The 72,089-nt window shown below is 42.6% G+C and overlaps 1 protein-coding gene across 1 annotated transcript; it reads left to right on the plus strand.

Annotated features, from left to right (window-relative positions):
- Positions 1–9,189: 9,189 nt before the first annotated feature.
- On the plus strand, positions 9,190–47,570 carry foxo6b (forkhead box O6 b). Its single transcript, XM_065471491.1, has 2 exons — positions 9,190–10,549; positions 45,009–47,570. Exons 1-2 carry the CDS (start codon positions 10,052–10,054, stop codon positions 46,704–46,706), a joined length of 2,196 nt encoding a protein of 731 aa, XP_065327563.1. The 5' UTR covers positions 9,190–10,051; the 3' UTR covers positions 46,707–47,570.
- Positions 47,571–72,089: the final 24,519 nt, after the last annotated feature.

A 72,089-nucleotide genomic window follows, 5' to 3' on the forward strand; every position in this document is an offset into this window, starting at 1 on the left:
CAGTCAGCGGCACTACAAAATTACTCTCTCTTCATTTTTTGGGTCTTTTATTGTTTAAAGTCATATTCCTTAAACTATCTGTATAATGCAGACGTAGATATATTTTATAATTAAATATAAACGTTCAAGTGGAAGTTCATCGATTAAGAATTTGGGTCAAGTTCCAAAAATGCTGGACCCTGCACACACCACACAGCAACCGGAAACAGTCTTTCATTAGACTCGCTCTGCCTGACAGTTCGATAACAGTACAACAGCCAGCACGCTGTTAGAAACAAAACCTTTAGAGCTTTTGCCAAGATAACCCAGATGACTTTGCTACTATATCATCAGCCCAAACTGTCCAGTAATGGAAATTGTGCAATGTGTGTTTTTGGCCTCTCATCTGCCAGGTTTGCAATAAGCTTCAACATCAGCCTCGGCTGCTTTAGTTGGAGGACCTGCTGGTTTTGTTACTGCAGCTCACGAACCCTCAGTCAGGACAGTCGTGCTGAATGAGCTCCGTCCAGACTCGTGCCTCAGCTCTGGGATCAGCGCTGGGTCAACAAGACCGCAACGCCTGGAAGAGTTTGTATGATTAACTTTCCGCAGCCAGCATCAGGAAGCTTTGGTTCAAATTAAGCTTTGGTTTAAAAACGAAGGAAACAGTGTCTGCCACATGTCTGGCACCGGCTGCCTCACAGTATGATAACATTCCCCTTTGATTTGCTGCATAGCCTAATTTCACAAGGAGCCCCCACCCCCCCGTTTCTCAACCAGAAGACCTGCCCATGGTTTAATTGTATCTGCTCTTGTTCCTTTAAAGCCAGTGGAGAAAAGTGGCAGGGGAAAGATTATCTTTGTAACACCTCTGCACTGCATCGCTGTGTATTTTTTACCTCTTGTGAGTGGATTTCATGGTTGAGAGTGCAATTTGAAATAGGATTAACAGTAGGTGTCAGGTAGTGTTAGCTAAACCTCTTTATGTCAGGTATGGCAGAGAGAAGTCTGTCATTGCATCTGCATGAACCCTTTTACCACTGAACACTGCTGGAGGGGGATTCTTTAAATATTACTGAAACTGTGTTTGTGTTCATCAAAGGATTGAGAGCCAGACGCACCACAACGCCGCGGTTTCTATCGTTAAAACGAAGAAGAAAGACTCAACGCGTGCAGTATTAGACGACCTCGGTGTGTACTCCCAACATGGGAGCAAAATGCTGCCTTTTGTTGTCCTACGATAAATAAAAACGCACTCAAAGTTCCTCTTTTTTCCTCTTTGTGTTTCAGTGGGAGGCCACATGGTTGGCTGTGGTCCAGACCCACTGTGGGGCTGCATTCCTGGGATGGCCGTTGGCAGTATACGGGCTAAGATGCCCAGCCCTCTGCACCCACAGTTTCCACACACAACAACAGTTTCAGTAGCTTTACGTAACTGAGGTTTAGTTGTAGAGAAACAGGAGGGCTGGAGGGAAGGATTATGAACCAATGTTGAGCAAAAAAAAAAGAAAACAAAAAGAAGAGGTTGTTTAAAGTTGAGCTCAGGAACACAAATTTTATAGCCTCACCCAGAGATTCAAAACTAGTGCCACAGACGCTCCACAGTATCCTTCCTCCCTTCTGTGGGTGAATAGTCCCTCATACTTGTTTTAACATTTGAGCTGCTATGAACTTTAAAATAAAAAGTAACATGTGTTTAGTGTATGTTCCTTTATCAGGTCTCAGTGTTACATGCAGCTAAAATTCTGTCTTAAGATGTAAAGTGTATGATAGTGGGAATGATGATATCTTACAGCCCAGTTGTTTTAGCTCAGTTTGAGATTTGGGGGTTTTACAGTTTCACTGTGACTGTATTCAAGTCAGTTTTCGGGGAGCTGGTTTTACTAAAGAGAGCAACAGATAACAAATTTAAGAAAAAACAAATTTCACACATGAACTTTGAGCAGTGTTGGAAGAATCAAAGTGTCATCTCTAGTTGCTCTTTCAGGCAGGAAGCTCCACATCCACAGTCGTGCTCCAGACTCCAGATCGATCCAACATTTAGTTTCCACAGGAGGACTCAGCTTAGCTTTAGTTGACTCCTTTTGAACTTCTGTTAGTTTGCTTATTGAAGTTAGTTCTTTAGTAAGAGCTTTACTTTTGGCACCTGACAGTCATTGTTTTACTGATGTTCCACTTCTGGTGAGATATACCACGAGTTTAGGATCAAAATGGGTCCCAAAATCTAGAATATTGCATAAATCCTAAAAGTAAAATAAGTAAAACATTTTGCATGTGTTGGCACAAATAAAAAATGCAGGCATTTTAAGAATCTGGAACATTGACTGTGCAAAACAGCTCAGCCAGTTCATTTTTTATTTTTTTGTTTTGCTGCAAATTTTTTTAATGTTCGATTTACAGAGTTGGATATTAGTGTTCTCACAACAACAACAATGTCTGGTAACCACTCAGAAATGTTCCAGGCTACGGTGGCTGGTGATGTGTTCGGCCGCCACACACTGGTGCTTGAACAACTTTCCCTCCAAGTGTTCTTATTATAAAATGTCCTGTTGGGTTGAGGGTACAAAGGATGCAATGAGTGGGCCTCACCTGACTCCACTAACTGCCGTTCCTGTCTTTGTGATTCTGTTTAAACCAACCTGATGACTGATGTAGGTCAATGACAGTGAAGAGGAGTTATCCTTCTAAAAAGAAGAAAGAAATGAGAAGAAGAGGGGGGGTGACTGGAGCCTATCCGAGCTGTCTTAGGGTGAGAGGCGGGGGACACTGTGGACAGGTTGCCAGTCTGTTGCAGGGCTAACACACTGAGACAGACGGATAGCTAACAGATGATAATGGTTCAATATAATGCACTGACTTCATGCTGCCAGTGTAACATAACATAACCATAACCATTTCTTTTGTTTCCCAAAGGTGAGTTAGCTTAGCGAGCAGAGCAGCGCGATGTGTCCGTCTGTGCTACCATGATGGCGGATAGTAGTCAAAGTTGGCACACGGTCCATTTGTAAGCATAAGCTAGCAGGCGGGCAGTTAGTCAGAGTGTTAGCACCTTAGAAAGAGTTTGATGTTTTACTTTGATGTTGGCATTGTTAGTGAAAAAAACACAGTCTGTGTCATTTCTAGAAGAATGTTGAACTGATTATGTTGTTAATAATTTGGAGGGTGATACTACTTTCTTGTACTTGACCTATTTAATTAACTGAGTAAGTTATGAAACTTAACAGCAAAGAAATTCCGATGTGTATTCTATATTTGTCAGGAGCTTCGGTGTTCCCACTCTCTTGCCCTCATTCCTGCTCTCTGTGTGTTTTGGTTTTTGCCTCGTGGCCTTGGGCGAACTCGTCACACGTCCCACGCCTGTTTGTGCTCACCTCGTGAGGTCCCACCTGTTCCCGATCACCTGGCTGATGACGCTGCTATTTTAGGCTGTGGTGGAGATTCTGCGTTTGCTGGATCGCTGAACGTCTAAACGTCAGTGATGCCCCGCCCATTGTTTCTTCGTGCTTGCGTTTTGAGTTCTCGCTGGTCGACCTCCCCGTCTCCCTGTGCTCAGGCTCTGGACCCTTCCCTGGTGAGCCTGACCCCGACCCTTTGCACCACCAATCCCTGCACGTTCCCACACTGCTGTATGTTATTGTGACACTGTAAATAAATGAGCTGTCTTTCTGAGTCTGCGCCCGAGTGTTACACATTAACACTGCTAAACACTGTGCAGTGAACACTTTGTCCTAGTGGAATATTCAGAAGGATTTAGACTCCTATAATGTAAAGGCTTCTGAATTTAATGTTATTACCGTGTTACTGTTGTAAGTATGCTGCTTTATTATCTTTTCTCAGAATCATTACTGGGTTTCTGGCACCAGCAGCACTAAAAGAGGAGGACAGGTGCTCCCTGTAAATGCTGCTAATGCTAACTATAAAGTCAGAATTCAATTGTGAGTCAGCTTCAGGGTCTTGGCATGTTTATCTTCTCTGTGAGGTTGGCATGAAGCCCAGGCTCAGACTCTGCTTTATGTTCAAGTAAAACAGGTGAATCCAAAAAAGGAAGCACAAACTCAGGTAGCAACCACTTCTTTTCCTTGTGTTTGTCCTTATTATGAGCACAGAGGGGAACATCCCAGCTTTCCTGATTGGAGCATCAGCAGCAGCCGCCGGTGTTACTCAACAGTTGAAAGCCTCAGGGTTTCCCAAGGCAGGGAGTGGCATCCCCTCTCCACTGGTGAACACATCAATAATCCTGCAGGTTGACTGACTGGCATGAAAATAAAGCAGGAAGACCTGTGGAGAAGAGGCAATTAGTGTTCACTCTAAGGTGGATGGGTTTAAAAGGTGGGTGAATCATGTGGCCCAGTCGGCTGCAAGTTAGTGTTGCTCTCCAACGCATCCATCGGGGTATGAGCGTGTGTGAATCTGACATAGACGAAGTGCTTTGAGTGCTGAGTTGAAACACTCTATAAGAATCAGTTCATTTACTGTTTATCTTTATGAACTAATTTTCTCAATTTTTGTGTCATTTTAATGCACTGGTTTCCAGTACACACATGGAACAATGCCAGCTGTCTTAAAGATAAGTATAAATGTAATTGGTGTATGTGCTTTACCAGCTCAGCTTAGAGAGCATTTAGGCTGATGTATGAACAAACACTACAACCAGGAGGAACCTGCTAATGTTTAAAATATGCCTTGCAGCAACTCTAAAGCTTTCCTTGTCATGCAATGTAGGAAAGCAATATAAAAACAAGACATTGTGGTTTCTGTCTTTCACAACAGGTCTAAATACCTAAATGACGATGCAGGTCATGTCAGTGGTTGTGAAAATAACCTGTGTGTGCAGATATATATCCACAGACAAAGCCCAGGTGCTCTGAAGCACCGAGGCTTTTGGCCTCCTGGTACGTGTCCTTTGTTCAAGGCAGTTTTTTTATTTGATCATTTTATGTTGTGATTTTAATTTTGGCCCATGGCATGAATTCACAATTAGAAGCATTTAATGCCCAACAGTTCAAAGTCAGAGGAGTCGTCCCGGCACCTCACTGACTTTCTTTGCCTCCCTCAGGAGCAGCACCTGATCAGATTTTATTAGCACACAGCTGGTTTCATATGTGCTACTGTTATCAAAATAAAACATGCCAGTCGAACATAAGCAGCCATTAGTTTGTAAAAAGAGAAGCTAGTTTGGTTTAAAATGTTCAAGAGAACAAAAAGAATTACACGATCATTTCATTTTATTAATACAGCGCTTCACATTGTACGGTCGACCCTACATATACATACATATAGAGTGAGTATAGTGTAACATGATTATGGTTTTACTTTCAGCTAGTGAAGGTAAAAGTAGCAGTGCCAGTGCACGTTTTAGGTTTTCTTAACTTTAAAACTTAAATCTAAGTCATAAAAAAACGAGCAACGAGCTTTTTACAAACTGAGCTGATTAAATGTCACGATGAAAAATTCTGAATTCTGATCTTTGTTCACTCAACCTTTCCAAGTCCAAAGAGTATTTTATAAAAAATCACACTTGTTCATAGTCTGTCGTTACTTTGGCAACAAAAAGATGTTTCTTTTAAAACATCTGAAGAAACAAGTTTGGACATTTTTCTGCTGAAAAACACAAAAACGGTGTGTTTGAACTGGGATTTGGATAAACGTTGGTCGTCTGTGGTAGGTCAAGCATAAAGCTCCGTTCTAACTGGGCTCAGCGCCCATGTGGAGCACAACGTTTTAACGCACCAGATAATCTTCAGCGTCGTTTTAAAAAAGCCAACATGAACTTTTATCCAAATGATGCTCGTTTCCTGAGTGTCATGCATCACTCTTTCTGTACAGCCATCCAACAAATATGTGAAAATCAACAGGATCTCCATCTCCTGGACTTAAACACCAGCACGGCCTTATTATGCACATTTTCACTGAGACAGCACAGCAGCATCTGACACCCTGGGAAAGAGCACACCTCATAGCTGACTGTGTTGGAGCGTTGCTTTAAATGAGAGCGATGTCTGCCATCCTAGAACGCGGAAGACAAACGTTTGGTTTGGTAGGTCGTTTGCCTTTCATTACACCCATTCATTTGGAGATCAGTGGACTTTGAGATCAATAAGAATGGGCAGTGTGAGGGAAGTGACACACACAGTCAATATGCATATCATGAATATTAGATGGTGAGAAAACAGAAGGATAATGGATAAAAATGAATCTGGCTCAAATCCACCGTGTACAATCGGTTAATCTGACAAATAACTGCTGGAAACGAAACAATGTCATAAAATGTGTTTGTTGGACGAGCTGAGTGTTTACCCTCTACTTATAGTCTCTTCATGTTTCCCACAAGCTGCCACAGCATCTTCGACAAATCCACTCCCCTGTCTGCCTTCACGTTGCGTCCGGCCGTGTGACTCATGTTTCTCGTGTTTACGCTGCGGCAGTACATCACCTAGTCGTGATGACGAGGACTTTGCCATAAGCCACAGCAGACCACACTGTATCCACCCTGCTGGCACCGCTTCAGTGTTTTCATTCCATATGATAGGAGTCACACCGCATTCCTGTTACAACTTCTCTGTGGCACATAAAAATCTCCTCGGAAAACCGCAGAGCCATGTGTTTTGAATTTTCTCTTTGTTCCCATTTACAGCATCTCGCTCGCTCTCATTTTTCCTTTACTCTCTCACACACAAACGCTGATCGCTGGCTCTCTTTCTGTTGATAGGTCCATTTAGTTCTCGTGAAAGCATTCCATTTATGTGCATTTGAGGTTTATGGTTGTCACTGACAACCGGCTGACAGAGAGTTGCAGCCTCTATCAGCGTTGGGGGTTTCCAAAGGAGCTTACGAGACACAGAGCGGCCATTGATGGGGCGAGCTTTATGGACTCAGAGCCACCCAGAGACAGTAGTGTGTGAGAAACACACTGAGGAGACTTGGAAGCGTCCTCCTTTGGCCCTCACAAGCCTAAATTACAACACTGTGATCATCTGGACTTTGTCGACTCTCTCATTGGATTTTCAGTCTACTTTTAGACTGATATATGAGGAGGAGGATGGCTCAAGTGCTCTGATGAAACCAGGTGGCTGTAGCGTGCTACTATGAAGGAAAATACAAAGTTAAAAAAAGGAACAAATGTAATCAAATAGAAATGAGACAAAAGCTGCTTTAAAGCAGGACGGCTGCTCAGTGACCATGTCAGGAGCTTTGACTTTAATCAGAACCAAAGCACCGAGGTTTAAATGTCGTTCCTTAGTTCTTCTTCTGCTCAGTCACTCACATGCACAGCGCTCTCCTGTGTTAAAATCCAGTGTTTCACTCACCTCGACCTTGCTTTACAGTAAAACTACACTCAGTGCTTTTCTTTATTTTAATCCTCTCGTGACATAGAAATTGTGTCGCCTTTGCCACAATGAAAGATCTTCAGATTCCACCTTTCATTGAAGGAGATGAGGAGCACAGCAAACTGTGAGGAAATGCAGGTGATGATCCACACACAGTGCATCAGAACAGCTCTTACACTGTGTGTCTGAGGTTAACAGATAATAAAATAACAGCTCACAGTTACATCTTAAGATTCTTGCACTGTTGTATGTGATAAATGTAACGCAGTAGAAAATACAATGAAATTAAAATGCAAAGTGTCCCAGCATCCCACAGAGCAGTAGTCAGGGTTTTTTTGTGTACAGGCACTTGCAGTGCCAAAAATAAATAGACAGACCAAGAGTAACATGCTTGTTTATGTTGGTGCTAACATTGGTCATATAGACGGCATGAAAGTTTCCGGGTCTGAAACCTAAAGCCAGCTCCGGATCCAGAAAGACTCCTAATCCTGCGGACGTCTATGGCAGAATAACCCTCTGCCAGGACCTCTGGGAGTGGGTGGGTTCCTCTGTTGCTCATCATATTCTGGTCTCAAACCCTCCTGATCTCAAAGCTTCAAGATGACAGCAAAATATCTTCATCATCTTGATGCCGTCTGTGGTTGGTCTGAAGACTGAAGACTGAATAAATAAAGTCTTTGTAGAGACTTGAAAACAAGTGCAGCCACTGTGTACTGTTGTTTTCTGATATTTCATGTTTCATCTGCTTCTTCCTCGCTGTGGTCATCTCCACTATCATTCCTTGTTCTGTTCAAATTAACTAATACCTGCACTTAGTGTCAGTATTGCTACTGGGCAGCATGCTTTGACTTTTTGAGGACTGGCTGCGTGTACATCTCTGTAGGCTGTATTCCCACAGCCCCTCTGTGACCTGTGCAAACTGACGCCACGGCAAAGCCAAAAGTCCCAGACTGACATAATGGGACAGATTCGTCTTTTCTTACGTTCACACTGGGAGGAGCTACGATGGGAGGAAAGTATGCAAATAAAGAAGGCAAGCAGATATGTTAGCGTAATGAAACGCACATACTACACAACCTTTGCTGCTGTTATAATTACTGCAGGGATTTAATTACCGAACACAAACCTTGGTGTTTAATCTTTCTCTGCATTATGTTCTATTATTCTATTAACAAGCATAGACTGATAACAATCTTTTAACTATAACCAATCAACACTAATCACACAATAACAAGATGGCCACAATCGTTCTTGTAGCCACATTTAAAAAAAAATGCAAAACAATCTCAGGGTTGTGTTTTTGTCAGTAAAAGACGAACATCAGCCGTGTTTTACAAGGTGAACGCAGTATTTTATCTTCTGTTCAGACTGTGTTTAAACTGGACCAGTTCATAACATTTACACCCAGAAATGCATCCTTTGGATGGAGGTTCCATACAGATACTTCACTGAAGGAAACTACAAAAATAATAATGCAAAACAAATAGAAGAAAATATTAATTATACGTATGATTTCAGTTCTAGTTTGTGTTCTTGTAGTAAATTATTAGTTTTGCTTTCCTAATAAGAGGCAGTCAGACTTTCAAACATTAGCCTGGCAGAAGTTTCTAGACAGGCTTGTTCTTATGGATGGACTTTGTAGTGGGATTAGAAACAAGTCAGTCAGTTCAATTTTTTCTTTAATTAGGAAAAAATGTGACTATTTTAAAATACAAGTCTATAAATGAATTTGTCTGCTGTATGAAAGGGTTGCTTTTAGAGTATTGTTGGGAATTTCACCACACACACACACACACACACACACACACACACACACACACACACACACACACACACACACACACACACACACACACACACACACCCTCCTCCCTCTCTGGAAACCTGTTCTAGAGGGAGTGACTTGATCCAGGCGGCGTCCAATTATATGGAAGCAGCACTTATTCCACTTTATTCCAGGCTACAGTTGAGTGGCTTGGAGCCTTCAGAGACACACAGACTTGTAGAATAAAGGCAGAGCAACAGACAGAGAGACGGTACCCATGTGACATGTGCACGGAAAGCTGAAGACAAAGGTAGAAATCTCTACCACACCGAGTCAGGTTGCGCGGAGAGGAGACAGAGGATTCTCCCAAACAAACCCACGAGAGGCTTCTTTTTTTCTCTCATCTGGAAATTTACGGCTTCACATGAAAGATTCATGAGAGCCTGTTTTGATTTCTAAAGGAGTAAATAGGCTATGTTTCACTGGCCAATCTGCCAAAACGCGCCAGCAGAGCTGGGATCAGAGCCTGGAGAAAAATCTGAAGTCAATTAATTTGGGGGGAGTTTGATAAGAATTCTGGACCTCGTCTGTCAAGGATCAACTGTTGCTGCAGCCGGAGCGCGAACAGAGACATTCTCCAAGTGTGTCTGGCTTTTTTACTGGATGTTTGACCGTCACTTGGTTGTGCATGCAGCCACACAGCCAGTGTTGTGCAATTAACATGGAAGAGAGACTGATACTGCTTTTGATGCCTTGGATACACCTTCATCTGTCCTGATGTGATGCCACATTGTTGCGCTGAGGAGAATGATAATATGCCACACAGCTGCTGATAATCCCTGTGTGTGAAACTGTACAAATACATCTTTTTACCCCCGTTTGGACAGTTTGGGCATTTTCACTCACTGTCACGTCAACACTGACACGCGTTTTGTTACTGTGACCTTGCCCGGTTTTGACATCTATTCAGCGGGAGATCATGCTGATGATGATGGAGAACAGCGGCGTGGATGTGCATCAGGTTGACATCGATTCGGAATTTGAGCCTCACGCTCGGCCGCCGTCGTGCACCTGGCCGCTGCCGTGTCCGGAAGACTTCCCCGGGGGAGAGGAGGCGAGCCGAGGTCTGGCCCTGGCGGCAGTCAAAGTGGAGCAGTACAACGTGCCGGCGTGCCGGGGCGAGAGGAAAGGCGGCGCGCCGGCCGAGATCAAGCATCCGGCCGGCGCCCCGGCTCCGGTCGTGGCCGCTCCCGCCTGCATGTCCGGGGCTGCCCTCGACGTGGCCGGCCAGCTACGCAAAGCCAAGTCCTCCCGACGGAACGCGTGGGGAAACCTGTCGTATGCAGATCTCATCACCCGTGCCATCGAGAGCGCCCCGGAGAAGAGGCTCACCCTGTCCCAGATATACGACTGGATGGTTCGCTTTGTTCCTTATTTTAAGGATAAAGGCGACAGCAACAGTTCAGCCGGGTGGAAGGTAGGCCACATGAAAGAATGTTCTGACACCACACAGCAAAGGTTTGAGTGCAATACTAGCCTACACTATGTTTAGCCTCAAGCTGTGTCTGCAGCACACCCCCTTTCCTGCATATCTCAAAGCCACATAATTGACCCTTGGTTCCAGCAATTTATGTCAGTGGCGTGTCCTCGTGTCACTCCACAGTACAGTGTGTGAGCAGGGGCAATGAGCGTGGCTGGATAAGGGTTCACTGGGTTCATTGCATTCAGGAATTCCAGCGTGTGCAAACAGGAGAAGCCACACGGAGCCTAAACTCCCCTCTCCACGGTTCCTCCTGGGTAGGCGAGCCGTGACGCATTTGCGCTCGTAAGCTTGTATTTCCCCACGGTCACATCGGGGACATAGTGAGCCTCCTGTCCGATTTCTGTCACCTATGCCGTCGGTTGCGTGACGGGGATAAACCCTTTGGAGCCACCCCGCCCCCTACTATTCATTGCGCGCACGCCGAGTTACGCACAGGCTGTGGGAAAGCATGGCACAAGGAGAGGGGCTTAAAGGGTAATAACAAGAGATGATGACAGTGGGTGTCACAGCAAACAGATGTAACTACAGATTATCATTCAAATTAATACGAGGGTAATCTCATAGACTGCTAGCTGTAATCTACTTAAGGTTATCACCTATTCTGTGTTAGGATTACTGGTCTTTTGTTTCCACGCCTCACACTGTGGCTTTTTCCTTCGTAGCTACTGTTTGACAAAGTTGAGGGTCATTCTGTTTCTCGTATTTACAAACCAACAGGAGACTGTCAATAAACCATCAAAGTGGGCTTCAAGTTACATTAAACACAAAAGTAACGGAACTGCATTTTATCGTAAATAACAAGAACATTTGTATCATTAGAGACCTGATTTGCTCTGTCTCCACTCGTGTTTTATGGTCTCAGTGGGAGTTCTCTCAGTGGGATGCAAGGGTCAGTGCTGCAATTAATGAGCGTTTTAAAAAGTGAAACACACGGACGAGGCCTCAGGTTCTCCCATCTTGACTGCAGGTTCACAGGCGCCGTGAAAACACACGATGTATTTATTAAACATGATGACAGTCTCCACAGAAAGACTGGGGACTCACAGTAGATATACAGATATAGATCGAGAGAGAGCGAGCGAGCGGAAGTTTATTTTTTAAATCAAAGAGTTCATAATTAAAGCTACAGAGGATGAGACGTACAGACTTTCTTCTGTCATCGTTAAGGCTCTAACGGAAAACATCTCTACTGTGTACTCTTACAAAATTCTGATGACATCACTATGACATCACCAGAATGATTTCTTTATAAACTTTAAAGCCCCCTCAGCGCTGCATTAATAATATACAACTGAAAAACAGTAACAGTCAATTGACAGTCTTATTTGTAACAGGTGGAGGAGAAATTTGGATGCTTTTTAAAGCAGCGGTTTGTTGCCATGGTGCTTTTGCTTTAGTGGGTCACCCAGGGGATACTGTATCGAGCATGCAGAAGAAGAGGAAACAGGGTCATAGTGGGATTAATCTGTTTGTGACACTTATGCTGCCATTTTATCCTATTCCTACAATGTTTTTGTGAGCGTCTTTCTTCTTATTTGTCTTACTTTTTCCTTCAAGCTTCAACTCTATACCAGCTGAAACATAACCGAGTTGCAGATTAATCCACGTAAAAATGTGAAAGAACAACAACAAAGAAACGTAAACCAATGATAAACAAGACTGGATATGACAGGGTTTAATTCCCTGGGTCTTGTTTTTGTTGCTGACCGGGGGATGCTCAGCGTGATCCCTGGCTGACCTCCACTGAAGCTTTGTTTGGAGGTTTTGATTGGCCGGTGTGGCAAGATAGGTGATTGGTGCAGAGAGGGACTCCAAGTCCTGCGTGAAAACAACAACTTAATTCAATCACAATAAGTCTCATCAACAAAAGAGAGTAAGAGAGAGACATGCACACTGCTTCAATGAAATTTATAACACAGTGTGTTTATAGGTATATAATACATAAAAACGTACGCAGGCACTGACATTTCAGTAGAATATGTGTACACCCTCACACTGAGGGGTTGGGGCTTGGGAGTATATGACTGGCTGGATGAATGGGACGAGTGGGAAGGAAATACGATCCAATCAAAGTCTTGCTACTAAAAGAAGTCTTTAAGAGCTGTTGTGTAATCGCGTCTGAGAGCTGCTGCTCAGTCCTGCCACTGGGCTGTGTCTCCATATCTAGGCCAGCAGCTTCCCGTGCACCCTTCAGACAAACACTGTTGAGGTGTCACTCACTCGTTTAAGTGTGAAGTGCTAAGGCCACAGCAGCCAATCAGATGCTTTCACACACTGCTTGTCTCCAATGATACTTATGTGGATTTCTTTGATTGCTGTCACACACACACACACACACACACACACACACACACACACACACACACACACACACACACACACACACACACACACACAGAGGCCGTGTGTGTGTGGCAGCAGGGTTGCATTGCTGACTATGTATGGATTTCTCTGACTGTGGCTCAGTAATTGTGGTCAAGTGTTTCAGCCATGTTTGTTATTGGCTCTGAGGTGGGAGGCTGTGTTTGGCTGTATGAAGTGAGTTCAGTTCTGTGGGTGGTTTCGGTGCTGCTGGTGGTGACGGGGGGGGGGGGGGGGGGGGGTGCGTTCTCGCTGTCTCACACGCACACACACACACACACACACACACACACACACACACTGTTATGTTCATTTCACAAGTGTCTCTGCGTGGGAATGGATGTGCTGAGCTGTGGCCTGTCTGCAGGCTGTACTGCACACAGATTGGGCAGCAGGCAGGCAGGTAGGCAGCAACGATCTGACTCTACCTGAAGGCTTTACGAAGAAGCATGTTAGAGGTTCATTGTGGGTGTATGCCTGTGGTAATCAGACTGCGATAAAATGACATGAACACAAGACAAGCAGCAATTTATTAAGTATTAATTTTTGTTTTCTGTCTCTCATGAGAGACTGGCCCTGTTTTATAGTGTTTCTTTCCGTTGGTATATTCAGCACCAGAACAACCGTAGAGTTTCATTAGTGAACTCAGTTTAGGGGAGGCATATTTTCCCAGCAATCTACACATGAATGCAAATCAAATACGTGTTTAGAACAGATCTGAACCTGATGAGACACATTTTAAAAATCCTCACAAAGTTTCACCAAAGCCAAGCAGGTTGCACAGAATAACTAGTACTAGGACTAGTTATTTGAAATGGAATGCAGTTATATTTATGCTTTTCATGTTAGAAGAAGCTCCAGTTCTTCTGAATTAGAACAAACATCTGTTGACCTGAGTGTAGAAAGTCTAAAAATCTTTGGAGTAGCTCTGCTAAACACCTGACGTGATGTAGGGGAAGCGTCAGGTTTGTTTACTATACCAGTGTGGTTGAGCACAGGGTTGTGTTTCCAGTGTTATGGTTGGGTAGAACAGTACGATGCCGAGAACAGTAACTAACATGTAAATATATCTGAAATGAGCCGTTACAGCACAATTTGGATTCTGTTTCAGTTTAAGCTCCTCAGCTCGTATCTTTCAGTCTTTGATGAAAATTGGAGATTATGTATCGGAATTTTAGGAGCGGGACCACGCCGCCAAACATGCTCCTTCCGGTTCTCATCTATATACATTCCCCCAGTTTTGCAAGCTGTTCATTTTCGTTTACGTGCCCCACCCTCCCTCCTTGTTTTCAATTCTTTAACTTCTTCTCTTCTATTTAGTACACGGGGATCTGCCAGGCCCGGGAGCCGTCACCAGTCCCCTTCGAGGCCTTCCCCAAACTGCAGCTCAATTCATGTCCAAGCGTTCACCTTTACCTACTAAAACGCTGTCAAACCAAAAATGAGGATGTGGGCCCAGCTAGTGAATATGAAGATATACGTATCTTAGATTTTTGTCACTGGGGACGACTGTAAGGTGGAATCGTATTGTTTGGCTCTTTTTATTTACATATTAACAGAATATATATATATTTTTTAAAAACAAATTCCAGCCCATGCCGTCAACACCAAAGCAAAATCTTTTCAGTTGTGCTAAAAATGAACACAGTGTTTGATAAAATGAGGCAAACCTGGATTGCTTTAGACTGTAACTAATAAAGTAGCTCACGATCGTGTCATCCATCCATATGCAGCATCCTGTCTGAAAGCACGTAGACAAGAGGATCATTAGGCAAGGAGGAATTTTACGGCTTATTCGAGTGACCTTCCAGTAACACAGATTAAACTGAAAAACTTTAACACGGTGACGTATGAGAGAACTCACAACAAAAATATTGATAATGATGTTTTAACTCCTGCAGACAAGAAAAGAAAGCAAATTACATACATCGAATCTTTCCTCTGGGCTGCATTTCCACCTGCTGGAAATCAGTTTTAATCCAAAATGATGTCCGCCTTAAAACAGTCAATCTGACTTTAGATGAAAAGTGAATCTTTATCGCTAATCTGCATCATAAAGCACTTGCTGAGGAACGTCACCGTGTTCTGGTGAGAATCCACTCGTGGGTGATAGAGAAGGACAAGAAGGTGATGAGATGAGAAAGAGAAAGCAGAAAAGAGAGAAGAACAAGGTATTATTTGTCTTGCCAATAAAGCCTTTTTTTGAACTGGATTCCATATTGAGTGGGAGAGGAAGAGAGAGGTGGAAAGAGAAGAGATAGAGCGAGTGCGTGAGTGGTGCTGATGGCCCCTGCTGCTGAGCACATTGATAGCAGCCTTAATGCCTGTGATGCTCCAGTGCCAGCCCAGACAGAGGGGAATTGGTTGGAGATGGTGAAACAAGCTTAGAGGGTTCCCCGTGCCAGCCGGCCTGGCGCTAGCTCAACAGAAAGCCCTCTGCACCACTACACAGTTATTGTTATTATCACAAAGGCACAGCAGAAGGAGAGGCAGCTCTGGAGTTGGCAGGCCTGGGGCTGGGTTAACTGGGGGCGTGGAACGAGAAGAGGAATTTGGAAGGCGAGGGGGGTTGGTGGTTGAGTCTGAGACTGTGGTAAACTCATCTGATCAGTCTTGTGAATGGAGAGAAAACAGTTGGGAAGAGCTGGTGAGGGCCTGAATGGGAAGGAGGCTGATTTTGGTCCAAGGGGATCATTTGCCTTGTCAGTTTCTACAAAAGGCATCTGAGTAGATATCGCTTCAATCTGGAGAAGGACTGGGATGTAAACAAGGGATGCACCAGCAGTGGAGGCGGGGTGTTCACTGCCTAAATGAGTCATAGTGGTTGGAATAGCACATAATATTCTTGCTCTCAGCCCTCACACTTCAATCAGCTGGAATAAATTGTTAAGGAACTGTCTTCAGACAGAAATTCCAGAGAGAAAACAGAGTCCAGACACAGAACAGTCAGCGAGGCAGGCGGATCTTGGGAATCATGCCTGGTGGTGTCGTAAAATGCAGACCCAGTACACATTCCCTGTGTTGTCTACCAGACCTTCAGAATGTTCCAGTTTCTGGCTCAGATGATGAGCAGAGGCCTCGCCAGGCAACAGTCCGATAACAGCAGCGTGTAAAGTCGGGGCGTTACTAACAATACCTTAGAAGATTTCCCCAAGAGATTTTACTCACTTTAGCTACTTTCATCAATGCTGCTGCATTTTTGAAATGTGGTTATATATCATCATCTGCTGCTGCAGGCAGCCATTGTTTTCAGTTCATGTGTTGTTACGATTGTTCTGACCTTTTTCACCTTCCTGCTGGTTTCCATTGGTTTAATGATATGAGACTCAGTCATATAACTTACACATGTGCCTCATGCAAAGCTTCTCTTGCATGATAGCAGTAAGGTTTAGCTTTGTAAAGCCATTTGTTCCACTTGTTATCAAGTCTTGATGACATAGTTAATGCAGGACAGACATTTCAGGTCATCCCATAATTAAAATACATTAAATAACAATAATAATGATGATGGTGACTTGAGTCAATAAAAAAGTTATATCTGTTCATTAATACATCTTCATTTAAATAGATGTAAATGTACCCTGAGTGCTACTAAGGAAAGTTAGTCCAGTGAAGATCATTCATCTCCACATTTATAATGTCTAGCACTCCAGACAGCCATTAATGTCTATGTATTATCATAAGGACAGCAGCCGTCTGGCTTGATGACCCGATACAAACATGGGTGCTTGGAAAATAAAGCACTGGTTTTTCAATAGCAGAGCAACGGCTGCCTGGGTGGCAGGAAAATCAGAGGAAAATTAAGAACAGGAAAGTGTAACTCTTTAACTGTTACTCTTTAAATGTTACTCTTTAACTGTTACTCTTTAAATGTTACTCTTTAAATGTTACTCTTTAACTGTTACTCTTTAAATGTTACTCTTTAACTGTTACTCTTTAACTGTTACTCTCTAAATGTTACTCTTTAACTGTTACTCTTTAACTGTTACTCTTTAAATGTTACTCTTTAAATGTTACTCTTTAACTGTTACTCTTTAAATGTTACTCTTTAACTGTTACTCTTTAACTGTTACTCTCTAAATGTTACTCTTTAACTGTTACTCTTTAACTGTTACTCTTTAAATGTTACTCTTTAACTGTTACTCTTTAACTGTTACTCTTTAAATGTTACTCTTTAACTGTTACTCTTTAACTGTTACTCTTTAACTGTTACTCTTTAACTGTTACTCCTCCTGCACGAATCAAGTGTTCAGATCCAGAAGGAGATCTGGAGCTGGATCAGTTTGTGACATTTTCTTGCAAACATCGAGACAATGTGCCTGATTTACTAACACATGTGTGGGGAAAAAAATAGTTCCCACTCAGAATCACTGTCAGATTTATCAAATTTATCAGATTTATTAGATTTATCAGATTTATCACGCACGTGTGCTGAATAATTTTGTTCTTTTGTGGTTGATGATAATTTGAGAGAGAAGGCTTCACCACAAAAGCAAAAACACAGGAAAATATCACACTGGAGAAACTTAAATAACAGTGTTGGAGGTCCACAGAGGAAACCAGGAGAGGGGCCACTTTCCAAAGTGTTTGATTGATCATTTTAAATAAAAAAATAAAAAGTCACCATGGCTCAAGGAAAAAAAATCTCAATCACAGTTGATATGAAAAATGACAAAGAGACTACAAGAAAAGAAGAAAACGGGTGAGGGACAACAAAACAAAGAAACCCTCCTCATCCTCCAGCATCTGTGGGACAGTGGAGACAACACACAGGATTTTTAATAAAAGATCAAATAATTCAAGATAACACAAGAAATACTGGAATATATTTAGTATTAAATATAGTATTTGTTTTTATATTTTTACATGTTATTTAATCGTTTTGGTTTTTAAATTGTTTTACGGTTCTGATTCCAGGCACGTGTCTCACGATGCTTAGACAGCTGTAAACAATCACCAAAAAGCAATAATAAGTATAATTAGTAGTAGTAGTATTCATATTAAAGATGTATTTCAATTTTCAGCCAGGGCTTCATTTGGTCATCAGGACTTCAAATTTTTGGAATTTCTAATTTTCATACAAACCAATTAAGGTAAGAAAATGTTGGCAAACTGCTGATGTGTGATCTATACACAGATCTGTGTATATGCACTGTTAATAAACGGTGCAATGTTCCTCTGTTTATTACAAAATGACATTTTTCTTTTTTGAAATGTTGAGGAAAATGTGACACGAAGAGCTCTATATTAAGACGCTAAAACACTCCCAGCTGTATGAAAACGACAGGAAATTTCCAGCCAGTTGGTGAATTATCCCATAATGACGTTAAAAACTAAAACCAGTTTTAGGTTTACCATCATAGCGAAACATAATACAGGGTGCTAGTGTGCAGTCAGTCCATCAGTTCACAGCAGCATCAAACTGATTACGATCCCACTGGAATCACCGAGAAAACGTTCTAATGTAATCATGCATCTGAAATTGAACTAAATTTTAATGTGATTAATGAGAGAGTTGCCTCATAAAGTATTCACCCCAACTTTCTGCATATTGTACTCATTATACTATGCACCAATTTTAATAAATCATTATGCACTCAGTTTATAAGAGCTTTTGATGCCTCATAATGCCTTACGAGGACCACTCCAAGTAATGTGTTGCCCTTATTTTCTTTGCAAATGGGATTAGTTTGGAGTTCCTGCACATGCCGAAATGGATTTAATAGAGGTTTGTATGGATCTGAAGATTTTGTGTGTGTACATGTGTGCATCTGCTGTTGTTGTGGTGTGGCTGGGGCTGATGGGAGTCCAGGTCCAGGGGGTACAGCTCTAGTTAATAATTCAGATGAGGCTCATTATCAAGGCAGCACAGATCTCTCTCTGATTCCACCTTAATTGCAGGCAGGATGTGCCTCTCAGACACTCTCAAAGTCACTCCCCCTCCTGTCTGCAGTACCACACACTGATGCACGCACGCCGACAGACCTCCACTGGTTCTCTTCCAGACCTCCCAGTTGCAGCAGGTCTCCTCAGTGGGATCAGACCTGGATCTCTGCGTAATCACATGAACGTACATTTGGAGATGAGCAGATAAGTCTCGCTCTCGCCTTTGTTCTGTCACAGAGCATCGACTCAGAGGCCGGTCGTGTGCTCCTGTTATGAGTCAGTTACATTTTTAATCAGATCTTCGTGAAGGCTTTCTCCTGTTCGAGGGCTCGGCAAACTGAGATTGATGGGAGGTAATCAGTCGGGGGACAGCGGGCTTGTGATTAATGCTGCTGGAGAGTGGAGCTCTCAGCACCACACTGGAGAACTTGGATCACAGTGTCTCCACCACAAATTTCCAGAAGCGCTGAAGAATTTCTGTTCTACCTGCATGTCAGTCCAGTCCCACAGAACACATTTGGACTGGTTCTTATATACGCTACCTCAGAGTGCCTCATTCACCCATACAAGCGCTTTCTATCTACATTCATACATCAATGGATGCAACCGAGAGCAACTTGGGGTCAATATCTTGCCCAAGGATATTTGGCATGTAGACCAGAGCAGCCGGGGATCCAACCAGCAACCTTCCCATTAGTAGATTGCCTGCTACAGCCACAGTGAGAAGTTGGGTATTGGGTTAGGGCAGGGGTGTCCAACTCCAGGCCTTGAGGGCCAATGTCCTGCAGGTTTTAGAGCTCACCCTGGGTCAACACACCTGAATCTAGTGATTAGTTCATTACCAGGCCTCTGGAGAACTTCAAGACATGTTGAGGAAGTCATTTACCCATTTAAATAAGCTGACACATCTAAAACCCGCAGGACACCGGCCCTCGAGGCCTGGAGTTCAACACCTCTGGGTTAGGGTAAGAGAATATGTATGTGTAGATCCCAGGTGGATGACAATTTCCTAGAGACAGATAGAAAATGAAAGCTTCCTTTGGAGTGGTTGCTGCTGTCACCGCCCGACCGTGCCGGAAACCAGAAGAGAAAATGTGCTCTTCCTATCATTCCTACAGTTATCTGTATATTGTGTTCACATGACTGTACATATGTATTTGTGATTGTTTCTCATTTAACTATTATCATAGATTTCTCCTTTCCCTAACTGCACAAAGAAAGGAGGAAAAAAACCTTTTTCCACATGTAAACTGAGTATCTTGTATGGACCGGGCAGCAGAAGGCCCTTGTCTTGGCTTCTATAACTGAACCTGGAGCATGAGGGCACTGCGCCTGTTTGCCGGTGTGGAAGGAGCAAGTCAGGAGGACTTATGGGAAATCAGAAAACTGCCAATTGAAAAATGGCTGAAAATTCAACAAGTTATAATAATTACATTCAGGACAGGGCTCCCACGTCTGAAACATAGCTGCACTGAAACACAACATTTTATGTAGATGTTCTGAAAACAAGCTAAAAAATCAAAATCCACACTTATTACCTGTTTATCGTTGGACACAGAAACTATAGACTGGCCTTTAAATCTAAAAATGTAGAGCAACATATGCCCTTCTTAATAGGTGTACTGACAGAAATAGGCTAAAACGCAGGCTGAATTAGAGAACGTATGCTGTCTGAAAATACTGAAATTATTGCAGTGATTCAAGTGTCTGCATATGACACTTTTATTAAAGCTTGCAATAGTTAGCAGAATTATGAAAAGCACCTTGGCTAAGTTTAAACATGCCTACTATCCTCCTAAAGAACTGCACTCACTATTAGTTTGGTCTGAACGTACAATCAACACAATACAGTGATGACATGTCACTTACATGTAGTCGTTTTGACTCCTCAGCGTTGCTTTGACAAAGGAGGGAACGAAGTCACAGATCCATACAGTGGGGAACTTTAGTTTTCCATTTAAAACTGGATTAAACATTAATAATAAGAATTCCATTACGCTAAATGTGTTTATTACTGTAACTGTTACTAATGCAACTCAAATCCAGAACATTCGCTGAGTGCGGCGTCTTTTTGTCGTTGTTGGCTAAACCAGATGAAGTTGTTTCCCACACGTGTGTTTCATGTTTTTAAAGGAGGGACAAACTGGCTGTGCAGCTTTTCAGGCTGGAGAAACGTCCCCTATCAAACCCGTCAGAGATGAACAACCATTGGCTGTGAGTCATTTCTGGACTTGGTTGGAAAAGAATTCCAAAATGAAAGTCATGCCGTCATCGGAGTAGTTCCCTACTACTACATACTTCTTGAATGTTGCATGAATGCCATTTTAGACTTTTGAACAAGACGTGATAGACCTGAAAATAGTAACAATTTTGAAATATTAAGGATCATCAGAGCCGTTTGTAACCATCCTCAGGTGTTGAAGGCTGTTTAGTTCAAAGATATATATTTAACTCTGACCTAAAGTAGGTAAGAGACCAGTATGGCAATTCATCCAGCCATGTTTCTATCATCATTAAATAAAAGACTATAAGATGAATACTATTGTTTTAAAAAAAAATCTAAACTGCTTTGTTGAGGAAACCTAAAAAAGTCTCTCCAAAATGCCACGGCCGATGGTGTAACGTGGTCTCTGGCACTGTAGGAACTCGGTTTAGGAAGAAGAAACACATTTGTACTGACGGATGATGAAAAGTCTGACATTCGTGAGGCAGATTCACTCCTGCCATAGTTACAGAGCAGCAGAGTAAAAAGCTCCACTCTGTCATTTTACTGTACTATCACTCACCCGTGATAATTATTGTTCTCAGTGTAGTTTAGTCGCAGCGAGGTGATGTTCACCATCAATCAACTCACTTTCATTTGCAGGCAATTGAATCCATTTTCATTAAAGATGTCTGTTATTGCACTTTGATCATAGCTGATAAAAGCCTGTTGAAAATTAAAGCCATTAGTGTCTTAAGAGCAGGATCATTTGCTGTGTTTTAACCAGAATTAATTGTCCACTGTCTTTGCAAAATGTCTGTTAGAACAGTTTCTGCTCTGGGGAAGGTGTCTGTGAACAATGTCAGGCGGAGCCGAGGTGGAGAAAGAGCTAAATACCTGCTGTCAGCACAAAGATGGGTTGAAACGAGGACGGTTTCACTGCTGAATATTCATCAGTCCAACGACATATTTGGTCAAATTGCAATAAAAGCCTTTCAATACTTGAGGTGACTGCTGTTGTTATTTAGTGCCATATAAATAAAACTGAAGTGAACTGAAAAATCTGGGATGAGTGAGAAAAATCTATGATCTTGTCATTTTGTAAAATATTCTTCAAATATCATTAAACTGCTTAAAATCAAGGCTAAGCAGATTTACATTATGCTATGTGCAAAGTGTGTGTGACGGCATGCTGGAGGTGGTCCAGGAGGCAGGCAGAGGTTAGCGGCGTAAGACAGCCTCTCGGTGGATTTCTGTGTCAGTTTGATGAAAATAGGTCAGGTTTCCGAGCTCTGCATTTAGCATTCTGGTCATGTGATGGCTGACGCTGCACGTGATGACAGCTAGCCTCAGATGAACCCCGCACCCTTTCTGGCTCTCTGTTTTTCCCTCCTGGTTCCTGTCTAATCCAGACGCTCTCCCGTCTTTCTCTGTCTCTGCTGTGCCTGCTGTCGCTTCAAGCTCATGCAAAGAAATTCAGATCTGCTGGCCAAAGATTAAAAGCCTGCTCTTTCAAAGAAGCTGCACTCAAATCCACAGCAGACTCTGATACAATTTACCTGTTTAGGACGTAGTTTTGAGTATTTTTCCCTAGCTTTCAACAGAAAAAACTGCTTTGCAAAGTTTCATGAACTGAGCCATGGCTGCAATAACAGGGTCTGCAGAATGTTTTGACATCTTTATGTATGATCATCTCTCACTACTGCCATCTCAAAAGTGAAGCAAATGTAAAGCTAACAGCAAAATAAAAAGACACCTATAAGTTAGATCTGATAGATGTACACTTTGAAATAGTCGAAAAAGTTACTTAAAGGCCATTAAATTAATTTCTTGTTACCAGAGAAGAGCTGTACTCTAGCCTTTAGCCCAAAGCTAATACCAGCTTCTGAACATGCTTCTGTGTGTTGCTAACACTAGTTTTCTCTGCAAGCATCACAGCCATCTTTAAAGCTGAGAAAAACCACATGTGCAAACTTTTTTATTTAGTCTAGCTATCCGGTCTTTAAGTGATGACGTATGAATCCTGCTTCTGGGTCCAAACTACTGTGTGTTTATTAAGGCTGTTCTGTTTTTAACATGCTTTGTATCATGCTCTATTTATTCTGAACAAGCCCCTAAAAGCAGTCAGTGATCACTGTCGGCCTCTCTCAGTTTTTATTACCGCTGTTCATTTTAAAGCTCAGTTTTTAAACCTTACGATGTAACTCCAGCCCAGCCCATGCAGCAGTATATTAATGACTAACCTCATATTGTGGATGGATTATCTCAGTTGTTCTCCTGACTGAAGTTTGGTCCGTTTACAGCATCCTGCCATGCGATTGCATTTGTCTCTAACCATCAGGAACCCTCACGATAACTTTTATCGAGTGGAAAAAACGTTTCACAGCTTCACTGTGTTTATGTTATGCTAACATAGCTGTGTCGCTAGCAGTCACGTAGCACATCATTATATACCAGCTAGCCCAACTTCAGTAACCCTACAAACGTCACTGCTGTTTAGTTTTCTGTCTTCATTTATGTTGGAAGTGATAGCAGAGCTGTACGTTTGAATTATTTAGAAATCTCTCAGTCAGAACATGCTATATCATGCTTAGGTGGAAACCAGTGTTGCCAACTCCTCAGTAAGGAAAATCGCTATTGGCTGTCCTAAAAGTCGCTAGAAGTCGCTAAATGACGTCATCGCCTAATTTGCATAATTGGTCATGCTAATGTAATTGTAACCTATGTTGTTGGAGAGAGAAATAACATCATGGAAGAGAGATAAAGTCAGTAAAGAACGTCTTAAATGCATTTAGAATTTATTTAGAACTACAAATTAAATTTCTTTTAGCAATTATTGTTTTTTAATGTCCAACCCTACTCCTTTATCCGGGCCTGGACCGGCAAAAGTGACCCGAAATAGGCACTCTGGTGCAGTTACTTTGTGTGTGTGTGTTTATTAGTAGTTTTAAACCTTGTGGTCCACAAAACAACATAAGAGTAAAAGAAGAACTGACTGCGTTACAGTCAGTGCGGGAGCAGCGGCTTCGCTCCTGCGCGATTAATTTGCAGTTTGGACGCATAGGTGTGAACATCTCCTGCCCTGATAGCAGCTGGGGAGGACTATCCTCCGCCTGTGAGCGCTTTGGCACGGTTGAGGTGCCCACGGCAGCACCGCTGCTTATTGAGAGTAAGAGCGATACGCGCTTTCACGCCAAAAAGTCGCCATAAATAAGTCTCCAATAACACCAGAAAAAGTCGCCAGATTGGTCGCTAGTCGCTTTTTAGAAAAAAAGTCACTAATGGGGTCTGAAAACTCGCTAAATATAGCAACAAAGTCGCTAAGTTGGCAACACTGGTGGAAACTAGCGAGCTAACTTCCTGCTAACTTCTAACTCTGCTCTACTTTTGAGTAGAAGGTGGTCACCACAAGATGTAACGCTAAAGTTTAAGTTATGGGTCCAGCCGGCGAACGATAAAAGGACAAAATGCAAAACTGGTGATATGTAGGAGAGCAGGGGATTAAACAAGGTTTTCCTTTGCACTTAACAGCAGAGGATAAATAATTACTGGTTAGATAAGATGATGGGAAATACAAACATTTAGACTTGCGCTGTCAGAGTTAGCAACAGGGCGTCACCAGGATGCTAGGTGTGGGTTAACACATCCCCGAGGTGATAGTGTATTTGTTAGCACCCTCCTTTTTTTTCCTTTTTGATTAAGGATGTATCATAACTGATTCTCATTTTACATTGATGAGATCACACCAGCAGCTTTCATTTCCCATCTCTTTAGGATGCTGTTAATGGATAGCTAATGAGTCTGCTGAAATATGTCTGCACTAAACATCATACGTGGTTTTTTCAGGTGTCTTTAAAGCAGTCACTTTGTGGCAGGTTGTTTTATAGCATCACTGACGACTTTGTGCCGTGTTGTTAATTGGCTGTGGTGTTGAATAAGGTTACATTAAAATGAGAGCTTGATGATAATACATTTACTATACTGCTAAAAAAGCATCAAGCATCACTGCTTGCTTATTACATAGAATTAAATCTGTTTCAGGGAAGTTAAGGCTTCACACAACACAATGGGTTAGATTATTGAGATTATTGGGTCAAATTTTACAAAATGCTCACAATAGCTTGCAAGAAAACGTATCGTTATGGATTGATTAGCATCGTCTTAAATGCTGTCAATGTGCAGCTTCGCCCCGGAGATATTGACAGATGTGATGTCAGTTTAAGCTTTGAGTACTGGAGCTGATAGGCGGGCAGTTAGGGGATGGCGGCGTACTGATGCGGTTGCGTGACTGAGCAGTGCTCAGGTCTGTTTGTGTAATTCTTGCACGATGGATATTGAAGACATAACACTGAGGCCTTCCCTCCCTGCGCTCTCTCTTCTCCATTTTCCTTCACTTTCCCCTCTCTGTCTCTGCTAATGATCTGCTCCGCCTGTCGCTGCCTAGTTGACTGATGCCTACTGACAGCCCCACTCATGTGGAAATCTGCTCGCCTTGCTCCCCTTCTCACACACACACACACACACACACACACACACACACACACACACACACACACACACACACACACACACACACGCGCGCACACACACACACACACGCACGCACACACACACACACACACACACACACACACAAAACGAGAAATGAACTCCTGCACATCACAATGCTGCATATCTGCTGTGCATGTGTGACACACGTGCATATGCACGCCAACTTGAATAAGTGCTCACGGTGAGATCGATGGATCTACATTAACTAATCAAGCCCATGTGTTCAGTTACATGCCAGCAGATATACATGTAGAGCACATGACAACACACAGACCACAGAGCATGTGTATGTTATCCACACACATACTCAATGCTCATTGTGCAGCTGACTTGCCATCCACACATTTTCAAATGATCTTATCCTCTTATGGGACATCGCAGTGGATCATCTGCCTACACCCTATCCCAGCATCGTGTCCCGTCACACCAACCCTCTGCATGTATTCCTTCACCACATCCTCTGAGGTCTTCCTCTGTTCCTCCTGCCTGCCAGTCTCATATTCAACATGCTTTGTCCATTGTATCCTTTGTCCCTCCTCTGGAAATGTCCAGATCATCTCGACCTTGCAGACAGAGGTTAGCAGCGTAAGACAGGTTCAGCTCAGGTTCAGCTTTCCAAAAAGCCCAACCTGAGCTTTTCCTTTGATTTCTCATTCCATCCTCATGGATCCCACAGCAGTGGCGAGTAGACTTCATCACAGTAGATGTCTTTCTGAAAGTGCTGTGGTTGAACTTAAAGGATATAATTCACCCATTGTTGTCTTCTTCACTGCCTTGTGCCAACACAGAGCAGAGCAGCTACCTGAACTCTACTCTCACAGAGGTCCTATGTGTTATTGTAGGGTCGACCTTACAGTATAAAGCACCTTGAGGTTGCTGTTGTTGTGATTTGGCGCTGTATGAATAACAGATCTCATTACCATCTTGTAAAGTCTTCTTCTATCACATATTACCCCATTATTCCCCACCCACTCGCCATCACCTCTCTTGTGCACTTTCCATTGTTTTGCATGGTGACCCTACAGATTTTAACTCATGTACCTTCACTCTCTCTTCTCAGTTAAATTCAGTTTTAATAATGATAATAATAATAATAATAATAATAATAATTTATAATATTATTATTAAATAATATTATTAAATAATAATAATAATAATAATAACATTTAATAATATTATTATTAAATAATAATTTAGCCCCAAATCAGTCTCCTCAAGGTGCTGCAATAATTCAATAATACTTTTCGTGTCATGTTCACCTTTCCACCTGACCTCACTGACGATCTTCCCTCCTCTCTCCTGTGCGTACCTTTACCTCTCCAGACTTCCACCTGCTTTCTGTTCTTACTGCAGATCACAACGTTAACTGCAAACATCATGCTTCATGGAGACCACGTCGTCTGTCTACCTTTCCATCACCATAGCCAACCAGAGGCAGCTCAGAGCTGATCCTTGATGTAATGGCACCCCCGCCTTCAACTGATCTGTCACTCCTACTGTACACCTCACCACTGTCAGTTCAATTCAATTAAACTTTTATATTAAATATTTTGGATTTTAATTTATTTTTATCAGTTAAATTGTATTTTAAAGCTCCAAATCACAACAACAGTCACTTCAAGGCACTTTATATTGTATGGCAAAGACCCCACAATAATACAGAGAAACCCCAACAATGAGCTGAGGCCCTGTGAGCAAGCATTTGTCAACTGTGGGGAGAAAGAACTCCCTTTTAACAGGAAGGAACTGCCAGCAGAGTCAGGCTCAGCGAGGGGCGGCCATCTGCCACGACCAGTTAACTCTTGACTATCACACTTTTTCTTTTAACCTCTTCCTTTGAGCACTTCCTTGTATTTCCTCTTCCACGACCAGGTCTCCCTGTCTGCTTTCCTTCCCTCTGGAGGATACACCAAAAACATCTTGGCAGTTTCTACAGGTGTCCGTTCCCAGTCATCTAGTAACTCTTCCCTGCCACCTACAGCCTGTTTTCCCCTTTTCCTCCTCCTGATGTCTAAAAGTCAGACTACTATCTGACAGCTAGATGTACCACACCTAGATACATCCCCTGTCCCCACCTTTCAGTCTCCTCTTCCAGAACATACCTTCTGCCAAAGATGTAGTGAAACTATGTGCAACTTCCTCCACTCTTATATGTTACCCTATGTTCCTCCATCCTATGTATGCAGCACAGCCATTTTTCATCACCTGCACAATATTACTTGACATAGTAAGATTAGTAATTCCTTCAAGATTACACGTCCCAGTTTCTCCTCCTGTCTACACCTTGGAGAACAGCTTGACTCCACCCCTGATGCTCCTGGTCTTGCTTCCATTCCATCTCCCCCTCACACGATACATCTACCTCCCTTACTCACATCTCCACAAGCCTTCCTTCCTTCTCTCTTATTGCCTCGTCACTCTCCTCTTCCATTGTCTTTGGCCAATAGTAGCACAGTTTCCACTGGTAAAGGCGGCTGTTGTTAACCCTGACTGATCTCATATGTAAATCTCATTCTTTATCCTTTTCATGTTTGGCTTGACCAGAATGTTATGCCAGACAGCCTCTGTGATGCAGTCCTTCCCATTTACCCAGTCCTGGACTGGCACTGGTAGTACAGTGGGTTCTCGCCTCCCTTTGGCTGTTTTCATGTAGTTTTGATGTTTTTTATTTTGTATTTTGACGTGACTTGAATTCTACTGAAGCCATCTGCCATGACCGACTGACTGAATTATACTGAATAGAAAGCAGCACATTTCAGTGGAATTCCCACAGTAGTACACTTTTATCTCACCTGGGGACAAAAGATTATAAAATAATATAAATAATGTGATATAAGTAGAGATGGGAACACTTCTGTTATGTTAGAAACATGGTGAAGGTTTGACATGATAAGCCTTTCAGCAGCTGCGTTAGTCGTGGTTCAAGAGTTCATGTTTAGCACGAGAGGAGCTGTGCTTGTATTGGTGCTGAACTGGAGATTATGTATCGGAATTTCAGAAGCGGGACCACGCCTCCAAACACGCTCCTTCCGGCTGTCATCTACAGAGGTTCCCCCAGTTCTACAAGCTGTTCATTCTCATTTACGTGCCCCACCCTCCCTCCCTCCTTCTTCTTCTCCATTCTTCAACTTCTTCACTTCTATTTAGTACACGGGGATCTGCCAGGCCCGGGAGCCGTCGCCAGTCCCCTTCGAGGCCTTCCCCAAACTGCAGCTCAATTCATGTCAAAGCATTCACCTTTACCTACTAAAACGCTGTCAAACCAAAAATGAGGACGTGGGCCCAGCTACTGAAATAGTTCATGGATCAGAAAATGACTCTAGCTTCTCAGGTATGGAGGAGCAACCCCAGAGCCATATACAAGCTGCTCACCCCAGTCCTGCTCTCAGCAGCGGCTTCTTGTTGACCAAAACTACAGCAAGTCCTATACAAGCTCAGTCAGTAGGCCCAACACAAAGAGACAGACAACAACACACACTCACAGCCTGTGCACTGATTCAGCACAAACATGCAAACCTGATACAGAAAGGCTCCGGCTGAACAGCAGCTTTAAAACCTTCTGTTCAGACAGCAATATGAACAAGCTGGTTAATACTCAGAGTAAATGTGTAACTTTTCACTTTGTCAATTTTAATAATCGATTATAATTAATTTATCAATTAAATCAAAATCAGCTTTTTCCGACTTAATACTTAAAGAAAAACACGAGAGGTGAAGACGTCACAATGAGTGCTGATGGTACAGTTTTCATTTTCAGGATGTAGTATTATGTGAGCATTTATTTCAGTATTGCAGTATTTTGTCATGTACTGTCATGTGTGGATAATCAAACGTAACACACTATTTTTAAATGACACGTTTTAATGTTTAATGTGTGAATCATAATTATGGTTATCCTAGCACATAAATACTACTGCTAATAATAAAATGTAGATCAGTTCTGTCAGGCTGACAAAAAGGAGTTTGACGACAGCTGAAATGGATTTATTGGATTTATTTGACACACATGTTCATGTACAAAAACATGTAATACACAGCTCCTCATTGTGTTTGAAAAGTGAAACCTGATCTGTTTATACTGTGTTATAGTTGTAGTTGTTTACATTAACCAACAGTTGAACCAGTCTTTATGCTGCCTAATGTTAAATATGGAGAGCTCAGGTGTTATCAATCTGACAGACAAAGTGATTCAAATCTAAGGTGAATGACACTGAATTTACTGATAATGTAAAATAATCTTAGCACTAATATAACCTTCAGATCTGCTTTTACTCACATACAGAATCCTCTTCAAACTGTCCCACGTGAGTCTTACGTTCTCATTCCAGCCTCAGGTTTGAAACCTTCGTTATGACTTAAAACCCTGTTGCCTGGTGGATCCCAGCATTACATACATTATTATTCACATATTAACTAACCTGCGACGAGGCAAAAACACTTCAGTGGTGCTCACAAATAAATTGTTGCCACTTCACAGATTTTGCGACACCTCCAAAGTGAAGCTTGTGGAAGTAGCCTAGTTTCTCAGTAAGATAATAACTGAATATCTTTGTGTTCTTTCATCAGTGTGTGCTCCAGCACTGACTCCGTATTCTCCTGCTGCTCTTACTCCTAATTTCTAATTGGCTCTTACTAATAATAAACAGTCATGCATATGGAAATCTGTTCAGAATAGCTCATTTGAATCAGTTCAGTATAATTCACTCCCACAGACTACCAGTGTGGCATCGATCAGCTCTGCAGCCAGTCCAGTGTATACATCACTGACTGGTTCATATTTGATTTTTAATAATCTAAGCATGCTTGGCTCTCTACATCAGCGTCCTGCCGAGGGAGTTTCAGTAAGGTGAGGAATGAGGTCAGTGAGCAAACCTGCGATGCCGTGTAACACCCGTGGGCTCCCCCTGGACCCGGCATGCACACAGCCCACAGTCCCCCAGCTGATGGCTCAGCGTTGCCATTGCGCTCAGCCGGGGCGGGGGGTGGGGGTGGGGGGGTCACACAAGGCTCCGCTAGGCCTGCCAGCTCTGGCACAGATTAGAGAGGGAGACTCGGCCGGGTATTTCACCGCTTTACAGAATATCTGTGCGAGAAAGGAACATGAGGCAGTTTCTCAGGTAGAGCAGAGACTTCAGTGTTCTTTCACCATGTTGTGTTTTAGCAGAATCAGCCTCCTTCTTTTATAACCCATTTTAAAGTGTATACGTCTGTAGCTAATGGCATAAAACATATAAATCAGCAATAAGCCCTGAATACAGTTTTTAGTCCGGGAAAGATTTCTTTTCACTTTTAATATAGAGCTATTGAAAATGAAAATAGATTTTCAGACCGACTGAATGTAAGTGTGGGATACGTGCTGAGTATAGCTGATTCATTTTATGTGACTTTTGTTTTGTACATCACAGGAACAGGTTACGTTTTTAACTTTAAATAAATGTACCAGTTTGAACACGTGTACGGTGTCACAGTATTATTCTGTTGGAAAACAGCATAAACTTAGTAAACACTTAAACTAATTTTACTAAACATCAAAACGAATGTTACACCTGTACTATAACATGTAAATAAACACTCAAAATTATGTTAATAATTATGCTGTTAAAACCTGTTTAACCAAAGCCTGCACGCTGTTTTTACTGCTCTACAAAAGAGTTTTAAAGTAACAAAAATTTACCAAAAACCCAACATGAATATGTACAAAACACAGAACTGTTAAAGTAAGTAACGCCCAGATAATGCTTTTTAGTTTTTACTGATTTATAACAGATTAATAATCTAAGGAGCTTGGAAAGACCGAGATGACTGAGAACCTTCACAGAAATAACAGATTAATAACTTTTGGCTAAAATCATTTCTTTGTGTTACACCCAAAATGTTGCATTTTTATTAAACAGATCACACACAAACACACAAACACACAAACACTCTGGTTGGAAAAAAATCCAGTTCAACTCTTGAATCTATTTTCTTTTGTCCTTCAGACGTACATCCAACTGCAGCCATGAATAAAAGGAAGCCTGGCTACAAACAATCCACTCTGGTTTTGTTTGAATTAACAGGATGGTTTGAAACTTTGTTAGCTGTGGTGGGAGCGCTGAGAACAGCGAAGCCAAATATCAGAGAAAACACTTGGATGTGCAGCAGGAAAAACTTCAAGCCTCTAATGAAGTTTCTCGTCTGCACTTTGAAAGACTGAAAGCTCCGCTTTACTCCACCCCTCAGTTACCAACTTGACCCCCCTCCTCCCTTCACTCGCACACACACACATGTGCAGATACTCAAAGACACACAAAAAACACACATTGCAGCATCCCCATTAGCAATTCATGAGCGGCGTCTCATTAGACTTTAAGTTTTACCATAGGCCTCTGAAGTATATGGCTGGAGCAGTTATTAATATTTCATAGTCTCCCATGGAGGAACTAAAAACAAAGTCGACCCGCTTCCGCTACAAAGTGACTCGCGCGCCTCGTTTCTTCCTTTCTTTCCACTTCTCTTTCACCCCCTCTTTTCCCTGTTTGTTAGACCGTCTCTCTCTTCCCCTCTGCTTGCCGTTCGCTCCTCCGCCGTCGCTTTCTACCTTGCTCGCTTCCGATCCTTCTCTGCCACACAGACCTTAACTCAAACTGACTTAATTGGGCTGTCTTTGTTCTGGGAAATGTGGGCATACCTTCCCCTTCTCCCCAGCAGAGACAGAAAAGAGAAGTCGAAAGTGAAGAGGAGGTGGAGAACGACAGATGAAGGGAGGGGAAACGATGTAGGATAAACCTGGGTCGCTCTACAAATAACCCATGTGCCCTGCTCGGGGTGAGGGGGACTCGGGGGTCGGGAGGTGGGGTGGGGTGGGTAGGGGTGTGACAGAGATGTGTGTGTGTGTGTGTGTGTGTGTGTGTGTGTGTGTGTGTGTGTAGACAAAGATGGGGAGGGGAGTCTCAAGGGTTCACGGGTTGTCTGTCAGACTGGCAGACAGGAGTTCTGCCCCCGAAACTAACCCATGCATGAATAAGTCAATAAAACTGTGTGTGTGTGTGTGTGTGTGCGTGTGTGTGTGTGTGTGTGTGTGGGTATTGGTGAGAGTCAGTAAAGAGAGGGAAGAGAAGAGAATCAGATGAGGATGAGGGTGATGAGGCTTCTGGTTTCCCAGCATCTGTGACAAAGAGACAGACGCCACACTGACAATGAGAAACAGGCTCAGAGAGGCTCACACAGAGAGGAGCACGTTGCTGGGACAGTTACAGCATGTTTGTATGTTGTGTGGACGTTTGTGGGAATATTCTCTGTTACACATGTGTAAGGATTCTGCAGCGCTCTCAAACTGAGACCAGAAACCAACCACTTACATTTTTTAATGCTTCTTTTTCCAAGACAAAATAAATCAAATCAGTTGATTTTGCTCATAAAAAGCAGACAAAAGTACATTTATTTGTATTTATTTGCATTTGTATTTCCAAATGCGATTGTTGAACAAACCTCTTGTTAAGGTTTGCTCACAGTTAGTGTTCAGTCTCTACAGGTACAGCTATTTCTTTAGAAGCTGACTTTGTCCCCTTACTTTTTGTCAGATTACACATATATAGCTATAATTTGTTACATTTAAAAATGTAAACATGTCTCTTGGGCATTTTTGTTGTTGCAGGTAGTTTCATGGAGTCCATCCTGGTAGGTTTGGTGTAATCTTGATGACAAACAAACAGTGAACCTGTTCAGGTTCTGAAGCTTCACACAGAAACGTCTCTTCCCTGATTTAAACCAAACTAACATCCAGGACTGGTAGCAACACTCCAGCATGTGGAGAGTGTAAGGCTTTGAGTGTTAATATGTGGTGGCTCCTGCAGTTCTCGTTCCCCTGGCACACATGTATTCCTCAAAGTGACAAACCAGTCCTGCGCAATGAAAAGAATGATTTAATAAGAAAAAGAAAAGAGATGTGCTGGCGGGAGAAGGTGGAGGGGGAGAGAGAAACAGAGGATGGAAACAATTCACTGTCCTTGAAAACCAATAAGGCTAATTTGAATTTGAGACTGAGGACTTCTTCTCTCGTCTTTCACCTCGTACGACCTCCTCGTCGCCCTTTTCCTGCACTCCCCAATCAGTTTAATCTCTCTCTGCTCATCCCTCACAGATGCTCTCCCTCTCCCTTTCTCCTCCGTCGTTCGTTACAGCACACTCTCACTAAAGCAGATTTTTTCCATGATGGATGGGCTCTGTGGAAAAGCTCTGTCAGATCTTCATGCTGGGAGGCGGGCAGTTCACCTGGGGACATGTGTGACATTAAGAGGTGGAAGCTGAAGGAGGGGCTGCAAAGTGTCATTTTGTTGTCATTCTCAATGCTTAGATCAAGGTGTGTTTTAGCCACGCAGCGACCTGTTAGCCATGGGAACACTGCTGCATCCACATGGCCCCCCCAGGCTCTCCCTCCTTCTCTTTTCCCTCTGCATTAATGCAACGGTCTCTTTGGTTCTCCAACATGTGTGCAGCCTCACAGGCATCTTTGCAAGCTCTCTCACATCTTCACCGTAACCCCCTCCAGCCTTTCTCTTCACTCCATTCTGCCCTCACTTTTTCTTCCCCGTCTCTCTTTCTCTCTCTGTCTACGATGGTCAAGTCTCATGGGTAGAAGACAGTTGGCAGGATGCGAGCTTGCTACCATGGAAACAGGAACCCTCCCTCTCCCTCAGGTCTCCTTAGCAACTAGTAGCTTGGCATTGTAGTAATGAGCCGTCCCAGCATGCCATGCTTGCAGAGCGCGAGATGTGTGTGCGTTTGTGTGTGTGCGTGTTGGTGTGGCTTTGTGTTTGCAAGGGTGAGATTCACGCAGTCAGAGTGCTGTGATGTCAACTGATAAAGCAGAATGACAACTTTTGTAAAGTCTGACAATACGTTCATCGTCTTTCCCCGCGTCTCTTCAATTTCCTGCCACGAAGGAGAAATGGATAACCTTGATCTGGTTATTCTTTCAGTCAACACATGTCCCACATATTTTAGTGTGATTTTGCCCCCTTTAAAATTGAAATATTTCCACAGAGTGTGTCTGACAGGAGACGTGCTCACTGGAGAGTGTGACAGTGTGAACTGGAAAATGGTTATCTGGCAAAAAATGATCAAGTCTTATCTGGTGGGTTTGAATCTGAATTTAAAGGACTAATTGAATCAAATTCTACTGTCAGGTACTTATTATATATATTTATTTATTATTATTTATTATTATTATTATATAGAATTATGGAGTTATTACAATTCATGCAAATTTACTCACTAAGTAATCAGCATGTACATAGCTACATGATCATATTGGCTGTTTGCTGATGTGAAAAGAAACAGAATATTTCATATGTCAGTCATATAATAATGCTCCATGAACACATGCATGACTAAAATCTTTTCATTGTTTCATTCTTCTGTTCTCACTAACTGTTCGGTTAGCTTTAAGCTACTGGAAGGTTTAAAAAACAACAAACAAACTGCATTTTTAGGTCACCAGACAAGCATCATCGAAGCAACTAACCGCTAACTTATGGCGAAGGGGCGGGATTAAATAAGCGTTCCTTTTCGATATGTATCTGAATCAGAACAGGTGAAGCCAGATTGAAATGTTCTTTGCTAATTGAACCTTGTGTATTGTTTACATGATTGAAATAAATTAACAACCAAACAACAAGCATGTTGTACGTCACAGGACGCTGTATAATGCTTCATGTTAAATGTAACTATGGGCCATAATGAGTGCATGAGTTTCCCTGTGGCTGGGCTGGAGGAGAGTGTCAGAATAGCTCCACTGTTGTGTCCAGTCATTGATCCATCCTGTATTAAAGCATGAACATCGGCCTGTTTACTGATGATGCAGTGTAGCACTGCTGGGACTGAGATGAGTGTGTGATTTCAGGTGATTTGGTCTCGTAGATGAAAACTTTTAGAGCAGGTTCGGTGTCATCACTCTTACAAAGCTGTTATTTACTGTCTAATGCTCATTTATTTGTTGATCAGGTACACATGACATTTTTTCTTAGCTATTTTCTCTCTCACCTTGCCTGCTGATGTGGACAGGCCTTCTCATCTACAGAAAGCCCAGACTGCACATAAAGGATGGTTATAGATATAATGCCCGGGGCTTACGGGGTGAAGTTCATCTTCATGCACAGCCTCTGTGTTTGTTTGATTTAGTCCACCTACAGGACAGTCAGCAGAGTTTAAACTCTTACACCGTCTCGTACCAGAGTACTATATTTATTTGTTAGACTTGTTGTTTTATATAAAAAGATATCTTTATACGGCACAACTGCTTCTGGATGCACTAACACTGTTACCAGGACTCATACGTCATTGTCAGGTGTAATATAATAAAGCTAACATCAGCGCACATCTGACTGAATAGGAAGAAGTGCAACAAAATGGCAACTGGCCGTTATTGTGGAGCTGGTGATGTTGGTGAAGCAGGTAATGTTGTGTGATACTTTATTCAAGCAGCAGTTTGGGAGCAAAGCTTGTTGGGCTCTGAATATTCAATGACACCTTCGTTTTTTCAAAGAAATAATGAATATTCAGTATAAAGTATGTAATACTCATGGTCACGATTAAGTGGCTTTTCAGTGGCACTTTGGATTGAATCAAACTAACCTGTGATTGAACTATACGTCTCCAAAGCTCATCACCTCTTCCTCACGAGTTTGTTATTTAAGGCTACAATATTGTGTTTTTCACACTAGTTCTGGATGAAAGGCTGTGAAAGCGTGTGGCAGGGTCCTCCATCTTTGTTTCTTCAAGTCGATCTAGCCTTTTTTTCACGTTAGCCTGTATCAGCTTTTCACTGTGGATCAGTACACGTGCTGAGTGCTGAGAGGTGGTGCTCTCCTGAGACCTGATAGCAGGTGTGATCAGTCCTGTTTATCAGCTCCTCCTTTGGCTCTCGTAGGTGTCACGATGTTACACCTGGTGTGTGAAACTCTCAGGGGGGGAGGAGTCAGCTGTGGAGGTGATGTGCTCTTGTTACTATGATGTGGGGCATTTTCATTGTTTGTATCATTTTTTCCTCATTTTTGTCACAAGCAAAACTCCATGAAATCTGTAATGATAATGTAACTTTAGGATAATGAAACCAGAAAAGGATTCAATCATATGTATTTGAAGCTTTGCAAGTGATTCCCCCAAAATACAAACATTTAAAAAGTGATCAGTATAAAAATGTATACGCTGCAGAGGTGAGATAGCTTTCCTTATATGATATCTAAACTATCAAAATAAGAGCATTTTAGAGCAGAAAGATTACTCCTACAGTGCTTTATTTAAATGTAAGTAGCAGAACATGCTGGTTTTGCTCTCTGTGATGTAAGGACGGCCAACAGGAAGGAAGTGCCACTATGGCTCCATCAGTCTTTACAGAGCTGGCTCTGGCCCATGAACTGGGCATCTCTGGCACGCAGGGAGGATTTTCTGATCCCCTGCCCCGCTTTCAGATGCTCGTTAATCTGCCCGCTCTATTTTTATCTGCCCTCTCCTCTCGCCCCCGGGCTCTCTGCCTTCACTTGGCTCCTTATGTCCTTCTGCAGAGGGAGAGCCTCAGCAGGCCGGCAGCTCCAATTAGAGGCCTCTTCGCTGGGAATTGGGCTTGCTGTCCGCCCCCAGTCCCTCAGGCTCTTTTCTTGTCTACCTTTTCTCAGGTTAGTCCCTTCTCTCCCAGTGTACCCCACCCCCTACCAGACCGCTCTAGAGCTTGTGGAGCTCCACAGGGAGTGAGGGGGAGTGAAAGGCCTTCTGTCGCCCGAGGACTGGCTCTAGTCCCTCGGCTGCACTTTCAGAAGAAGCTAACTGGTGCACCTTTCAGGAGGCTGTCTCAGCACAACTGCAGGAGACACTAACTCTGATCCAATTGTCACAGCCACAACAGGAACATCTGAAACTGCTGCTAGCAGTGTAAACACTGTAATGCATCCTGAGCACAGAAAGAGGGATTCTTGTTTGATGGGCTGCTCACATCATGACCCAAAGAACATGCCAGATGAGACAGACGTGTATAAATGAAGCCAAAGCTTGCTTTGTTTCCAGCTCCTGTATTAAAACCTTTCTTAACTGTTGTTTGCACCAAAAATGTCATCTACGTTCAACGAGGTGGTTCTTTATGCTACACTTCAATGATCTCCTATGTGATGCCATGTTTCTCATGCACTAATCTGCATTCTAGCTCACTGCTCTGTGCTGCTTGTACACAACCACGCATTGTCTTAAACGTTAAAGTTACACTGGTTTCTCTGACCTATTATTTTCCTGCAGTCAAGAAAAGAGAGAGAATAATGGCATCTCTTTTCCCAGCTTAGCTCCCACCCAAACTCAGCTTGCTCACACCTTCTCCAACCCCATTAATCCCTCAGCCTCCCACTTCTTTATTTCCCTTCAAAGAGACAAGCACAGCCCGTGACATCAGTCACAGGAAGTGAATCTTTAGCGTTGACTAATTTCCATCGATTGCCTCCAGACAGGCTTAGCACACAAGACCCATTCCTACACAGAGCCTGGCTGCTCTCATTTAAGTCTCCCCGCCTGCAGAAAACGCTTCACAATGAACGCAGTCTGTGCTTTTATCTTCTTCCCCACTCCTGCTTATTATCAAATAAATGCGCAGCATAGAGAGATACCCATTGACAGGACCGTGCATAATGACTCCTGGCTGTGTGAAATGGATTAATAAATAATGGTTGAGCAAACGGCTTTGCCTAGTCCTGCTACTTTTCAACACGGCGCGTAGAACAATCCACTGCTGGACCACATCTAATGGGACACTGCATGAAATGTAAAATGCAACAGTCTGCTTGAATGCGCTGTGGAATGCATTATAAATTAGAGGTGGGCTTCTTAAAATGTGTGGACTATCAAATCCACTGCATGACGTTCTGTTGAATCCTCTTCAAGAGGCGTTCTGTCCTGCGAGGACGGCGAGGTAAAAGCATGCTAGAAAAACGTCCAGAAGCTGGACTCGTCTGTGTTCCCTCGTCTCGCCGCAGCTGAAGGTAAATCAGTTTCCTCTTTGCTGTCACGCGTATACCCACGGTTCACATCCTGCACACGGTCGAGCCTGCAAACAGCAAAGGCCTCCTTGTTTTTAACAAAGCATCCATCCCCTGTCACTGACACATTGCTTCATTAACACTCTTGGCTTTGGGAATATTGACAGCTTTTCAAAGTGGCAGAGAGTAAAAGTGCTCGCACTGCCTATGCTGCACCAACGGGGCTTAAAAGAGACCAACCTGAGGCTGCCACTGTACCCGTGTGCCAAAGTAATAAGTCTGTCTGAGACACGGGGTGAAAAGGTCTCAATCTCCTTAACGCTAGATTAAGGAGCAGCTTGATCAAGGCGTCTTAAGTGCTTCATTATGGAATCAGGATCAATAGCCACTAAGAAGAATTGAGCTAGGAGCTTCGGTAGGTAGAGCTGATTGAATAGAGGCTAATGACTTCTCAGAAGCCTTTTATAGCAGAGGAATGGCTCATACTGTATGTGCTGCCTGTGGTACTTGTGTTTGTTTAAATCACACACGGCTCACGTTTCAGTAGCACGCAAATAACCAGCACAGACTTTTATTAGCAGGGAGACGCTAACGTGGGCTCTGGAGAAAAACATGTTTTCTACCAGGAGCAGCGACAAATAGCACGGGGTCAATCCGGATGTATTTGGAAGACCCGCGAAAACCTGTGCTTGTTTTTCCCGACTCCCAATAACCGTCTGACCAATTATGTCTATCAATGGTGTGCCCACCCTCAGTCGCCATGATCCGACCAATCCCCACCCTGTCTCTGTGGTTTCAGGGTGAAACCCAGCTGAGGAGTGCCCAGAATTAACCAGGATTAGCCCTGGATTGTTAGGGATTACTCAGGCTGGAGAGGGATTAAGTATGATTGCCAGTTTAGAGTGGGGTGGGGTGGGGGCGCCTTGTGCAAGTCTGTGCCCACGCACGGCGAGGCGAACGAGTTGTGAAACACTGTACGTATGGTGGTGTTTACATGTGTGGCATCTAATGTTGTTGTTGATTCGGCCGAGCTCAATTTATAGCACCTTTCCAAAACGCAGCAGCGCTTCACAGAGAGGACAACCGAACAAAAGGACGACACAAGAGAGGAAAACGAGAAGAGGAAAAATAAAGAAATTACAGTAGATTGAAGATAATAATAACAATTGTAGCCAGATAATGAAATAACAGGCCCTGGGGAGCAGACATGTAAAAGGTTTCCCTCGCTCCAACTTATGAGCAAGACCGAGTGAGAAAAGAGACACAAATCGCCTGCGTGTCTTACAGATGTATTGCATCACTTTGCTTCTCATTTTGCTCTCTTCTGTTCTTCTGGCATCTTTTCCTGACTTTCTCGGACCATATTAACACTTTTTTATATTAAGTTTGATTTAAAACAATGAGAACAACATCAAATATATAAATATAAAATATAAATGTGCAAAAGCAAAGTGGAGAGTCTGTCCACATCACCAGCTTTTTTACTTTACAAATCAGAACTGTAAATTAGGGACAGCTTTGTCTCTGTCGCCTGTTCATCATCAAAAACAATGCAGTTTAATGAAGGAGTCAGCATCCATTTGAATGACAGTAATGCTAAAAGGCCTCATTTAATGTGCCACACTTGCAAACCACAAATGCTGGTGGGATGGCTTTTAATAACAGATCTAAAGCACGGACAGAGTTAAAGTGCAAAGAGATGTTTAAATATCTGGAAACCGTGTTTGTTCTTTGTGTGCTGCTACTTTCTGTTCCACAGAGCTAACATACAAGGCTTTTCTCTATATGCACGTATGGCTTCATTGATAGAAATATTAGAAAGGCAACAAGAGGGAAAAGAGCAGAATGGGTTGAGTCATTTGCGTTGCTACGCAACACAAACTGGATAATTTGCAATACATGTAATTAGTGTTAGCTAGCTCACCCAGAATGAAAAAGGACAAGGGGGTTGAAAATAATAATAATCAAGAAAATTAGCCATTGCTCTGTTATTGCTTTTCTGAAAGGGAGTATGTCGGCATGCAGCTGAAGAGGACGCATGCTTTCTGAGCTTTCAAAATGCTATTTGCAGGAAAAAAATGCAGGTGCATAGCAGACAAAACAGCAGCAGCATGACATGACCTACTGCAGTCTGAGAGCATCATCTGATCTATTGCACTAGACTTAAACAGACTGCAGGGATGACATCGTCTGCATGCTCACTGTGGAAGCCAAGCAGTAGCTACAGTTTGATTTGTTCAGAATGGGATGCACTGATCAGCCTGCTTAAACAGTTGTATAATGTCCTCTGTAGGTCAGCTTTTGATGAATGATGCTACTGTTGCATTATGGGAAATGTACTGTTAAAGTCTGGTTTGCACTGTGAAGCAAAGGTAGGCCATATCAGTTTCTTCTGCTTCAGTTCTGTCTGTTGTTTATAATCGTTCCCTCTTAAATACAACAGTCACAGAAATCGTAGGCGAGACTTTTCAAAACATTAATGGACAAAACAAGTCTGATCCAAAGTCACTGACTAACATATCTCTGTCCTCTGATTTGTAGCACATGTTCCCCTCATGTTAATGTTTTCATGCTGTGTATGTGAAGTTTGAACTAAGATTTTTTCAGATTCTATTTGAGATCTTTTCTGTAATTTAATCTCACAGAGAGAAATATGAAGTACTTGTTTGGAACCGTAGGCCGGTGTGTTTTTAAGGGGAAAACAACAGGAAATCTGTGTACGCGCAGATTTGTGTGTCTATGGACCATTAGCTAACAACTGGACTGACTATTCCCTGACTCAGTGAAAGAAGTGCCAGGGTCAGACTCACTCAGTATTTAGGTATAATATACAGCTGTGAAGTTGGATACAGTGCAGTGCATTCCCTGTAGAGGAGCAGGGTGGATATGAGGACAGATTCAGTTATTGTTCTCTCTGCAGCAGTCCATCTCCGTCAGCATTAGCAGAAAGGCAGAGACATAGAGCAAAGGGAGCGGGCTCCTCCACGTCAGATCAGTCTTATTGGCAGCTTAATATAAACACAGCTATGGCCTACATAAGCCTGGGAATCTATTTTTACTTGTTTTTTATTCTAGGCAAAGGCTACACTTGAGGATTTCACTCCAGCTATATAGATGTGATTACCATTATAACCTGCAGACTGTCCAAAGTCCCAGTGTAGTGTGGTCAAAGACATTTCCTGACATTAAACACATTGGACAGCTAGTCCCACAGAGACAGAAGCCTTTGGTGTCAAGTAGTTTCAGTACTTTTTTTGCTAAAGGAGAGGTGTTAAAGTCTCTTGGACCCAAAATGCTTGTTGGGTTTGTCTCTGTATGTATTATCGTAGGGTCTACCTTACAATATAAAGGGCTTTGAGGAGATTTGGTGCTGTATAGATAAAGTGAAATTAAATTGACACCATGCTAAAAACATATCTCAAATTGTTCTGATTTGTGGGATGAGACCACCTTTTTATGATGATAGTTTCTGTTAAACTTTATAAAGATTAAAGGGAAATTCACCTTTACCTGCAAAATGCTGCTGAGAAAAGTCCTTCAGTTATTTAGCTCACACTGATTTAAACATATATACCAATAAATAAATCAGTGCTGCACGTTTCAACAGCGTAACAAACTGCAGACTCCAGAGTGATCATACGGCTGAATTATCACCATTAGACCACCGCTGCACATTAGGGGAAATAATTTACAGGACGGCCGCTGTGTACAACTAATAAAATGATGATTGAATATAAAAAAAATGAGTTTTGTTTCAATAGATCAACATGATACTTTATTATCTATTATCCTGTGTGCAATTATTGATGAACTGAACATACACACTTCTTTATTTGAGGTTTCATTTGATGAATTACACAAAAAAGTCTCCTCAAGTCTAAACTTGAAAATGCAGGCAGCGTGGTGCAGAGGAAGAAGCTGAAGTAAGTTTAAATAATTGTTAATTTCAGGATTTAACTCTTTGTGCTGTTATTGTTTCAAAATAGCTGACAATCAGGAATCATTATATGTAAGCAGCCACATGAACATACACATTATAAAAGCAGGGACGGGAACAGCAGTCTGCTGTTGTGGCATAATTGTTGCTCTTGTAGGTGTACAGAAGCCCCTCCCCCACCGCACACACACACACACACACACACACACACACACACACACACACGCTAATCACAGCTTGGTACAGGTAGTGAGGCTTTGGGACTACTGGTGATTGAGCCTCCCTGGTGGATTGGAGCAGGAATCTGACAGACTCAGATAAAAGGCTGTTTGGAGTTGCCTGCAGCATCAAACAGCATCAGCCTCCTCCCCCCACTTCTCCTCCTTACCATCACCTCCCCTCTCTTCACTACGCCTCTTTTGGTTTACTCTGTTGCCATGGCTACGCTCAGCCGGAGCCGTCATGTTGCGGAGGAACCTGTCAGGGTGCCGCTCTCAGATCACCTGATGCGGGTCGCCTCCACTGGTGGCCTCTTTCACATGGTGTCATCGTTCAATTTGGCTTTGATTAAGTCTGCTCTCCATAGCGAGCTGCAGCGCAGGAGTGCAGTCGCTCTATTTCTTTGGTAAATGTTGAGCTTGTGCAATTTTGTTGACCTGGTATTTTGGAGAGAACACTTTGAAACAGCAGGAAAAAACCATAAATACAGCTCTCGTAGCCAATTTCCACATCTGTGAAGAGAGTCTAGTCAAGGCAGCGTGATGTGAGTGGAGGATAGGTAAACATTACCTGTTAGGAGTCACGCCGTGGGGATGGGTGGGCTCTTCTGCATGAATGAAAACAGTAGTAGGTGGGATACAAGACTGATCCCAAACTCACATAAACCTGAATTCTTCCTGTGAGAAACCCATTACCTGCCATTCTGGATGCTGTGCTTTTCATAATGTGCTGTCCAATTTGCAGCCAGTTAACTCTGTGTGTGTGTGTGTGTGAGTGAGTGTGTGAGGGGCTATACATATGCTGAATCTATAGACAGCACTGAAATATTTAGCCTTAGGTTTGTTTCTGGTTGATATTTGCTTTTACATGCGAATATATGCATGTATGAATAAATGAGTGAGTGAATGATAGAGGAGAAATGGTAGCCCAAGTTTTGCGAGATGATGGGAGGACAGATAGAGAGAGAATAAGAGAGAGAGAGAAAATGAGCAATGTCGGGATCTAGAGAGGCTGGGACACAGATAGGGAGATGAATGGGGCTGAGAGCAGGAAAATTGGACAGGGGACGGGGAGTGAATGAAGATAGAGAATGGCTCGAGATATCAGGAGACAGAGATTGTGAGCTATGTGCAGGTAATAAACAAGGCAGAAATAGATAGATATCTCCAGAGAGGAAAAAGAAAAGTGTGTGATTGCGGGCATTGGGGTAGATGTTTGGAGGAATTGTTGCTCCCAAAAGACCAAAAAACCAAAGGGAAGAAAGAGAGGGCAGAATGGCGAGGAAAACTGGAAAGAGTGTGAATAATGACACAAGCCGGAAAGATTTGGATGAACATGCTGTACTTAGTCTAACTTGGCCAGCTGAGATGATGTGTATCCCTGCTAAGCTCTCCTTTAGGCAGGCTTAGATCTCATCAACTCACTCCAGGTTGGCACCAGTTTCAAATGCTGCTGCAGAGCTCTGGATTAACTATACAGCCGTCACTCAGACACTTAAACAGGGGTCTGGAGAGGCTTATTGCACCCCCCCCCCCCCCCCCCCACCCCCACAGCGCTCCACACCCACCCACAGTCACTACATCCGTCTCCATTTCAAAGCGACTTGCAGAAGGACTTCATTATAAAGCTATCTGCCGTGGTCACCTACGGTCGTGCTAATTGTGCCATGATTTTTAAAAGAGGTCAGATGAGCAGGTCCCTCCCGTCCTCCCACTTACTTCCACTGTAACTTATTCCAGGCCTCTGTAGTAGTGTTTCTTTTTTTATTCTGGTGCTCTTCCACAGCTTCTCGTGCCAAATCCCCCTCCTCCCCCCTCTTCTTCTCTGGCTGGATCTTAGGCTTTCATATTTGGAGGCCCTGCAATCGATATGGGCTGTCTGTGATTGGGTTGCCTTGTGTGATTCATTTCTGTAACCTTGGTGATGGTTTGATGTAGAGGCTGCACCCATGTCCATATTATGACTCACTGAGCGCGTGTGGAGAGGAGAGGCAGGTCAAGGGAGATATTGATTGGCCCTTCACTTTCCCTGCCCTCTTTGCTCACCCCTCCATCTGCTTTTTCTTTATCCATCTTTTTTCTCACTTGCAGTGCTGCCTCGATAGTTTAGCCATAATTTGAAATGACTTTGTTTTCTCAAGAAATGATTATTTAACCCTAAATGTTCCCTCGGGTGTTAACATTTTTCAATTTTCTTCTCTCTCTGTCTCTTCCTTTCTCCTATTTTTCTTTCTTGTTGCAGAATTCTATCAGGCACAATCTGTCGCTGCACAGTCGCTTCATCCGGGTGCAAAATGAAGGGACGGGGAAGAGTTCCTGGTGGATGCTCAACCCAGAAGGCGGGAAGATGGGAAAGGGACCGAGGCGACGTGCATCTATAGACAATGGCACCCGCTACCTGAAGACGAAGGGTCGCATCAGCCGGAAGAGAGCAGGGGCCATGGGGCTCCAACGAGGACAAGGTCAGGGAGCTGGGCCAGCGATGCAAGGCTCGCCAGAGCACGGCAGTCCAGCGGCGAAAGGAGGTGTGGGCATAGGTGGAGAGGAGTATGATACTTGGACAGACCTCCATTCCCGCACGTCATCTTCTGGCTCCACGTTGAGCGGCTGCCTATCTCCAATCCTAGCTGAGGCTGAGGCTGATGAACCAGAGGAGGGTGGGCTTTCCAGTTCAGCTTCCCCAAGAATATACCCAAGCCCCACTAGCACGCGTTCCCCAGCCTTGGGCACTGGAGGCCACTGTCCCACAGTGGAGTTGCCTCAGCTGACTGACCTGACTGGGGCTATCAGTCTAGATGAGAGTGGCTATCCCCAGCCACCACAAATTAAATGCAATGGTTATCCCTATGTGCCTGGACCCAAGGCAGAGGGCTCCTACTGTGCGCCAATGTACGGACAGCCTTCTATGGGCATGCTGCGCCACCACACTCCCATGGAGACCATCCAGGAGAACAAGCCAGTCAGCTTCCAGCGCCCAGTGAGGGGCTATTCAGAGAACAATGCCCTGCAGAGTTTACTCACTGGAGGTCCTCGATATTGCAACAAAGACACAGTCCTGAGCCAAGGACGGGAACCACACACATTAATGACACAGGGAACCAATGGCATTCACAGCCAGCACAACCACAATCAGAATCGCAGCCACAATCAGAACCACAGCCAAGAGCATGCTCGCAATGCAAGTCTACACAATGACCATGACCAGAACACAACTCACCATCAGAACCACAATCAGGGTCACAAACACCAAGCCTGCCTCGACTACGCACACAGTCACAAGCCCCATCCGGCTCACGACTACGGTTCGAGTCATGATCACAATCACAGTAAAGTAAACCCTAGCCATGATCACAACCCTCACTCCACGCAGAGTCACATGCACAACCACAATCCCCACAACCCTCATAACCCTATGCATAGCGGGCCTCACCATCAGGCTCTTTCCCCGAGAGTGAGCACTGACATCCTGCAGCCCTACAGTCTCAAGACCTCTAACCACTATGGACCCCGTCCCCACCTCCCAACATCCCCTTCTCTGCCCCCGAACCCTGCCGGCGTCATGGATGTTCCCCAGGACCCCTGCCGCCTGGCATCCGCACCTCACCCTCGTCATCAGCCTTACCCTGGAGCTCACCATCAGGGTATGACTGACTCCTGGCATGGGTTCTACCCCAACAATCACCAGTCAGGGAATGCTGGTTACCAACCTCAAAACTCCCAGAGTAGAATGGCTGCTGACTTGGAGATGGAGAATGTCCCTAATAGTCTAGACTGTGATGTGGACTCTATCCTGCTCAATGATTTTATGGATACAGAAAACATGGACTTCAACTTTGACGGTTCTCTGTCCCAGGGAGTGGGGATGGGGATGGGCATGAGTCTAGGGGCTTTTGCATGCCCCCCACCTTCACACAGCAACCAGAGCTGGGTGCCAGGGTGAACTTACGCCCAGGGATACATACAGACTCGTGACCAGAAAGCTCATTCCCTGGGCTGGGCTGCTGTTTGGCTGTAGCCTTGGACTGACTGACTGACTGTGATTCTGTATCATCATTTTGTTTTCTGGGGACTCCCCACACTCCGATGTTGTGCTCTTTCTCTTACTTAAAAGCCTTCTGTCTCCATATCGAACCTGCCCCCAGTTAGCACAGTGCTAAAGCAACCCCCCACGCCTTTCATTTTTTAAAATATATTTTTATTCTCTATTCCCAAGCTCATTTTGCCTGTCCCTAAGCTTCCAAGCACTTTATATCCATCTTTTCATACAACTGCAGTAACACAGAGACCAGGCAAAGTCATGTTGTGTGTTGGCTTAACTTTAATGTATGCAATCCACTTTACAGTATTAAAGGAGGCGTTGTTCTTGACTTGAGAACATGATCAAACAGCTGCATAAATGTCTTCAGTGTGGAGGTGCTCTCAAATTGGGGGTTAAAAGTCAAGGGAAGGCTTTGAAGTTTAAAGAAAACGGTTTTTAGAAGAAGAGGGAATTTGCAGGTATAGAAAAGGTGAACTCCAGGGTGATTGCGACTCGTCTTCTCCAGGTGGACAACGGTGTTTCGTTTCAGGCTCGACACAGGAGGACAGGCGTCCATTAGGCAACGCTCAGCACTGAAATGCAAGGTCCCTTCTTTAATCTCCAAAGTAATGCCAGAGTGATGCATCACTATTGCAAATCTAATGCGCCACTCTGTAGTTTTTCAACCTCCCCCTCTCTCTTCAACTCTGGACACATTGGCTTAATGTGTTTTGGCAAAAGTGATGATTAAACTCACTCTGCACTAAATGGGGAGGGATTGAAATGGGTGATTTTTGAGGGCGGGGGTGGGGTGGCATTGAGGGGGGATGATAGGAGAGAAGAAATGCAAATATTCCCTCTGTGTCTCTTCTTCTCCATTTAGTGGATTTATGTAGCTTTCCCCATAATGAAATAAGCAATGATCACGGCCTGCTGTGCATCCTGAGGGGCTCTCTGATTGGCCTGTGCCTCATCGCCTCGGCGTGGCACCTTCACCGACTGACCCGAGAATAGCTTAGCGAGCAAGTGTGGTCAGGCCAGCATGTTGATGGAGCTGCTGTCCTCAGACCCCAGGTAACCTTGTGTAATTCACTAACACCCAGGTTCAAGCCCACTATGTGCTTTTACTCCTGTGAATTGCTCACTGATGAACACCGTCAGCAGATTACTATTTGGTGCTATCTCTTCTTCCCAGGCTCCCTCCTATCGCGCCGCCCCATCCCGAGGTTACTCGGAGGGTAAACAAGAGTAATTAACCGCCAAACAAGATGGATGATTTATGCAAGTGTGTGTATTCGCTCATTGGCACAAAGTCATAATTCTCTCCACCTCCCACAAAGCACAAGCAGGGCGTATTTTGAGAGGTGGTACCCAGCGACGAGGTAGAGCGGCTGGCAAACAGTATGCTCGCAATGTCCTTCAAGAATCCTCTTTACAAGACTCCCCGCCCCATCCCGGCCATAGCTTTACTTTGCTGTTGTCTTTTCTTGTGCTTGTTCTGTGATCGTGCAGTTGTCTGTCCTGTTTCGGTACAACGTGGATAGGAGCTTTTGTGTGCATTTTATTTTCTTTGTTCGCAGTGGGGAAAACAGGCAAAGGGTGGCAATTGCCAGCCCTCGTGCTGGCAACTGTCCCCTTCAAGATAGAGAGAATAGGGACAAGAGAGGGAAGGAAGGTAGATGGATATCAAGAGATGCTAAGAGGGAGGAAAAGAGCTGAATGAGTAGGTAGGATCTCTAAGACCACAAGAGATTTTCTAGCTTGGAATTGGCTGTTTCAATCAGGCCAAATGTCAAGTGCTACTCAGCTAGCTCCAGTGAGCTTTGACCAGAAAGCCACTTCTCCCTCGTGATCAAGGACAATGACGGGTATTTCCATGCACATTTCTTTTGATTTTTTCATTCCTTTTCGTGAGTTAAGATAGCCCATTGTTGTAATTCAACTGTAATTTGTTCTCTGGCCTGTGTGCAATTGTGTCAAGCTTCTCGTGGGTGTGCGAGCGTGTATCACAGTGATGTACAAGCACTGATTAAGGGAATATTATTGAGAAATAACTTGCCCTGGTATTGTCTATGCCTGGCTGAGTGCACCAGATAATATATACAGTTTATATTTATTGGTTAGGGAGCTGGGTCTATGGAGGACCAGACCCCTCACTTCTCTGTTTCCTTGATGACAAAGAAGTAGAAAGCTATTTCAGTTTGACGACATTTCGTTATGTACATAATCTATATTGACAAAATTGTATTATAATTTTTTTGCAAATATCAATTTCTTTTCTAAAATGATGTATCTGCTCTTCTGGTGACTGTAAAATAAAACAAACAAACAAATACAACCCTTTTTGTTTTTTGTGTCTGTGATTCGATTGGACTGTAGTTTTACATATTTAGTTCTAGTTTGTGTTCATGCTTTTCCAAGATTATAAAAATAAAATATAAAGTCATATAAGATCAAGGGTAATTCACTGGCTGGAGATTTTTGATGATGCCAACAGAACTTATATAGGAAAATCAAATTTCAGTGACTAACTGTGAATATTAACAATGTTAATACTAATAATGCAATATTAATATTATCAAGTCAACAAATAATTATGCAAGGATAACAGAAATTATAATGCTATAAATAATACAGTATTTTTGAGGTGTTTCTTGGTGATTATTTTGTTTTCAATAAAACAAGCTGACAAAAATAAGGAACTTCTTTTGACTCTGATTGATCCAAATAGTCAAAAATGTTATAGTGAAAGTGTATGAATGAAGGTGAATGTATAAATGGTAAAAAAAAATATGGGCTCATGTTACTTAAAAAATAACACCACAGCCTTAAAAACCTTACATAAAACTATGTCTGTGAAATTTTCTGTTGATTGTTTGAAATAAAAAAGTGAGATAAGAGCCCAGACAAAATTCTTCGGGAGGTGCAGCCGTTAGGGGTAGGGTGGGGTGTGGGGGGTATTTTCAATCCATAGCCATAACTAACTAACTAACTAACTATATATATCATGTTTAACCTGAGTAGCAAAAAACCGCAGGGGGGTTGAAAACGATATACCAGGAGTTAGCTGTGCTCGCGGACTCTATCGAGCCTTGACCTCCCGGTCAGCTATCGTGCTGGTGGATAACAGAGCTCTCCGAAAACGTCGAAGCACTTTTGCAAATATGTAATATTTTGATAAATTAAGTAGATATTTGAACTTTACACAGCTACATTCTCGCCTGAAAATATCTTAAAGGTTTATTTTGTGACCCAGAAAGGGTAATCTGGGGAAAAGGAGGATCGCATTTGTCGGCCGCGGTTGTCGGAGCCTGTGTATGCGTACTTGTGTGTACTTGTGGTCTCATGGACTTGTGATACGTCGGAGACCAAGTACTGTTCCAATTCAAAAGCTGTGTCCCAAAACGTAGGCTGCATCCTTCGGAGGCCGCATTTGAAGGCCGATTACGTCACAGCCAGGCGACGAAGGCTGTCCCAATTCGTCGACTCCTTCAAATGCGGCCAACAAATGTGTCCTTCGTGGCCCACCATATCCCAGAATTCATAGCGCGGCCCAGCCAATTTCAGTTTCCAACAATGGTGGCTGCTACTAAGCTTTAAAATTACTCTTATTATTCTTTCTGGGTCACAAAATAAACGTTTAACATATTTTCAGGCAAGAATGTAGCTGTGTAAACCTCAAATATCTGCTCGGTTTATCAAGACATTGCATATTTGTTTTCGGAGACGTCTGTTACCCACCAGCTCGATAGCTAGCCGGGGGGTTCAATGGTCACTCGAGCCGGCGAGAGCAGTGGACTCCTGGCTTCATCGTTTTCAGACCCCCGCTATCTTTCGCTACTCAGGTTAAACATGATATATAAGTCACTCGGATAACTTAAAAATGTTATTGTTTGGCTTTTTTCTGTGTTTTATTTGTTCCGGAGTAAATCGGTTTGGCTGAGATCAAAGTTATTAGATTATTAGATTAAATAAAACTTTATTAATCCATTGTGTGGGTTCCTCCAGGATATTCACACAGCTGAATAAACGTCAAAGTGTGAGACGTATGAGAATTTACGCCAGTGCCCTGTTATATTTTAGATAGCAAGGAGCAGACGGCCGAATTTATTAAACTCCACCGACACAGCGGTGACGAAAATCTGAAGGCTAGACTGTCCCATTTCACAGCCTGGCACTTCCGGTCTCCGAAGGACCTGGCCCACATAGACCGCGAAGGCCGGGTCCTCCGAAAGATGCAGCCGACGTTTTGGGACACAGCTGAAGTACACATGAAGCTGAGAACGCGAAAAATTCCGGGATGTGTTTTCGCTCCTCCCGTTTTATCGAGCATGTACCAGTGGTGACTTGTTTGGACTTCGAGGGACGTGGTACAGCTAAATATCCCAGAATGCAATTTGTCCAAAACTCAAACGAGGCAATGGCGGAGGGAGCACAGCTAAAAAAACTTTTAAATATTACTTTTTCTGGGTCACAAAATAAACTTTTAATATATTTTCAGGCGAGAATGTAGCTGTGTAAAGTTCAAATATCTGCTCGACATTGACAAGTGGACAGGCACCGGAGAGGTGGGGAGGGGGCCTGAGATTGTCTAAATTGGAGTCTGTTCTATACCAAATGCAGAATTTTTTTTTTAAGAAAGCAATTAAGTTCATGTTCCAAAAAATATGATTGTTTGCTTGCAGGACAACAGGAGAGATGAGTCCTCTGTCACAGATGGTGTGGTCAGTGAAGACGGTCACCTGCAGGTTCAAGCTCATTGCATCTCCAACCCACATCCACTGCCACTGTACTTAAGGGAAGTTAAAGACTTTCTTCTGCACCTACATTTGGATCACCTCGATCCATGACAGTCATTCAGGCAGTAATGCCTGGACTGGAAACAAGCCATCCTTAAAATAATACAACATTCCAGCTTTTCATTCCAACATTCCGTGTTGGAATGAGAAACAAATGTGTTGTTTAAATTAGAGACTGCACTTGTGACAGAACAACAAATATTTTATTTTGATTATAAAAGTAAGTACAAAACAAACTTGTGTTAGGCCTAAACTTATTTTCAGAATAATTACATCTGAGACTTTGTTTCATTGTAAGATTATAACAGTGATGGCAATATAATTGTTTCTTGTTCAGTGGAACAGTGTCCAGTATGTTGGCTGTTGTACTTTGTTGTGTTTGAAAATAAAAGTTGGGCTGATTTTAACATCATTACAAAAAGTGTTGTTAATTATTTTTAATCATATTCAGGTTACCACAAATTGTTTTTTCATTTAGTTGAACTTGAAATGTTTGTCAGTAGGTAAACATGTACAGTCAGAAATATCAAGTTATTCTTAATACTGCATACTTGCAATGAATAAGTTGTCCTAACAGTCATCTTAAGTAAGCTTTACTTAGTTTTTTTGAGGCAACGAGTTTGCATATTTTTTTTGAGTTCTGGAAACTAAATAGGTTTTTACTCTGTACTCAAAGTGAATAAGTTGCCGTAACTTAGTCATCTTAAGTAAACTTTACTCAATTTTTTGAGGCAAAGAGTTTGCATAGTTTTTTTTGAGTTCTGGGAACTAATTCGATTTTACAGTGTAGTTTTGGATTCCTTTGAAGTTACAAAATTAGCATTTTGGGTTTTTTGGAGCCAGAAATGACCTTAGAGTGATGAAAGAAAGTTTAAATTTATTAGCTAGCTAGCTAGCTTGGTTAGCAAGTTCCCTTTAAAAACTGTATTGGTGAAATGCACAGACAACAATGTAACAGACCTGAAGCACAAATTCTTCATTTCATTTCAATTCAACTTTATTTATATAGCGCCATACACAACTCAAGGCACAAATATAATATGAAAACGTTACTACAAAAGATGTTCACGTGATATTGAAATATGACAAATTAACATCAATAAAACAAAAAAACGCAACTGAAAAGTGCGTTGCATTGTGCCGTGCATTGTTAATGATGCACGCTGTTTGAAAATTAATGACAAAAACTTCAGTAAAAGTGACACTTATCTGAAGACGGGTGACAGGGGCAGCCTAAGCCCAGACCTCCCTCTTGCCACCTCCACAAGCTTATCTGAGAAACACTGAGCGTTTCCCAGGTCAGCTGATGATCAGGTCTACTGGCTTCCTCCCAGAAGGACATGGCTGGAACACCCACAAGGTGACTGCCTCCAGTGTTACTGGAAGACAGAATAACTGTCTAGTTGTACACCATGTTTCTATGATTTCTAGAGCAGAGCATTGGTTTTACCACATAATACAGCCTTAACATTAGTCAGGTAATCTGTGAAAATAGTCCAAAAGGCAACACACACGCTGAAAACATCCAGATGTTTTTCTTTCCAAGCTCCTGATGACCTGGATGATTGAGAACCTTTGCAGACAATCCTTGGACCCATTGTCAGACCATGCAAACTACTGAATACCTCTGGGAATTGCTTGAATGAAATTTCAGTAAAATGGACTAATCTGCCACATCATTTTTTCAGTTTGATTTTTGGGGTATCTAAGAATTCAGCCCTCTGTAGGATAATAACCTTTGATTCTAGTGTTGAAGCCAACAAGTGGCAAAAACTGCAGTTCTGCTTTTTGCCACTTGGCAGACTCCAAAAAGAAGTTAATCCTCATACTGTAGACTCTTATCTTAAAGTCTCTAAATTTAAAGGACTGAAAAATATAGTTACAGGCTGATATACAGTAAAATGTGGTTTTTGCTTATGTTGGTATTTTCCTTTCCAAGGTTTCCAAAGTTTAAAGTTTTCAGGTGAACCCATTGTGAGACGTCTTGATGCATGCTCAATCATCCAGGTAAGTAAATCTCAAAAAGCTGATTTTGTTCATCTGGACGTTTTCAGTGGGAGAAATGTTTCATCATCATCATCATCAGGTGACTTCTTCAGTCTCAGCTGACTGCAGGTTTCCAACCTTCCAACAGTTCATTTACACAATGACTGAAACTAGCACCACTGAATGAACACCTAGCCCCACCCTATCATGTGACTTACTGAGAACAGATGGCCCAGGATGTGAGTAGACGTTAAGGAAGGGATCTGGAAACTGGATTATAGATGACAGACAGTTGGTGTCGTAAGCCACCGCCTCTGTTCAAAGATGGTCGATAGGGTGGGGCAAAGTCTCCAAACGGGTTCACCTAAAGCCTTGGCTGATTGTGACCCACACTGTGATTAGGCAGAGGATCAATAGGGGGTCCAGGACCTCTTAGGGACACTCCAATAGGGCTTAAAATCTGGGGCTCTTCACCAATCGCTCCTAGAACTGAAGAAGCTTCTCAGATGAAAAGTCTTCAAGAAACTTAAAGAAGTCCAGACACTTTTCTTTCCAAGCTCAGGTCCAAGGATTTCATCCTAATACCCAATGGCAGTCATTTTGCTGTTGCCTAGACTGTAGAGGTCTATTTGTCTCTCCATGGATGTGTCTCTGTAGACATCACTGACCCACCAACAGACAGGGCATGTTGAAAAATGTTACAGGCAGCATAATGTTCTCTGCGGCTTCTCCAGACACTTTCACATCCGTGACATGTGGTCAAGGTGAGCCCACTCTCATATGTGCAAAGCCCAGAGTTCCAGTGGTAGACCTGACAATTCAGGTGTACTATAGCAAATGCTAATGGGGCTCCATGGTACTAGGCAGTGAGCACAGGGTTCACTAGAGGGCGTCTGACCCTCAGGACACCCTCATGGTGTTTATTTCTGATTGGTCAGAGACATTAACACCAGTGCCTGCTGGAGGTCACTTTGTAGGTCTCTGGTAGTGCTCCGTATGTTCATCCTTTCACAAAGGAGCAGATACCAGTCCTGTCCAGCTCTCCCACAGTAAATGACTGTCTCCTGAAATCTCCACCATGATGTAGATACTGTGCTTGGCACCAAAAAACAGGTGGCTCTAAACTTTTTTTTCACGAGCTCAGTACCTTGGGTGGGTAGGGTAGGTATGGGTGGCTGTAGCTCAGGCGGTAGAGCAGGTCATCTACTGATCGGAAGGGGGCTTCCCCTAGTCTGCATGCCAAATATCCTTGGCCAAGATACTAACCAAGTTGCTCTCCGATGCATCCATCGGAGTATGAATGTGTGTGAATGTTAGACAGTTAGAAAGCACTAAGAAAAATGTGCTTGAGTGAATGGGTGTGAATGGGTGAATGCACAAGTTGTGTAAAGTGCTTTGAGTGCTCAAGATTGAGTAGAGCGCTATATAAGAACCAGTCCATTTACCTTCAACAGTTTCTAGTGGAGAGAAGGAGAAGATGGAATGCTGAAGAATGGAGCAAGTACAAAAACTTCCTGAGGATGGGAAAGAGTGGGAGTTTACATTTAACTGTAGTTACAGATAGACTGGAAGGAGCCCAGGAACAAGAAACAAAAGGTATTCAGAGAGGTTTGGGGGCATCTGACTGTTTGGGTTTTCTCTGTATTACTGTAGGATCTTTAACCTGGCCAGATAGCAGTAAGATAATAATTTTAATATTCACTTGTTTCTTACTTCATCTCGTTCAGTGTTGATGTTTTGTTTCCACAGATTAGCCATTAGCTTTGTGAATGCAAGGACTCATATATAACTGAAATGACAATAAAAATAATTTATTGAAGTTGCAGATGCAATCATATAGTGAAAGAGCAATGGAGGAAATATTTGCATTTATTTCTTAGAGTGGGACACTTTAAAACCTCTGACTTCGGTTTTGTGACTGAAAGTGAATTTGTGCACGACTCCCTCTATGCATGTGTATGCACACGTGTGTGTGTGTGTGTGCATAGTCTAGGGCCTGTCCGATAAGGCTCGTTAGCAACCTGATGCCGTGCCACAGCTGTGTCTGTCCCAGTGGAAGCTTTCCCACCGAGGGACCGACTGCATCTGCATCTCCATACTGTGCAGCACACAGACGTACACATGACTATATCCAGGTTTGAGCCTGCAGAGAAAAATGCAAAGCAATACATAGTTAGTGGCAACTCACCTGACTAGATGGCTAATCTTTATACACCTGGGAAGATGGTGGCACCTGGCACTGCACGGAGACACAAACGGACAGATAGGTACACACACACACACACACACACACACACACACACACACACACACACACACACACACACACACACACACACACACACAGAGTCAGATGCCAATAACAGCTCTCCATCATTTCCAGCTCATGCCATTCTATAAAATATGCCTCTCTCGCTGCTAGTTAGCTCATCTGGTAGAGGAAGGTTAGTGTGAGACAGAATGCATAATAAGGACACGCTCCTGCTGCACTCCATGCAAATGTGAAACCTGACGTGTCAGAGCTTTGATGGATCTGTTCTGACAGACACGGTGACAGTGTGGTGACAGCAACTTAAAAACCTACCCTCCTCCCTCTCCATCTCTCCATCCTCATATATATTTACAGCCAGAGCATCCTAATGCACTTTCCACCCTAATCCCCCAGCTTCCTTTGCAGCTAGTTTAGAAATGTCCTCATATTTCACAGAATAAGGAATTTTGTGATCTGACAAAGGTTGTAGGCTGATATGCGAGCTCTGTACTAGCGTTTGATATCAACATAAAGTGTATGGCGCTGTATAATATGCAAAGACTGTCACTAAAAACTGCAGACTAAAATTCTTCATTGAACCCTGAGGAACTACTTTGAAAATGATCACACAGTCCAATGATGTCGTTTGTAGTTTGATGTAGTCAACTGCAAGTAAATTATGATAGAAAATAATGTTCTATTGTAATTACACTACAGCGTATGCATTCAGTATATGTAAAAAAACAACAGCAACAAAAGAACAAAACGGTTTTGGAGAAAATATTTCCACATAGATGAAAATATAAATACCACCCAACATCAAAAAGCAAACACACATTTTTTCTCAGATTATTATGACTACCTCTAGATCTGCAAAGCTTTAAAAAGATCCACCAATCAAATGTTACCATCTTGAAATTGACAAAAGTTGTGCCTGAAACCTGTGTTCTGCCTCATGACAGAAATCATGCTAGGAACAAACCACCATGACCAAAAATCCGATCCAAAGCAACAGCATGGTTGCAAGTATTTTCATGCTACAGATATATCAATGGGCCTCCAGAGGACTTCAAGAGTTCAGGTATTTGTCGGTCAGAGCTTTTTCAGTATTGTGATCAGTGTTGAGGCAGTTACTCAATACTCATCTATTAAACATTACTCGTAACTTAAAAGTGATGCAGTATGGCTGGTGCAACTTTCAGTGATCATCTAATCATACTGTCAGAAGGAACGTGGCTACTGAGGCCCGAAAACTAACTAAAAATGTAAATAAAAGTAAAACTTGCAGCCAACCATAACCGGTGTCTGTTGTGCTGGGACCTGTAGTAATATTGGCTAATGTTACTGTGATGCCCAAACTTCCAGTACAACATGCTGGACCCGCAGCCAATATAGCTCGTCCAGGTGTTGGAGCACATGGTGGCAGAGCTAGTATGTGAGGTAGGCAACCATCAGGAGCAGGCGACCATCTACCAGCAATCACTTGAGAAGCTAGAGACACAGGCTGAGTGCCAGATGCAAGTTTTGGAAACCTGGTTGCTCAGTCTGGGTCCTCTCCTGCACCACCATCACTCTCTCTGGCCCTAGCAGTTACACTGCGTGGGATCGGGGAAGGCGATGAGTCTAAGTGTTGTACAGGAAAAGAGCTCACCAAGTTGCTGGTGCCAAAAAGCCATCGGGAATTACATTTCCAGGCAGCTCATTGTAACATGACGGCTGGTCCCATGGTATATAATAAAACTCTGGACCAAATTATGGCTCAATTCTGTTGATCCAGAATGGCCCATTCCAAGATAGCCTTTGGATCCATCGCCATTACTGAAGGTCCTGTTTGAACGTGATGGCATAGACCTTGCCGAGCAATTTCACCAGAGTGCATGTGGATATCACTTTCAATTAGTTTGAGTGGATTATGCAATGCAATATCTAAAACTGTGCCACTGAGCAGCATTTCTGCAAAGAGTGTGGCAAAGATGCTGTTTTGGATCAATTTCTGACTCGGCGTCCCAAAAAATATAGTAACCAGGGGACTTTGTTTATGTTTTGCAATGTTGTTTGTGTTTTGCCTTTAAAAGGACCAGTGTCTATCACACAGACTAAAAGGTTAGTGAAGCAACTGAATAAATCTCTAAAGTTTTTAATTTGCAAGTTCATTCACAAGGATGAATGCAATTGGGATTAGTGGTTAGAACCTTTGTTATTTGCAGTGCAGAGGAGCCCCAGGCCTCCACAGGATTTTGAAACTCACCCTGGTTCGGTAACTCGAACATAAGAGACAGTTAGTTGAGAAGGAATTGGCTGGTATGCTGGAGATGGTCTAATACACTCCCAAGACTAAAATGGAGGTGAGGCAGTTCGTGGGGCTGGCTTGTTATTCCCACAGGTTTGTCCCCAACGTTCCCGTCCCTAACTAACTACAGCTGAGCAATCTCTTAACCGACCTCCTGAAAGGGAGCTCCAGATTTGGTCCAGTGGATGGAGCAGTGCCAGGCGGTGTTTGCCTGACTTCTCCCTCATTTTTGTCCTCTGCCTGAATCACCCGCTGGAATCTGGCTCTCCAGCCATTTAGGTTCAAGGTGATCCATAGGGTGGGGGCACAGATGGTCATTGGCGAGTTCTTCTCCCAACCACAACCTGAGTCATGTTGGAACCTGCAGTAACCTGAGCTAGTGTTACAGAACACAAAGCCAAGAACACAGCAAGGATGAAAACCAGTCCAAAGAGACCTTAAAGTGATGTCCAGAGTAATTAAACTTATACTGTCATTATTCTCTCCTATCTCCCTTTTCCCTTCCCACTGTTGCTCGGTTATAGGGGATTGTCTAATTGCTGGGTTTTACAGTTTCAGGGGTTAACCTTACAATATAAAGCACCTTGAGGCAACTCCTGGTATAACTTGGCACTTTATAAATAAAACTCAATTGAATTTAATTGAATAGTCAAACTGTGATTCATGTCTCTGTTCAGTGTGTGCCATAGTAGTAGAGACCTGCAAGACAACGGCAAATCTGATACTTTTGTGGCAGTGAGTGATACTGCTATCCCAAATAAGGAGACTTCTCTCTAAAACCAGGGGTGGGCATTTAATTTTCCCAAGGGGCCACATGACAAACTGGCACTACTGAGGTGAACTAAATTCTCCTTAAAATTATTTTTATTATTTCTCTTTATAAGCCATTACTGGTAAGAGCAGACATTGAGTTAGGCAATGAGAACGTACAGTAAAAATGCCAGGATTCAATCACGATTTCATTGACTTCCCCGAAAATACAAACTTTGAATAATCTAGTATTGCTATTCTGCTTGTAGTACTTGATCTACTGCTTTTCCAGTTCTTTTTTTCTTATTCAGTTAAAGGAATCCAGCTTGTTTTGGTCTTAAACAAGTGAATTAAAGTCAGGTTCAGTGTCACAGTATCTCCCACTGAAAAATTTATGTCCAGATTAACAGAATCTACTTTTTGGGGTCTGAGGTGGAAATTTGAAAAGTCACAAATTGAAAAGTTATATCAACAGCAAAAGCTCTGCTTTCCGTTCTCCATGTATGAGCTCTGGGATGTCCTTGTCCTTTTCACAAACCTTTAACATGTCAGCTCTCAGGTCTAATACACTTTTAAACACTTTGCCCATGCTGAGCCACGTGGCAGGTGTGGTAGCCTATGTCACCATGCTCCTCCAAAAGTGTAACAAACTCTTGCTAACTGTTTTAATTTCAACACCTCACCTTGCCCTACTAACCTGATTATCATCCTCGCTGGACGATAACCAGCGAGGCTGTATTCAAGACCACTGCTGTCATATTTTCTCCACCAGTTCATCACCTAGCTCATGGTGGTAACCACACCTCATTGCTTCTTGTGTTCATGCTCTGCATAACCTCCGTTTCCTTGTGCCTCCAGTTTCTTTTTAAAGACACTGCTTCACTCACCTGTAGCTCAGTTACTTGTATGCTGGTCTCCTTGACAAGTTTCTTCACTCCTCTCTGCAGCCCACTCCTCGAAATCTAAACTACTCACCACTTTCACCTGCTTGTCCTCCTGCCTGTCATCTTACCTGGTCCTTCAGGAAAACAAGGTTCGCTCAGTGTCTTCCCAGATGCTCACTAGGCTGCCCTCCCAGAGCCTCTGGACCTCCTCGCTGAATCCATCCATCCCTCTTACCTTCCTGTATTAACTCCGCACCCTCAGATCCTTATCACACTCTCCCTCTGTTACAGCACCTCCACATCAGAGACCCCCTGCAACATACCCATACTTTGTCATTGCTGACTCTGTGTTTACAAAAAGATTATTAAAACCTTATTCCTGTTACGTTTGGTCTCTGCATTTGGGTCCACTCCCACGTACTGGCCTCCAGACCCCTCGACATATTAGTTCACCAACTAATCACAAAGCTGGTCCTTACTACATCATCTCTGTATCTATAATGCTTGTTTAAAAGACCCTGTTGCTTTTGCAGCTTTGCTAGATGTCTACTTCAGACAACTGTCCCGCTCTGCATCACTCCAGTTCTTGTACAGTGAGGGAAATAATGACTTGATCCCCAGCTGAATTTGGATGTTTGCTCACTTACAAGGAAATGAACAGTCTCCAACTTTTAGGGGCTGTTATGGCCCTAGCAGGGCCGCCTCCCGAGGTTGCCCTTGGGTGGGTGTGTCCTGCTGTCTCTCCTGCCTTAGGTGCCACCTTTTTTCTATACAGCTGACTCCCATCGGCAATTAGAATTACTTAAGGCCAGAGAAAGCTGGGCTCTAGTGCCAGAGAGCCATGTTAGTGGTTGCAGCTAGTTAGCTGTGTGTGTTTGGTGATTGTTTGCTCCTGCTTGGTGGAGAGGAGTGTGTTGGGTGACTAATGCCTTTTTACTTACGTTTCAGTTTACTGACCAACGCCTGAGTTTTGGTTTGTTTCTTTAAATGGTGATAGCAGACTGTCTCTTTTAGTTCAGTTACTAGTCGAAGCATTAATAAAGCTCTTTAATTTAACCATTTGCCTCCCTGTCTCCTTTTTTCAACCCGGACACTTTTAGTTACTTCCCCTCATCCCCTGGACCGTTTTAGGGGAATGTAACAGTGGCAGAATACCAACCAATGTTTCCACCTCCCTTACCAAGGAAGTGTTACCAATGGTCTTCTTGGTGACTGGTCCCAGCTGCCTTCATATCATTAAAAAGCTATTTTTGTTTTGGGCTGATCCACCACATTTTTTCTTTTAAAACATGAACTGACATCTTTTGGGACTAGCAAATCTTTTTTTCTTGTTCCAATACATTTACAGTGAAGCTGGATTTGCTTACACATGTAAGTAAATGTAATTCTAATAAATAGCAGTCAGGTTCAAAATAAAAGCAACAAAGCTGTATCATCATTTCTCACAAAGTTGCTAAAAGCAGTAAGCCATTCTCTGATAGGGAGTTTATAAAAGAGAGTTTGTGGCTGACAGGGACAAACTGCACGATGTACTCAGTTACGTCTGAATTTCCCTTTGACCTCATGCAGGCTGGTCAGCGATGGTCACATGGGGCTGTACAATACCCAGAAACACTTGGAATATTTAAAAAAACAAAACAAACAAAACCCTTTTATCACAGTATCTTATCATCAAATTTTGCTTCATATAGAGGAGATAAAATGTAACACTGGTGGTCAGCAGAGGACAACGAGTACAATAACCTGACATGATCCATTCTCACTGGCCTCCTGACCTCATGCAGCTCCCAGAGAGCCATGGGGAAGGGCTGATGGGTCTTCCTGCTGGTGAGTGTGTTGAAATGTGCTCACTGCTGTGGTTTATTACAGCAGAGCTTCCCCTGGGATTCAGCTGATGGCCAACATCAAAGCTACGCCTGGCATATTAGAACAGCGAGAATGTGGGTGGAGGTCATCTCCAATGAATTCTGCCTCATATATGGGACAAACGCCTACAGCACATTGCAAAAATGCTCATTATCAATTCATGGAGCCACTGAACACTCCCGTCTCTCTTCAAATTCTCTGTTTTTCCATCTCTTTAAAGAGAACTGAGGGTTTTTTTTCTTCTTTTTTGAGCATGAATTTCAACAATTCAAACTTCCGCTCAATGACAAGCTACGAGTCCCACGCTGGAAAAAGGTCCCATGTGTTTGAAGCATCTAGGCTGCTCCATCTTTTTGATCAGCAGCTCGGCTGTGCATTCTGCAGATCAGAAAGTGGATCAGAGGCTCCCCGGGGACCGCCATTTACGCCTGCCACCAGCGGAGGATAGAGAATGTAATTAAGAGTTTGTTAAGATGCCCAAATTCCTTCTCATTTCCACCCACCTCCCTCTATCCACCTCCCATTCCTCCTTCCCCTGCTCCCAGTAGCTCTGATCTTGCCACAGATTAAACCTCTCATTCCCTGAGAAGACGGAGCCATGGAAAGGAGCTGCATCTCCAGCCACACGGGCTGATTATCTTTAAGAGTAATTAGTGAGTGTGACAATTCCAGAGACGGAGCCCTGTATCGACTTTATGGAGATGGATTATTGTGAATGTGGTGTAAACAGGCCCCTCTGGAAGGCATAGGAAAGAAGAGTGCATGTGTGTTAATTGTCAGTGTCACTCATTCTTTATGTGTCTTTATGTGGTTGTTAGTAATTACTGTTCATGTATGTTTATGTATAAGTGTCAGTCAGTCGACAGGCGACTTTAAAGCACCGCAAGGCAATAATTATCCCCTCAATAATCTGCGGCTCAAGCTCAATACGCAATGTGAGATTTGATTCTGAATGCTAATTGATGTTGAAGTTGATTGTTACATATGTGGGGGAGGCAGACAACTTGAAAGCTCATTTTTCATTCACAGAAATGTGTCTGGGTCGGTCAGTATAAGAATATAATTCATATTTTATTAACTTTGCTGATGATATTACAGGAAAATAAAAGACACATTTAGGTAAAGTGAGCTTTACATACATGTTGTTAACAAACAATGCCATTTGTTAGTGCTCCATTTCTTCTTTCAGTCATCTCATATATTAAAGGTAATACAGTTTCACAGTCCGAGGAGGAGTAATAGAAAAACCTAATAGAAGAGATGTTGCTGTGTGAGACAGCAGAGAGGAAAGAGACTGGTTCCAGTCTTGAGATGGTGGTTAGCTATTGGGGTTACTTGTAGCTGACATTAAGTTGGTAGTAAGTGATGAGAATGCAGTATATTGTACTGGTTTCCTCCTGTGGTTGTAAAATGCAGATTTCATAGTGAGATGATTGTTTTTAGTGAAAGGTTTTAACAGCTGTCATAAATTCCTTCTCACTCCTGTTATTTCCTGCCTGCCTCACTCCTTCTATTCAGCAGATGCTCTTTTTTCATTCTCCTGTACTCTATCACCTACCTCCCCTGCAGTAACCTCTGATCTGTGGATTAGCTCCACCCACCTGCACACCTGCTCTGCATGCGCTGATTATACGAGCCCTGTTTCCCCAGTCATTTTGTATTCTGTCTGTAATAAATGTTTTTGTCATCACATCGTTTTGTTTCCTTTCTTTTTGAGACACTGCAGGCCTCGACTGGGTGTGGGTCACCTATTTCTGTTTGTGACACTTCACTTAACTAATTAAGTTGGAAGAAAATGATGGAAACCAGCGAGAATTAGCAAGTTAGTCTGTGCTGAAAAGTGTCATGCAGCATTACTTCTAAATTATACTGTTATTCTACCTCATAATAATATTAACATTATTGATGTATTTAAAATTTAGTAGAATTTTTCAAGTTTTCAAATTAGTAGAATATAAGACATGGAAACATAAAAACTGTGGTGATTTAAAGGTGCTTGAAATGATTGCTTTGATATATTTTTTTAATGCATTAATACAAAGAATAATACTAATGAATGAACAAAGCATTCATGACCAGTATTCCAAGTCATGCTTTTTGATTCAGTTCTGATTTTGCTGCTTTGCCGGTTTTGATTTGTTCTTGTTTGGGACTCTGTTTCTTGGACCTAAAATTGACCAAACTAAAAAAAAAAAAAGTAATTCAATTAAATAAAAAAGAGAAAAACAGAAGACCTCAAATCAAATTCTTAATGTAATATAACAGGAAGGTTAAGACTATAATACACTGCCGACAATAGTCAGCCTCCACTAATACAAAATTTGTGTTCAGTTTATTATTTCCTTGCTGTAACAATTCTTTTTAGCAATAAATCTAATATTGTTTGAAAGCCTGTTAATTTCTGCTTAAATGGTGCCACATTTGTAAAGGAAATGCATTTGTGAGTTAAGCAGCAGAGCTGAGTATGTTGGGTGCGAGTATTAAAAACTTCCCCTTGATAAAAAATATCTAACAAAGACCAGTATGTTGTGTGTGTCATCTGGCTTCATGGACAGATAGAGCTGGGTGTCATCAGCATAGCAGTGTAAATGTATGCTATGTCTTCTAATGATGCTGCCTAAGGGAAGCATGTATAATGTAAACAGAATTGGTCCTAGCACTGAACCCTGTGGAACTCCATAATTAACCTCAGTGTGTGAAGAGGACTCTCCATTTACATGAACAAACTGGAGTCTATTAGATAGATATGATACAAACCACTGCAGTGCAGTACCTGTAATACCTACAGCGTGCTCTAATCGCTCTAATAGGATATTATGGTCGACAGTATCGAATGCTGCACTGCGGTCTAGCAGGACAAGCACAGAGATGAGTCCACTGTCAGAGGCCATAAGAAGATCATTTGTAACCTTCACTAAAGCTGTTTCTGTGCTGTGATGGTCAATTCAGATCAATTGGAGAAAAAGAATCTAAATAAATATCAATAGTATTAAAAGTAGCTGTACATACTATTATGTCTGTGAGATTCTGAATCATTTGTTTCTGTAATGGTTAAAATTTTGTTAAGTCATTACTAGTTAAGGTTAAAGGAATGGTTGGCTCAACAGAGCTCTGACTTTTTTAGCCTGACTGCAGTGCTGAAGCGAGTGGCTCCAGCTGAGTCTGAGTGTCGCCTGTAAGTGTAACAACAGAAATTAACTAAGGTTTCTAAGATTCGAAAAAACAGACACAAAAAATAAGTAAAATAAGCTCAGGTTTTTCTTAAACTTGAACGTATTATGTTATACAGACACATATTTTCATGGCTTGTAATGCTCAGTGCAGTTCTGTCTGTAGCCACACTCCACTGCTGGCTGTTTTTGTGTTGAGTCCATGTTGAGATGGTTAAACAAGAAGGAGAGAAAACAGATCGATGAAAACTACATCAGATGATGGAAAAGCTTTGAGTGAAAGTGTTGGTGGAGTGAAGATCAAACTGGGCAAACATGAGTGATATCATAACTGCTCACAAAATGCCACAAAAGTGCAGATTTTTAAAGTGATTCACTGAGATTGATATTGTAAGCACATCTCCAGCTGTGAGCCAAACCAGAGAAAAATACCTCTGTGTGATATCAAGACTGTAATCAGAATACATATTAGTTACAGGGACCTGATATTTTTTTCATTTTTAAGATTTGCTGTGCTGTGATGTCACCCAGACATCATAGTTTGAAATAATAACTAGCAAATGAAGTCATAATCACAAGTAACACACATGTAGTTGTATTATGAGTGTGTGCTCTGGTTGGTTTATCCAACTGGCATTGCCCGTTTTTGAGAAGAAGTCTCTACTTGACTCTGTTTCTAAAAGGAGTCCATTCTTTATTCTTTATTACATATTACTTTTAATATTTGAGTTTCTAAAAGGATTAACAGAAATAAAAACAGACAGCATTGGTACAGATGAGCTGATATGAGAGTGAAGCAATAAACTCTTACTAACATTAGCATTTATAACCAATTTACCTGAAAAATGTATTAGTCACATATTAAACTACTAACCATACACATAGTATATACAGATGTCCCTACATGTTCCTGCCTAGTATTTAGGAAACGCTGTGCCAAGTACAGTCTGGAAGTCCCGAGATCAAAATGGAATTGGCCTCCCAGGGTGATGGTGGTATTTGTTTTTAATTTGCAGCATCATAGTCTATAAATCACGTTTATGGTGGCTGTAATGTGAGGACCACATATCTCTGAAAAAAGCAGACCTACGTCTTGAGTTTTCAAGAAGCATATTAAAATATTAACAAACAAATCAGCTGAAATAAAAAGCTTGATCAGCGTGCATCATGGTTAACTGTCAATATCTACAGGGAAAATGGAAATATAAGTGAAAAATAAAGATTTAGTGTTGACAAACCAGCTGCTTAAATGTATCACATTCAGACTTAGATGCTAAGACTTAGAAGTTAGATGCTAATCTGAAGGTGGGGTTGAGCTAGCACCTGGTCAATGTCCACGTTTTATTACACTGGCCATGGTCAGAGCTGCTGGACCCTCTCCACCACAGGTACTGCTTTCCTTGCTAGTGTATCATTGGAGTTACTTCTTCACACTCCATCTTTGCTACATCACACATGTTAGCCATGGTAGTTAGCAAGAGGAAACCCCTCTGTTATGATGCTAAGTCATTAAAGTTTGTTTACTTGCTAATGCTAGCTGTGTTTCATATGAAGTGCAGATCAAGCAGTGCTTGCAGAGCAGCTTGCCTCGCACGCTGCTCTGCAAGCACTGCTTGCCTTGCTTGCCCTAATAGAATGCCACTGATGTACAACTACTTTCAATGCGATTGATATTTATTTAGTTTTTATCTCTGATTGATCTTTCTGGGTTTATTTCAGTAATCACTTCCTCCAAACCATCAGCATAAGTATTAGAGCCCTTTCCTTGTCCTATTGTTAATGCTTCCATTTTAAATATATTAATGCTATTTATATGAATGGTTAACGTACCACATGATTTTAATGTGGCAGTATTAAACAGTTACTTAAAAAGCCATCACCTGACTCAGCAATCTTAACTAATTATAGGCCAATCTTCCTGTTATCTCAAAAATTCTTGAAAGTGTAGTAACTGATTGTTGTAACTGATTCTCTGCAGATGAATGGTTTGTTTGAAGAGTTTCTGTCGGCTTTCACAACTCATTCCACTACAGAGCCGATTAGTGAAGGTTACCAATGATCTTCCTACGCCCTCTGACTGTGCACTCATCTCTGTGCTTGTCCTCCGAACTCTCAGCTCAGCTCAGTGTTTGATACGGTTGACCACAATATTTTATTGAATACATTGGAGCATATTGTAGGAATTAAAGGTAGGTTTGAGGCTGCGTCCACACTAAAGCGTTTTAGTTTGAAAACGCATCGTTTTCTCTCCCGTCCACACTGAGACGGCGCTTTCCCCAAGGAAAAATGCAGCGTTTTGAAAACGCTCTCGAAAACTCATACATTTCAAAACGGAGCTGTCCCGTCGCAGTGTGGACACTCGAAAACGATGACGCATGTTGGTCATATGATGCAATCATGTGACCAATTAAACTAAGATAGCAGAGGGCATTATACAGCAGTTGTTTTGTTTGACAGCCCTATTAAAGATTAATATCAGTCTGTACATGCTCCAGAGAGCTTTTCTTCAAATTCTTTAATTCTCACTCGCTTTGGCAACTTTGTACTTTTGTGTTACTTGCAGCAACAACTCCACCTCATTGTTAGTCCATTTAAAAAACTCGGTGCTTTTCCTCAACATTTTGCCGCGACGTTTCAAAGAGCCGGAAAGTAAATAAGCGGCAGACAGAAATGAGGCAGGTTGAATCTTCTTGCGTTTCACGCATGCGCAGTATACGTGAAACGCGTATACTGCGCATTTCGGCGCGTTTTTGGCCGTTTCAATGTGGACGCACAACTCTGTGAAAACGACTGAAAACGCTAGTGTGGACACGGAGCGTTTTCAGACGAAAACACCGTTTTCAATTCTATCCAGGCCAGTGTGGACGTAGTCTGACTCACAGCTATCTAAATGACTCCAGTTTGTACTCGGCCCTGAAGCACTGTGTATAACCAGCGATGTCACGATCTCAGCATTTTGAGTTTTTGTTGTGGACATATAATTCATTCTTAGATTTTTAGATGTGGTTTATGTTCAAGCTCTTTCAGTATAATGTTTCCTTGTGCTTCTGATTTTCAGTTTGTGTTCATCTTTAGGTTATGTGATATTTAGTCTTATCCCTGTGTCCATCTAGTCCCTCTGTGCCATGTCTCAGTAGTCTGTCTGGTCTCTCCAGTCAGTCATGTCTCCAAGTTCATGAGTTTTAGTCTGGGTTTCAGTGTGTATATTAGCTCCTATTTTATTTTGACAGTCTTGTGTGCTTGGGTTTGGTTCTACTTCCCCTGTCTCGTTATCCTGTGATTCCTGTCATTACCTTTTGTGCCAGCTCACCTTCTGACTGATGTTATGACTTTCGTATAGTTCATTTGTGGCAGGGGTGTGGTCTCTGGCTCTGCTGTAGTGGAGGGGTGGTGCTCAAGGGGCAGCGCCGAGGACCGGAGACGAGTGTGGAGTGTGGCAGCAGATGAAAAGCTGACTGCCCTGACAGAAGTCGGTGTCAAACCATGAAAGAATGTTGGTGTCTATAAATAAAAGACCCTGAAAATGCCACCTGAACTCTGTGTGGGGTCCTGATCATTCACATCATTCTTTTAATCGTAGTCCCTGTATAGCAGGCCTCGACGGCCAGCGTCCTGCAGGTTTTAGATGTGTCAGCTGATTTAAACAGCTAAATGACCTCCTCAACATGTCTTGCAGTTCTCCAGAGGCCTGGTAATGAACTTATCATCTGATTCAGGTGTGTTGACCCAGGGTGAGATCTAAAACCTGCAGGACACCGGCTGTTTGGTAAAGGGGGCAATTTACGGCAATTCCCAAAGTGTCAGCTGAGGCTTTTATTTTAAAATCTTACGATGCAGCTCTGGCTAACTCGAAGCAGTGTGGGTGATGTTGAACCAGGCGACAGACATCTCATTTTTATATGCGACTAACTGCCGTGGGTTGACCAGCTGGTCCAAGGGGACGCAGCTTTATTGATTCATATAGCTTCTTTGCTACTTTTGGGGTATTCATTAATTTCCTGATGTGCCACTCAATGTTCCCTCTAAGCTGCACGCGTGCACAATTGCGCACTGCTGGCACGGTCTCTGCGCACAGAAAATCTGCTTTGCACACAAAAAAAAATCTAACCTGAATTGAAATTAAAACTTTAACAATTCTGTTTTGCAGTGTTAGTCAGTAAGTGACTGGCTGCTCCCGTATGGGATTAGAACGATGCCACCTTATCCCATAGTCCAGCCAATAATGCGATTCACATTCGTATATACGCAGCTAATCAACGTGGTTGACAGGCTATGACAGCGTCCTTATGTGCTGACACCGGTGTTTTAGCTAGCAAAGCGGCGTGGCTGATGTGGAGTGAAGCCACGTTAATGACAACGTGTACAACCATTGGAGATGTGAGCAGGACAGACGGAACAACTGACGGGAAAAGTGTGGACTTTATACCAGTTTTTAAATTGTGTTGATCGGCCACGTAAAACCAGAGTTATGATAAAAATATCTGCAATGTTTGGTTTTCTTCCTGAATACTGTCGTTGTTTATATTTACTGCGGGAAGAAACGGTAAAAACGGCGTTTTATAAGGAAAACGCTCGAAAGCGCTCTCCACCTGTGAGCAAAAACAAAACCAAAAAAACCCCACCCTTTCCTATTGGTGGAAAAATGTACCATGTGGACCAATCAAAAAATGATATGGCAACATGGCATTTAGTTGTTTAGGAAGGGGGAAGTTTTAGGAATGACGGCGGTGTTTTGAGATGCGAGAGATTTGCGACGTTTAGCACAAATCTTGTGTAGTTAGTGTGTAGTGTAGTCAATAGTTTTGTTGTGTGTGTCAGAACAATGAGGCGACTGCTGAATGTTACAGGTGTTACAGGAGTGATACATCTCCTGTTGTCAGGCCTGCAGGTATCAGGCTGTTGTTCTCCTTTATCTCATAGTGGACACAAATTATTTTTTGGAGTGGCACAAATAATTTGTGTGGCATCAAATTTGATGCAGAACAGCTGATTGTTCTGTAAATAGTTTAAAATGTTTATTTAAGAAAACACCTTGGCTGCATTTTTAGGTAAACAGCTGCAAAAAACTTTGTTGTTTGCATAACTCAGTTACTTTTTTAAAGAAGTAACTATATAATAATTTCCCAACATTGGTCATTATATCCTGTATTTTGCAGTCAGAGAGTTACAGGACTCTCTCACAGACCACAGACTCACACTCATAATACAAGTCAGAGCAAAAAAAAAAAAAAAAAAGTTGTGTTTTCAAAATTGGAGTTCAAGTTATTTTTCCTTCCAATAGTGTTAACATACTACACAGGTCATGAACAAGTGGGCTAAAGCAGTTAATTATAAGTAGTCTAACATAAATGCTGTAATTTGATTACTTTAATAAACCATGTAACTTGGATGGATTGGATGCTGGCGTGACCACAGTGCACACGTCTGCTGTTGCTCACAGTGGTCCAAGGGACCGCTCAGGGAGTTTGTGTGTTCGCTCAGACACATGAAACATTAGAGGGAACATTGGTGCCACTCCTTATCATTTCCTTCGGTCACACTTTCTACTCTATGTCAGTGGTGGTGTTCAGTATCATGACAGTGTGTCTGTGTGCCAGTACGAACCAAGTCATTTTTTCCATGCCTCACTCCCTGCAGCAGCCCAGGCATACGGCTGAAATATATTGCCTGGGGTTTTGCCCGGAGACTGCTGTCCCTTCTCTGTAGGCCTTAGTTCCCTGGAGAAACAGGTGGTGTTGGAGAGCAGATGCTGGATGCAGCAGAAATGGTCTTTCCTCACATGCAACCTTAATCGACCTGCTCCTGCGTCCAGTCAGTCCAGTATACACACCAGTGCTTACGACGAGTCCTCTGAGGTCTTTCTTAGTTTCTACTCTTGCTCTTTAACACAGTCCTTTGCATGTTTGACGTTGCTGTGAGGTTATGGTCTCAGTTTTATATGAATGGCGCACTGCTGAAGCATTCATGCAGTAGAAATGCTCTGATCCTTCCAGTGCTGCACAATCTTTCAACAGCGACCAGACCCATACCTGCCTTTCAACTCCGGCTCTTTCATGTGGCATTCAAATGCTGAAAATGATTTGGTATTTTTAACTCCACTACCAGCAGCATGATTTCACAGATGTCATGTTTCAGATCTGAAAGAAATATCAGCTACTAATATTAGGACAATCGCTATACTTTTCATGCTCCACAGATGATGTATTCTTCTGACTGTATTTCGATTTTTTGTGCATGAATTGACATCTGGTAAAGATATTTGTGGTCCCCAGAGGTTATAATGTTCTGACCATTCCTCCGGTGCAGGGGTTTAGTACAGAGCTCTAGACCTTGAACAGCAGAAGTCTCTGTGGTCTCCTTCTCTCACACATCTTCTGATTTTTTAAAAATGAATCGTTGAGCTGACAACTGCACATAAACATGAATAGAGGTCATTGGGGTAGGCATTGTTCATATACCACACATAATATAAATCTATGATACGTCTTACATATCTTCAACCCTCATTTCTCGACATGCTGTAATGTGTGCTTAGAATATCAAACTGAAGAGTGTACTTTATTTATATTCAGGAGTTTATGATTCTGAAGATATAAACCACATAAGCAAATCGTAGTTTTGCAACACTTTTCTGACATGCTCTCTGTCCTCGTCCTTCCCTCCAGCCTCAGGACAGCCTTCATTTTCCTTCCTCTCACTTCCATCATCCTCTGTCTGCAGACAGACTCCTGCTTACAGCCTGATGCTGTTTGCAGCCTGTTTGATGGTACGGGGCTGAAGAGGTCAAACCAGATCATCGAGGAACGCCATCATTTGAAATAATGGAGTAAGTTTGATAACTGCTACCAGACTATGTTCAGCTTCTGTTATCTTAATAGATCAATAATCTTCTGTGTCTCTTGTTAGCAGTATAAATGTTTGCATCTCTGTATAGCTCTGTACCTCTCTGCAGTCAACTTGCATGTCTCTCATATTCAGTATGATTAGATTTTATTTTTTTAATTACCAACTAATAATGAGAGTTTTAAATATTCATGCACCCAGGAACTGTAAATGTTTTAGTTAACTGTGTTACTGACACTTTACAAACTTTAATAAAGAGTGAAAAGTTTTATTTCAAAGTTCAAATAAAACTTGATTTTAAAAATCAGGTTTTTAACACTTTTTTGAACACTTTTTTTCTCTTTGGTTCTCATTTATAAATAAAAAACAGAGATCTGCATAATTTATTTTGAAAAATAAAAATTTAAATGAGCTCTAAATATAACTCAAAGAGCCTGATGAAGGTTGGACTGAAGGTGAACTCAAG

The sequence above is a fragment of the Pelmatolapia mariae genome, linkage group LG22 (genome assembly GCF_036321145.2).
Source record: "Pelmatolapia mariae isolate MD_Pm_ZW linkage group LG22, Pm_UMD_F_2, whole genome shotgun sequence".
Taxonomy (NCBI): Eukaryota; Metazoa; Chordata; class Actinopteri; order Cichliformes; family Cichlidae; genus Pelmatolapia; species Pelmatolapia mariae.

Excerpts from the sequence above, each read along its gene's own strand:
- foxo6b (XM_065471491.1), top strand. The coding sequence starts at position 10,052 with ATGCTGATGATGATGGAGAACAGCGGCGTGGATGTGCATCAGGTTGAC. Across the intron at positions 10,550-45,008 it reads ACAGTTCAGCCGGGTGGAAG|AATTCTATCAGGCACAATCT; the intron begins GTAGGCCACATG and ends TTCTTGTTGCAG.